The 58,249-nt window shown below is 42.8% G+C and overlaps 2 protein-coding genes across 3 annotated transcripts in view; one reads left to right on the top strand and one right to left on the bottom strand.

The window, feature by feature from the left end:
* Positions 1 to 1,695: 1,695 nt before the first annotated feature.
* On the bottom strand, positions 1,696 to 24,770 carry STRAP (serine/threonine kinase receptor associated protein). The gene is made up of 10 exons (XM_070754299.1): positions 24,127 to 24,770; positions 20,774 to 20,909; positions 19,554 to 19,635; positions 19,295 to 19,367; positions 18,534 to 18,630; positions 13,760 to 13,897; positions 12,866 to 13,002; positions 10,222 to 10,371; positions 5,639 to 5,704; positions 1,696 to 2,714 (listed from the first exon to the last, which is right to left on the bottom strand). Exons 1-10 carry the CDS (start codon positions 24,530 to 24,532, stop codon positions 2,653 to 2,655), a joined length of 1,347 nt encoding a protein of 448 aa, XP_070610400.1. The 5' UTR covers positions 24,533 to 24,770; the 3' UTR covers positions 1,696 to 2,652.
* A 19,869-nt stretch (positions 24,771 to 44,639) lies between these two features.
* The window catches only part of EPS8 (EGFR pathway substrate 8, signaling adaptor), a 229,909-nt gene continuing 216,299 nt past the window's right edge, over positions 44,640 to 58,249 (top strand). For both annotated transcript variants that reach the window (XM_070754296.1, XM_070754291.1), the window contains exon 1: positions 44,640 to 45,057. The gene's annotated coding sequence lies outside the window, so the exon portion shown is untranslated. The remainder of the gene's footprint in view (positions 45,058 to 58,249) is intronic.

Raw genomic sequence — 58,249 nt, 5'->3', positions numbered from 1 at the left:
CAGTTACATCATCCAGATAAATCAGCATTGCAGATTGGACAAGCCTCTGGGTGTACAAGTCATCACAGGTTGAAATGCAGCGCTTGTTGATCTCCAGAGTCATGGAGTTTAAGGGCTAAATGTAGACCTTGCTTCACATACACACACACACCAAAAAAATAAGGTAGGCATATCGCACCTGTGATAAAATGAGGGGGACAAGTCCATCATCTTATCTTCTGAGAAAAGGTAAGAAAGGAGTGTTGCACTTGGAATCAGGTAAGAAAGCTTAAGAGCAGTTTGAAATGTACAGTGGTACCTCTACCTAAGAATGCTTCTACTTAAGAACTTTTCTAGATAAGAACCATGTGTTTGAGATTTTTTTGCCTCTTAAGAACCATTTTCTACTTAAGAACCCGAGCCCGGAAAAATTTCCCAGGAAATTTGAGAGCGGCACAAAGGCCCGGCCAGTTTCCTGCCATTCCCCCTGGGTTTCTCTCTCTGGCGCAGTGTATGGGAGGCAGCTTCACGCTGGGTGTATGGGAGGCGCGTGCTCCTCCTCGCTGTCTCAGTCTCTTTTTTTTAAGCCTTAAAGTTTTGGATTTTTTTGATTACCCTCACCTCGCCTTCTTCCTTCTGCAGCGACTGTCCTCTTCCTCCTCCCACCCAAATTCTGAGCTTTTATTTCTTTACTAATGGGTTTGCACGCATTATTTGCTTTTACATTGATTCCTATGGGAAAAATTGCTTCTACTTACAAACGTTTCCACTTAAGAATCTGGCCACAGAACGAATTAAGTTCTTAAGTAGAGGTACCACTGTATTGGGTTTTTGACAGTGGCCTCTGGCCTTAGAAAAGTTTTAGGCGGGGGGCCAGATAGCTGTCATTTTCTCCCTGCGGAAGTGTTAAGAACTGCAGATTTTCAATTGTTTTAAAAGCTGTGCCAATAGCATTGGCCGCTGTTCTTGAGGTCAAAAGGTTTTCTTCTCGTAGTAAATATAATTGCTTTCAGAAAGCTTCATAATAAAAAGGTTCTGACCTGCACTAGAGGTGTCCTTGGATTCCACCGGATGACAAATGGTATTTGCTTGGAATCCACCTACATCCTAGCTTTTCAGATACCTACTTGCCTTAAAACCGTGGTGCAGATAATTGGGTGAAGGAAGCCACAAGGGGAGCTGCGTATTTTGGAAAGTGCAACTGATTACGGGATGTCTTACCGTGTCATCCTTCATCTTTCTTGTTTGGATTGCAAGCTGTATTCAAGATGCAGTAATTTTAATATTTCTCCAAATATGAAAGCAATCTTTTTCACATTCTTTTCTACTAAACATGGAGAAGTATTCTTTTTAACTAATCCATCCTAATAGCTGCATTAATATTTCAGGTATTTTACTGCCTCCATAGAATCAGCGTGCCAGAGTTCATCTTAATTCTCAGCTCCCCTTGCACTACAGAACTCTCTGCTCGGTTTTCTTTTAAAAAATCTTTTTCAACAGATTTGCTGAACTGCATCGTTCAGATCACCAGCCAAAGTGGCTGATGGATATGGGTGCAAGACAATTTTCTGCAACTCAACGGAAGAGGATGGGCAAGGCTGTTCTAAAATAATGGGCTTGTGTTCCTTTTATGTTGGTGATAATGTATCCTGAACACATGCTGGCATTTCTAAACGTCAATGGCTGATCTTATATTTAGTCTCCAGTTAATGCAGATGACTCTTTAAACCACCATTTTATTCCTATGCAGGATATGAATTATTTAACGTATACATACAGTTCGTTGTTGGGGAAAAAAACACATTAAAAATCATATAGAAATACTTAGCTGCTTCTGTTTAAAAGTCCAGAAGAAATACAATGGCTAACCAGGGATGTTTTGACATAGTGTAAGTTCAGATTGTACACGAATAATTTTGACCAGAGACAATGTGGGATGTTCCTTGACATGTTATCTTTTTTAGAGATAAAGTTTTGAATTATGAAGTTTTACTGGAGAAGAACATACAAGCTTCAAGCGGCAGGGCACCCAGCCACCCATCGTGCAAAAAACACCCCCCAAATCTTATTCCCTCCCCCCCACCCACTTTTTTTAAATACAAAGCCCCAGATCATTCCATACTGTTTCGGAAACAGATGAATTAACCTGGTAGGCTTTATAACATTTTCTAAGAGTGTGATCGTAGGAGCATTTTATTTAGATGATTTGGAAACAGAAGCGGTGTACAATAAAAGTGGAAGGGCAAAAATAACCCCCCCTAAACCACAAATATTTTATTTAACCAAATGACACCCCCCCTGCCTTTTGTCTCCCTTCCCTACTTTCAGAGAACATACTCTAACCAAGATACCGTTACATTTCTCCTCAATAATAAACACTACAATGACTTAAACACTGGAGAAAAAAACAGGATCTCGGCGCCTGGTTATGTTCAGACTTAACGAGACAATGGTGCTTAAGACAGCCAAACCGTTACTGTTTTTGTCTCTATCCATCTTTCTTGACAACCTGTTCCTATGCATTCTCGTCAATTGCTGCCTCTCTATTTGCCTTCGGTTCATTTTGCAGGCGGTTGCATATGACTGCTGTTGCTTTTTTGTGTGTTTTTTTCTTTTTGGGATCGAAATCTCAACCAGTTTGTGTGTTGTCGTTGTCCTTAGCGACCTTGACGCTCAAGCCTTGACTTCAGGTGGTGTGCTATAGATGGAATCTGCGTTTTCGGAGCCAAGGTCTTCTGTCAAGTTGAGCGTAAGGGAAGAACAAGAAGGAAAAAAAAAACTTAAGTTAACTTTTAGCACAGGTTGATTTTTAAAAATACGTATTGCTATGCCTGTATTCCACTGTAACTCCGTATCTATTCCAGTCTAGTGAATACAAGAACAAGGGGACACAATCTGAAGTTAGTTGGGGGAAAGATCAAAAGCAACGCGAGAAAATATTATTTTAATGAAAGAGTGGTAGATCCTTGGAACAAACTTCCAGCAGACGTGGTTGGTAAATCCACAGTAAATGAATTTAAACATGCCTGGGATGAACATATATCCATTGTAAAATAAAATACAGGAAATAGTATAAGGGCAGACTAGATGGACCATGAGGTCTTTTTCTGCCGTCAGTCTTCTATGTTTCTATGTCTACAGATTCTTGGGTTTGCTCCTGTAAGTAGCGTCCAGTCACAGGTGACCAATAGGAATGTTCATCTTGGGATTTTTCAACCACCACCACCCTGCTCCAGCCCAAGAACAAGAAACATTGTCTTTCAGAAGATTCCTGATATTGTGAGATTCTCCCCCAACCCAAAAAAAGACCAGTTAAAATATTGTGCCACAAACAAAAACAAAAACAATAATGGTAGTAAATAAACAAGATGTTCTTAAAATCATTCCGAGATACAAAATCAAGATCAATCCAATCTGACTTTAGATTAATTGTACGATAGAACAAATGTGTGACAACCGCTGATGCCATAAGCTGCGTATTGATATCAAAAGGAAAAAATAGAACTGTTAGGTCAACAGTTCAACGGGGAGGGAGGGGGAACTAGGGGTAGCTCTGTATAAAGTATCTTAGAATTTAAGCACAACAACCATACAAATAATAATTATACTCTGAAATGATATAATATGCAAAATACTATATATATGCTCTTTTTTAATCTTTGTATTGTAATAAAAAATATTATTTTTTAAAACAATATTGTGCTACAAGCAGTCACCGACTTATGACAAATTTCTCTTGTTAAGTGAGACATTTTAAAGTGAATTTTGCCCCATTTTACCACCTTTCTGGCCTCAGCTAAGTGAATCGCTGCAGCTGGTAAGTTAGTAACCCAGTTGTAAAGTGCACTGATTGCCAATTGCTTTCCGAGCCCAGGTTAAAGTGCTGGTTATGACATACAAAGCCCTACATAGCTTAGGACCAGATTATCTTCGCGACCCTCTTCTGCTTCATGTATCCCAGTGGCCAGTTAGGACCCACAGAGTCGGCCTTCTCCAGGTCCCGTCAGCCAGACAATGTCGACTGGTGGGGCCAAACTTTGGAACTGTCTTCTGCCGCACGAATCCCATCATCCGATAAGGTCCCACAGAGTTGGCCTTCTCCGGGTCCTGTCGACTAAACAATGTCATCTGGCAGGCCCTAGAGGAAGAGCCTTCTCTGTGGCGGCCCCGGCCCTCTGGAATCAACTCCCCCCAGAGATTAGAACCGCACCCACCTTCCTTGCCTTTCCTAAATTATTGAAGACCCACCTATGTCGCCAGGCATGGGGTAGTTGAGGTATCCCCAGGCTGATATAGTTTATGTATGGTATGACTGAGTTGTATGGTTTTAATAATGTGGGTTTTAGATGTTTTTAAGTATTGGATTTGTCACGTTGCTTTCACTGTTGTGAGCTGCTCAGAGTCTTTGGAGAGGGGCGGCATACAAATCTAATAAGTTATTATTAAGAGCCTTCTCTGTGGTGGCCCCGGCCCTCTGGAACGAACTCCCTCAAGAGATACATACCGCCTCCTCCCTCTTGGTCTTTTGTAAAGCTTTAAAAACCTACCTTTGCCGGCAGGCATGGGGGCCACAAGTGATGAGACTGTCTTTGGCCAATACGAGATATGATTGAATCGGATGAATGTGTGTGAGTGTACATGGGGTCTTATAAAATGTTTTAGTAAATTTTCATATTTTATAGTTATTAGATTTCATGTATGTATTGTTATATTTAATGTTGTATGCCACCCTGAGTCGCCTCGAGAAGGGCGGCATAGAAATCTAATTAATTAATCCATTCATTCATTAATAAAGTGAATCTTGCTTGTCAGAAGGTTGCAAAAGGGGAATCACATGATTTTGGAACATACGAGCGGTCATAAAATAGGAACCAGTTGTCAGGCATCTGAATTCTGATCATGGAGATACAGTGTTCCCTCGCTTTTCGCGGGGGATGCGTTCCGAGACCACCCGCGAAAGTCGAATTTCCGCGAAGTAGAGATGCTGAAGTAAATACACTATTTTTGGCTATGAACAGTATCACAAGCCTTCCCTTAACACTTTAAACCTCTAAACTGCAATTTTCCATTCCCTTAGCAACCATTCAGATTATTACCCACCATGTTTATTTATTAAAGTTTATTTAAAGAAATATTTATTAAAGGCGGACGAAAGTTTGGCGATGACGCAGGACGTCATCGTGCGGGAAAAACCATGGTATAGGGGAAAAAACAGCAAAGTATTTTTTAATTAATATTTTTGAAAAACCGTGGTATAGACTTTCCGCGAAGTTCGAACCCGCGAAAATCGAGGGAACACTACTGGAAAGACCGTAACTGAATAACGGTCATAAATCAGTTTCCCCCCCCAGTGCCGTTGTAACTGAACGGTTACTGCAAGTACAGGACTACCTCTATTAAAATATTTTAATAGAGATAGAAAATAATCAAGAGTTTCATAGTGTATATCCTCAATTTAATAGGCTGGACTTTTAAACTGCCAGAGGGGAATTCTTGGAGTATGAGTCCACCGGTCTTAAAATTATCAAGTTTGAGAAACTCCTTTTAATGTCATTCATACTGGATCACTTATCTCTCTTGGTTTCTTACTTGCTACCTTATTCTACACACGGAAAAGTCAGCCTCTGATTGTGGTCTGATTCTCCCATTCGATCATTACCTAATTCTTCTTCTGTAGTTCCAGGAAGGTTGACTTTAGCCTTAGTCAGCTCCACACCTTCTTCTTCTGCAGAAAGAGAATCAGAAAGGACCAAGCCATAATTTTACATCATTCAATTTCTCAACTCTCATAAACATTTACAAAACAGGCCGCACTCCATCCAGGCACAAAACATTTTCTAGCGTTGTTTGATATGTTTTTCCCCCCTCCAGTTAAGACTGTCTGGTTTAAACTGGGGAGGATCTATCTACTTGCTTACATATGGTGTTTCCCAGAAAAATAAGACCCTGTCTTAGGTTTTTTTTTTGAATCCTGAAATAAGTGTTTGGCCTTATGGCCATGCACTCTGTTGTGGTTAGCTCTGGCCCAGCTCCTGCCCCAAGGACTGTGGATGTGGGGGAGACATCCACATGCTGCAGGCCTGTTTTGCCCCCAGTGGAATCTGCTGATGAAAACTCCTCTGACCAAGAAGACATGAGTGACAGGGAGGAGGAGAGTGTGGCAGACAGCTCAGAAGGAGATCAATTGTCTAGCTCCTCCTTGGATTCAGAACAAGAGTTAATGATACAGCCACGCATGCGTAGAGCGATCCATAGGCAACTGAGAGATTATTATCAAAGAAAATGAGGCCACCTGTGGTTGGGTGGGGCTGTGGTAATTAGTGAGGCCGCAATGGTTTGGCCATTGTGGAGGATTATCTGATCGTTGTGTTTCGTGACTGCTTTACTGACTTTGACCTTTTGTGTGCTGATTTTTCCCCGCTTTGAAACTAAACCAGAGCAAAGTGTGTTTCACTTTGTGAAAGAAGAAGGACTGTGAATTGCCTCACAGCTGCAAGCTAAGTATCACAGGACTGATAAGGGACTTGTACAAATTACCAGTTTGTTTGGAGACGAGTGCTCTTGGCTATACCAAAAGAGGGCTTGGTTTAAGTGACTTTTCATTATAAAGAACATTGTTTTGAATTTTCAAACGTGTGTATGTCTGAAATTTGTACCTGTGAATTTTTGGGAGGAGTCTACCAGAGAGCCCGACAGAACACGCTCAAAAGCCCTATTGGGCTTATTTTCAGAGGATGTCTTATTTTGGGGAAAACAGGGTAGATATGTACCATGGACCAGTTACAATTTATTGGCTTCAGAAAAGCAAAAGTTTTCACTTTCAGAAGACCGTGGAAGTTACATCTACCTCCTTCTGAATAACCTTCAGTCTACTTCATCCCTGATGCCCAAAGAAAAATGTCTACCTAGCCTTTTCTCAAAGGATATTATGTTGTTTCTTTCACTCGGATCATCACTAACCCCAACGAGGCCAGAAGAAGTACAGGATTAGCATTTTAGTGGCATGTTTTCATCAAAATTGCACTGCCCAATCTTTTCCTGATAGACAATCTCATCAGGTAGCGAAGCAAAAGAAATGCAGGCAATCCTTGACTTAAGGCCAGAGTTTTGACTGCCGAGTGAGGCAGTTGGTTAAGCATGCTGCGTGCCCAATTTTATGACCTTTTCGCCATAGTCGCTAAGTGACCTGCATGGACATTTGGAATACTGTGTTCAGTTCTGGAGACCTCATCTACAAAGAGATACAGTATTGATCAAATTGAACGGGTCCAAAGACGGGCTACAAAAATGGTGGAAGGTCTTAAGTATAAAACTTATCAGGAAAGACTTCATGAACTCCATCTGTATAGTCTGGAGGACAGAAGGGAAAGGGGGGACATGATCAAAACGTTTAAATATGTTAAAGGGTTAAATAAGGTTCAGGAGGGAAGTGTTTTCAATAGGAAAGTGAACATAAGAACAAGGGGGCACAATCTGAGGTTAGTTGGGGGAAAGATTAGAGGTAATGTGAGAAAATATCATTTTACTGAAAGAGTAGTAGATGCCTGGAACAAACATCCAGCAGACGTGGTCGGTAAATCCACAGTAACTGAATTTAAACATGTCTGGGATATACCGTATTTTTCGCTCCATAAGACGCAGTTTTTTTCCTCCCAAAGTAGGATGAAAAATCAGCCTCGTCTTATGGAGCGAAGATGCAGGCAGGGAGGGGGGGGGAGGCTGCGAATTCGGAAGCGCCATCCCGCCGGCTGGCTGGCTAGCTGCTGCCTGGCCCACCGTTCCCCGTAAGCTACGCCCGTGAGCAGGCGTGCACCCCCAAATACACCCGAGCGCCCTTTTCCACGGGCGCGTGCTCCCCATCCCCCTGCCAGCCCGCGGCGAGGTGGGCGGGGGCGGGGAGGTGTGGCAATAGGAGTAAAGGGAGCCGCGGCCGCCCCTGCCTCCCCACGGTGCCTCCGGCCAAATGCGCCCCTGGCTTCTCCACGCTGCCCTATTGCCCGCCCGAACCGCCTCCTCTGCCACCTCCTGCGTTTGGGCGCGATCTGCCTCCTCTCCTCTGCTGCCTCCTCCTGCCTTGGGGCGCAATCTGCCCCCTCTCCAACGTCGCTGCCTTCTGCCTTGGGGCGCGATTCGCCCCCTCTCCTCCTCCGCCGCCGCCTTCTGCCTTGGGGCGCGATTCGCCCCCTCTCCTCCGCCGCCGCCGCCTTCTGCCTTGGGGCGCGATTCGCCCCCTCTCCTCCTCCGCCGCCCCCTGCCTTGGGTGAGCAATCCGGGAGTCCGGGACAGGGTGGCTTTACGCCATGAAGAGAAAACGGCCGACTTTTCCCTGCTGCCGGAGCCGTTTCCTCTTCATGGCGCAAAGCCACACAGTCCCGGACTCCGGGATTGCTCGCCCAAGGCAGGAAGCGGCGGAGGAGGAGAGGGGGCGGATCGCGCCCCAAGGCAGAAGGCGGCGGCGGCGGAGGAGAGGGGGCGAATCGCGCCCCAAGGCAGAAGGCAGCCATCTGCCCAGACAGAAAGGAAACAAGAGAGAGAAAGTGAGAAGAAGAGAGAGAAAGAGGGGGAGAGAGAGAGAAAGAGAGAGGGGGAGAGAGAGAAAGAGAGGGAGAGGGAAAAAGAGAGTGGGAGAGGGGGGAGAGATAGCAAGAGAGGGAGAGAGAGAAAGAGAGAGGGAGAGGGGGGAGAGAGAGGGAGAGGGGGGAGAGATAGCAAGAGAGAGAGAGAAAGAGAGAGGGAAAGGGGGAGAGAGGGGGGAGAGAAAGAGAGAGGGAGGGAGAGAGAGAGAGGAGATAAAGAAAGAGGAGAGAGAGAAAGGAAGAGAAAAAGAAAGAGGGATAGAAAGAGAGTGAGAGATGCTCAGTGAGCCTTTCTTTGAAGTTGCCTTTCTTTCTTTCCTTCTTTCTTTTTCTCTCTTGCTCTCTTGCTCTTTCATTCTTTTTTCTTTCTCTTGCTTTCTTTCTCTCCTTCCTTCCCTCATTCCATTTCTTTCATTCCCCCTCTCTATTTTTATTTCTCTTTCATTTTCTTTCTTTCTCTTTCTTGCTTTCTTTCTCTCTTTTACCTTCCCTTCCTCTATTTCTTCTTTTCTTTCTCCTTCCTACCTTCTTCCCTCCCTCCCTTCAGTCCTTCCTCTCTTACTCTCCCCTTTCATAAGTTTCCTTGCTTCCTTCCTCTGTTCCTGTCCCTTCCCCCTTTCTTTCTTTCCTTCCTTCCTTCCTTTCCTCCCTCCATTTCTTGCTTTCCTTTTCCTTCCTCCCTTCCTCCCTTCTTCCCTTCTTCCCTCCCTCACTCCCTTCTTTCACTCCTTCCTCTCTTCCTCTCCCCTTTTTGGCTCAAAATATTTTTTTTCTATTTTCCTCCTCTAAAATCTAGGTGCGTCTTATCAGCAGGTGCGTCTTATAGAGCGAAAAATACGGTACATATATCCATCCTAAGATAAAATACAAGAAATAGTATAAGGGCAGATTAGATGGACCGTGAGGTCTTTTTCTGCCGTCAATCTTCTATGTTTCTATATTTAAGCTTTCCATGTGTGTTTCATTAATTATTGCTTACTACAGAAGTTGTTATCTTTCCAAAGCCCCTGCCATTAGTGTGTGTATTTGATTTTATAAACTAAGAGGCAGATCTTTCCTGATATCTCAGCTATTTTATTTTATATTTGTTTGTTTTTTTAAAAAAGAATGTTTATTTATTATGAATTCAGGAATACAAGCATGTTTCAGGTTGTTTGATATTTTTTGTTGTTCATTCCCAATTTATAGAATTGCATGTAAATATGACATGCCTAGTCTTCCTGAATTTTGGGAGATCGGAAATAAGGAAAGTCTATTTTTTCCTTCCTTCCTTCCTTCCTTCCTTCCTTCCTCCCTCCCTCCCTCCCTCCCTCCCTGGCTCATCTGCCATCAATCTTCTATGTTTCTATTAAGCCAACCGGGCTTCCCTCATTGACTCTGCTTATTGAAAGCCAACTGGGAAAGTTGCAATTGGCAACTAGCTGTCCCCTGTAGCTGGATGCTGCAGCTGTGATAAATATGGCCAAGGGCCCAAATTTTGATCATATGAATGTTTAGGGCAATGCCAATGGTTACATTACTTTTTCCCCACAACCGAACTTCAAAAGGTCGTTAAAATTGCAAGACTGCCTCGGAATTCAGTAGAATCCTGTAGTAATTATCTCATACATCAGAGAACAAACAAGTGAGCGAACGCTTGGGTCCCAATAGATAAGACACTTCTTACCAGGAATCACACATTTCCAGAGACCGTATGTTTTCCCTACTGTCGTCTGCCACAGCCTCAGTGTTCCGTCCTCTGAGCCACTAGCATACAACTCTCCATCTGGACTAAATCTGACACAGTGAATTGGCCCAAAGTGCCCCTTGTAAGATTCTGCAAAAAAAATTGTGGTACGTCAATACGGAAACAACAAAGAGAGAGCTTTGCCCTGCGATGGGGCTTCAAGCAAAAAATTCTGCCTTGTGAGGCAACACTAAGGAGGCATCAAATTTTAGAAAGGTAGTGCTTGTAGGATGTAACAAAAGGGCCCTCTGGTCAGGGGTTTTTCACAAAAATGGGACACAGGAGGCCAAAAATGGCTATACAGTAGTCCCTCGCTATACAGCGCTTCACCTACTGTGGCTTCACTTCATCGCGGGTTTCTGAGGAAGTCAATCGGCAGATTTAAACAGCCCGCCGAACTTGATCGGCAGATTTTTTTTTAAAAAAAAATATCTAAAATTGTAAATACTACTGTATTTAAATACTGTATCTAAAATAAACACTGTGTGGGAAGGGTTTATAAACACTTAAAACAATGAAAACTTACCAAACAATTACAATATAAATACTTAAATAAGTACTATCAGTCGATAAATTCCCCATCGCGGATTTCACCTATCGCGGCCAGGTCTGGAACGTAACACCAGCGATAGGTGAGGGACTACTGTACAGTGGTACCTCGTGATACGAACCCCTCGTCATACGAACTTTCCGAGATACGAACCTGGGGTTCGGAAATTTTTTGCCTCTTCCATGGGCGGAGCTTTGATGTCACGAAGACGTCCTTCCTGGAGTCCACGTTTCGGCCGGCCAGGTAGGACGTCTTCGTGATGTCAAAGCTCCGCCCATAGAATTCCCTATTGGGATTCCCCACTTCCGTTTGAGCCTCCCGACAGCTCCGCGGCTCATTTGCAAAGCTGACAGCCGGGCGGCGGGGCTTTTCAGCATCCTCCTGAACCTGAACGCCGAACCCAAACTTTTGCCGAACTTCCGGGTTTGGTGTTCGGGAGGACGCTGAGAAGCCCCCCAGCTGTTTCAAAAGGCGACAGCCGGGCAGCGGTGCCTAGTGGAGCGCCATTTTTGCGGGTGTTTTTTTTTTCTTGCACGCATTAATTGACTTTCCATTGATTCCTATGGGAAACATTGTTTCGTCTTACGAATTTTTCACCTTACGAACCTCCTCCGGGAACCAATTAAGTTCATAAGACGAGGTATTACTGTATTCGGTATATAGAAGCACCAACATTTATATCCTTTTTTTGGGGTGGAGCTGTGTCTTATACAGTAGTACCTCTACTTAAGAACACCTCCACTTAAGAACTTTTCTAGATAAGAACTGGGTGTTCAAGATTTTTTTGCCTCTTCTTAAGAACCATTTTCTATTTAAGAACCTGAGCCCGGAAAAAATTCCCAGGAAATTTGAGAGCAGCACAAAGGCCCGGCCAGTTTCCTGCCATTCCCCCTGGGTTTCTCTCTTTGGCGCAGTGTATGGGAGGGGCGTGCTCCTCCCCCCCCCCCGCCTAAAAAAGTCCCTTTTTTTTTTAAAGCCTTAATGCTTTGGATTTTTTTGATTCATCTCACCTCACCTTCTACTTAAGAACCCAAGCCTGGAAAAATTTCCCAGGAAATTTGAGAGCGGCACAAAGGCCTGGCCAGTTTCCTGCCATTCCCCCCTTTAATCCGGGGCTTTTCTGGGCTGCCAGAGGAGCCTTTCGGTGACGCTTAAGGAGGCTTTGTCAGTCCAGAGCGAACAAAGCATTTTCCTTTCTCTGGACACTTGGAGAGGGAATAAACCTCTGCCAGCGCCCAGAGAAAAGAAATGCTCCCTTCCCTCTGGGCAGCTGAGGAGTCACAGGTGAAGGAAAGGCCCCGGCTACAAAGCGACTGAGCGAGAGAAGGGGAGACTTTCAGTGTGGGAAGGAAGAGGTAGAAGTAGCAGCAGCAGCAGCCAGTGTATGGGAGGCAGCCTCGCGCCGGGTGTATGGGAGCCGCGTGCTCCTTGCCGCCTCAGAGTCCCTCTTTTTTTTAAAGCCTTAAAATTTTGGATTTTTTTTATTCCCCTCACCTCACCTTCTTCCTTCAGCAGTGACTGTCCTCCTCCTCTTCTTCCTCCTCCTCCTCCCACCCAAATTCCGAGCTTTTATTTCTTTCCTAATGGGTTTGCACACATTATTTGCTTTTACATTGATTCCTATGGGAAAAATGGCTTCTTCTTAAGAACATTTCTACTTAAGAACCTGGTCACGGAACGAATTAAGTTCTTAAGTAGAGGTACCACTGTACTCTGAAAAATATGGTATATCCAGCCTGCAATGTGAGCAATGCAAAAGTGACTTGAAGGCAACCACATATAAACACATGCAGTTGGGAGAAACATCATCAACTGTTTAAAGCCACAATTCAAGGTCCAGTGGAATGAAATATAAGTATACTACTAACTTGATCATTATTAGTTAGGATTGTTATCACTGCTTTGCTAATTTCCCCCAAAAGTTCAAGTTTAAGCTTTTACAATTAGCAGTTAAGCTGGTGATGGTTGTTTTTTTTTAACAGCCATGAAATTCATCCAAACATGCCCTGAAGTTCATTTAAATGTATGACATACCTAATTCTTCACCAGTATTATAATCATATTTATAAAGTTTAAAATCTTCACCACCAGCAACTAGACATTCTTTCTCTGGATGGAGAGAAGCAGAATTGATTGTTGCAGGTGCCTCAAATGATTTAATCTGTTCCAGACTGGAGAGAAAACAAAAAGTATGACAATTATTTTTTTAAAAAAATCCTATATTGACCAAAACACTAAAACATGTCAAAGAAGAAAACACTATAAGGAGGGATTCTTATTTAAATGAAATTCACTTATCAGAAAGCTGAGTGCTTGTTAGCAAAAAGAGATCAATTTTTAGAGGACTGATTTTATTGTAATATATTTTGCACAATAAAAATAAGGCACGCTTGAAAGAAAACCAAAGGAAATGTCTGTACTCAAAAAGCAAATATGAACCACTAATAAAAACATTTGAGATTGTAGTTATCATATGCAATCAGCTGCAAGGATTTTCCCTTAGATGCAGATAGATACACACACACACACACACTGGGGTGGCAATGATAACAGAGTTCCTTTTGCACTGTAGCCTAAACAATGGAGGTTGAAGGTTGAGTGCCACTATTACATAGACCAGGAAACAACTATCACAGCAGAAAGAAACCAACAAGGGTTTTTTTTAGCAAAGAAAACAACATACTCTGAAAGCCATTTAAATATAATAACACATTTAGTTCTTCATTGGCATTATAATCCTATTTGTACATTTTAAAATCTTACTCATCAGCAAACTCGACATTCTTTATCTTTTTCATCAAAAACAAGCACTAATGTAAGTATTGAAATTATTTAGACTGATGGCGTGATAGGCACATGGTCTCTACACACGATCAGTTTGTCTCTTTGGCCTGTTGAATGAAACACACGTGTTAAAAACAAACATACGTTTCCGCACTGTGAAAGGCAATGGTCCGGCCATAGGTGATGACTATTATCTCCCCTTCGCGCACGTATTCCATGCTACTGACGGACATGGCAACGTTGATCGCCTTCACTTCTGTCAGTGTATTTCTGTCCCAGAGTCTGAAGTGGAGAGACAAAAGTCAAATTTCTTTCATTCATCATTGCAAGCCGATAAAGTCAAAACACCAAACACTCCTGGATAAAATGCTCTTCACAACCATGATAATTTCCCAACCTACTTACAGTAGAATTCAGGCATATCAAATGGGGTTTTTTTTAATTTTCATGGCTGTTACACAAAAAGAAAAACATTTTATATATATTCTGATTGCATGTTCACCCACTTTGAGTGTGAATGAATGCAGAACCCACTGAATGTGGGGGGGAAAGAGGGAGAAAATCAGACATATTTAATCTAAGAAATCCTACATATTAGAAGTAATTATATCATCTGATTGATAATGGAAGAGCTACAAGCTCTTAAAAGGAAACTTAAATGGTAAACCGCTTTAGTATTTAACAAAACTACCTGACAACATCACAGTTAGTCCTTAACTAATAACCATTCATATAGTGACAATTTGAAATTACTAGAGCACTGAACAAAGTGACTCACAACCAATCCTCACACTTACGACATTTACATCATAACCACAGACACAATAACCAAAGGTAGTAGGAGGAGACTGATGAGCAGGTGCAAAATAAGACATTGATTTATGGCTGATTGGATAAAAATGTATAATGTATAATTGTGTACATTACTGATGATTTTTAAAGGTACATGTATTGTGTTATATATATAATGCAAATGATTTTTTTAAAAACAGCATTTGTTTGGAATCAATTTTCAATATGGAAAACAATATTGACAACTATTAGTATAACTGAAAACACATCCAAAAAGCTTCTTACTATCAATTCAAAAACATGTTTTCCATTTCCTAGATACCATAATGTATATTTAAGACTGGCTGTCAAGCTGAATATTTTGAAAGTATAAACAGAGAAGTGTGCATATGGTACACAATTGGCCACCATTTGTTTAAGATCCCCCATATTGGTAAGATCCATATGGTTTAAATATATGTACTCTTCAGTTGTAGACTATATTTCTGTTACTTTTGATACGTTTGTACTAAATGTGCGATCACTTGTGAAAGCTCTAATTCTCTGCTTATCAAGCATGGTTGGCTGGGAATTCCGGGAGTTAAAATCCACACATCTTTAAAAGGCGCTGAGATAGAGAAGCATCACAATAAATCAGGGACTGCTTGTTTCCCAACCGGTAAAACCACAACATGGTAAGGCTTGCTTCTTAAAATTAGATAGATGAATGAATGCAACTTGGGAAGACACTAAGAAAGGACAATGAAAAGAGCTGAAGTCAGCAGTCCTAAAAAAAATAAATTCCAGCGTGAAGAGGTGCAAGCACCCTGTTTCTCAGTGGGAGCACTTGACTCCCACTGAGGGATACCAGAATTTAAGTAAAAAATTTAAATGAACCTGAATCACAGTATGATGAACCTATGGCACACGTGCCAGAGGTGGTACACAGAGCCCTATTTGTAGGCATACACACCATTACATTCCTTAAAACCCACCTCTGTCGTCAAGCATGGGGGAATTGAAATTTCCCTTCCCCCTAGGCTTACAGAATTTATACATGGTATGCTTGTATGTATGAGTGGTTCTTTAAATTGGGGGTTTTTAGATTATTTTTAATATTAGATTTGTTTACATTGTCTTTTTATACTGTTGTTAGCCGTCCCGAGTCTTCGGAGAGGGGCGGCATACAAATCTAATAAATAAATAAATAAATAAATTACCAGCTGCTCTTCTGGTTTCCAGCCAGCTGGTCTTCGCAGGCACTGGAGCACCAGAAAACAGCCAAAAAACAGGCCATTTTCGGCTGGTTTTCAACCCAGTTTTTAAGCCATTTTTGACCTGGAAAATGGTCCAAAACAGCTGAAAATTTATTTATTTTATTTATTAAATTTGTATGCCGCCCAAGTCCAAAGGACAGTACAATAGTATAAAATGGCACAAAACAATGTAAAGTCACATTAATACAGTCACACACACCTTATCATATCTTATTGGGGTCGGAACTAAGAGGTCTATTGCTCATGTCCCCCCAGCCTGCCGGCAAAGCCAAGTTTTCAAGGCCTTCCAGAAAGCCAGTAAAGTGGGGGCAGTACAGATCTTGAGGAGTGGTCGGTTCCAGAGGGCCGGATTTGCCACAGAGAAGGCCCTCCCTCGCGGCCCTACCAGCCAACACTGCCTTAGTCAACGGGACTCAGAGAGAAGCCAATCCTGTGGGCTCTGATTGGTTGCTGCCGTCAGGCATGGGGGAATTGAAACATCTCCCCCTTGCCCATGTAGTTTCTGTGTATGATTTGACTGTGTGCTTGTTTTTTATATATTAGGGTTTCTTTGGGGGGTTTTTTTAACTTAAAACTGTAATTTAGATTGCTAAATATTGTTGTGGTTCCGTCTGAGGCCCCTCCGGAACGGCTGATCTTCTGTCGATTTCCAGCTCAGAGGGAGAGGCTGAGGAACAGGAGGTGCAGACAGACGAGGAGGAGGAATCCCAGGCTGAAGAAGAGGGAGGACAGCCAGAGTCCCACCAGGGGGAGCTCTCCCCAGCAAGCAGCCTGGATTCCTTAGAGGAAAGTGCACAAGCCATAATTGATCTGCGACAACGAAGAGCTACTCAGAGACGGAATCAATTGGCTAAATACTTTCAGCATTAAAGTGGCAACAGCTGGGTTTGGGTGTGGTGCTCTTGGGAAAGGCTAAAAGGCAGACCCACCCTTCCTGGCTTGTGGAGTTTTATCTTTGAGAGTCGTGGGACCTGACTGTGAACTTTGGCGTCTTGGAATCCTGGTTTGTGCCTTTGACTATTGAAACCTTGGGGGGGGGGGGGGGTGCCAGCAAGAAGCTTGCTGTATTGTCTGGACATCAGGACCCTGTTGTACCGTATTATATCCTGTCTGTTGGGAAGAACAGGTTTTCCTCTGTGCTTATTTTTTCCAGTTATAAAATACTTTTGGCTTTTACCAGAGTGTCTGGCTGTTTTTTCCAGTTGGTGTTGAGGTCTGGGGGAACCCAGACAGAACAAATATTAGATTTGTTACTATGTATTGTTTACCATTCTTGTGAGCCGCCCCGAGTCTGGGGAGAGGGGCGGCATATAAATCCAATAAATCTAATCTAATCTAACCAACACCTTGAGTTATGACCGGAGACTGACTGGAAGCCAGTGAAATGCCTTGAAAAGCAGCCTGAAAAACAGCCAAAAAAGAGGCATCCGTGCAGCGTCCAGCTGGTCTTCGGGTTTCCATTGTTCTGGTGCGCGCACATGCACAGGCAGGCATGTGTGTTCTGGTTTGAACATTTATTGCCAAATAGGCTCGCCATCATTTGTATACGTAGTCCTCACTTAAAGACTGCTTGCTTAGGAACCCTTTGAAGTTACGACTCATCGCCCCAGAACTCCTTAGTACCCATTTCTGGAGTTCCCACACGGCCCCCACTCCACAAACACACACACACACGCCAGTCACATCATCTTTTGGATGCTTGGCAACCTATTTACATATTTACAGCTATTTGCAACATCCGGTGGTCACATGATCTTGACTTTTAGCAGGGCTTTTTAAAAAAAAACAGTGTTTATTTCTGGATTCCAACTAAGAACAGTCATGAATAAAATGGATTCACTGAACCACCTCTGCCAACAAAGTCCGTAAAATTAGACAGACGCAATTGCATAAAATGGACCGCCCCAATTTACAACATAATTCCGGCCTCGATTACAATCGTTAAGTCCAGGACTACCTATAGTGAAACATAGAAACATAGAAGTCTGACGGCAGAAAAAGACCTCATGGTCCATCTAGTCTGCCCTTATACTATTTTCTGTATTTTATCTTAGGATGGATATATGTTTATCCCAGGCATGTTTAAATTCAGTTACTGTGGATTTATCTACCACGTCTGCTGGAAGTTTGTTCCAAGGATCTACTACTCTTTCAGTAAAATAATATTTTCTCATGTTGCTTTTGATCTTTCCCCCAACTAACTTCAGATTGTGTCCCCTTGTTCTTGTGTTCACTTTCCTATTAAAAACACTTCCCTCCTGGACCTTATTTAACCCTTTAATATATTTAAATGTTTCGATCATGTCCCCCCTTTTCCTTCTGTCCTCCAGACTATACAGATTGAGTTCATTAAGTCTTTCCTGATACGTTTTATGCTTAAGACCTTCCACCATTCTTGTAGCCCGTCTTTGGACCCGTTCAATTTTGTCAATATCTTTTTGTAGGTGAGGTCTCCAGAACTGAACACAGTATTCCAAATGTGGTCTCACCAGCATTCTATATAGTGGGATCATAATCTCCCTCTTCCTGCTTGTTATACCTCTAGCTATGCAGCCAAGCATCCTACTTGCTTTCCCTACCGCCTGACTGCACTGTTCACCCATTTTGAGACTGTCAGAAATCACTACCCCTAAATCCTTTTCTTTTGAAGTATTTGCCAACACTGAACTGCCAATACAATACTCAGATTGAGGATTCCTTTTCTTGACTCGCATAAAAAAGACGTTGACTCGCATAAAAACCAATGTGTGGAAAGCCAAGCATCTACACTCAAATTCAAAACGTGGTTTCATAGTGAAGGTGATAACCGGACAACTCCACTACCCATTTCTTGTATAGCACTAAGGGAAGAAGCACCGATTATTTCCTACCTGACTGTTTTATCATCTGCTGAAAGGATCTGCGTATCATCACTGCTCCACAAAGCCTTTTTAATACCAGACGTGTGACCACTGACCATCTCAGGTTCTGAAAAGCAGAGGAAACATTTTGTTATCTAAAACGAAAACTTCTTTTCTTACATTTCAGTGAAGTTGCGTTTCCCACTACATTCGTGGTTAAAAGATCAAAATAACGGAAGTACCATATTTTTGGAGTATAAGAGGCTGAAAATTTGAGTGCATCTTATATTTGGAATGTAGCTTTTTTCCCCCAGCCCTAACGATCTTCCCAGCTTGCAGGATTTTTCCATTGCTACTCAGAATAAGTTTTTTCCCCCAGCCCATAGTCCTTGCAAACATGTCTTCATTGCTACTCCCTCTGAAGATGATTTATTCCAGCCCTAACCAGGGGATAAAATAATGTGCTGAATCTTACCAGACTAAGGATGCTAGTGAGATGAATACCTGGTAGGTAGAGACATTCTAAGGTAGAAGTACCACTGTATTTTATTTGGTGAACTGAAGACTTTGCACACATTTTGTCTGAATCTGTGATTTTGCTTAATTACAGTTTTCTCATTTGTTTGTTTATTTGACACATCAGGTACTCTCTCCAGTTACAAATAAAAAAAATATTAAAACCAGGTGGAAAAAGTCAGCTGGCTGGGCTTTCAAATTAGCACTGAAATATTTGCAACTTCTTGGTATTCCTTTTACTGATTTGTGGGAATTTTTTAAAAAATGGAACTCACCTGCCTCTGGCTTGTTTAAATCATAGATACGTAACAATTTATCTTGTCCACCTGTCAACAAGTAATTGCTGTCCTAGAAGAAGAAAAAAGCAGCATTGTCATTTATTAAGAAAGTTGGTTATATGCTGAACCTTTCAAAATCTTATTAGTTTTTTTTAAAGTAAAATTAGTGATAGGCCGACCAACTTCAGAAAAGCAAAGGCAGAGTCAAAATCTTAAGAAAATTAAGACAAAGACATTTTTACTTTTTTCTGTTTACCTGAGTGAAGTCCACTGATTTGACAATATGCTTGTGAGCCAAAGTGAGGAGTTCATCTCCTGAAATACCATCCCATAGTTTGCTGAAACAAAAACGAACAAAAAAAAAAAGACTCAGCTAATGACGTGGTATTTTCAGAAAGGTCCAGATACAGATTTTCTTTGCCCAAAATTGTTGGCTTTCTAGCTATTGCTTTGACTTAAATGATTTTTGTTTCTAAGCACTGCACCTTGATGGTGCAGTGGTTAAGAATGCAGTAATGCAAGCCACTTATGCTGATCACCAGCAGTTTGGCAGATCGAATCTCAGTAGGCTCAAGATTGACTCAGCCTTTCAAGGTCGGTAAAATGAGGACCCAGATTGTTGGGGGAAATATGCTGACTTTCTGTAAACCGCTTAAAGTACTGTGAAGCGGTATGTGTTGTGGTTAGCTCTGGCCCAGCTCCTGCCCCAAGGACTCTGGATGTGGGGGAGACATCCACATGCTGCAGGCCTGTTTTGCCCCCGGTGGAATCTGATGATGAAGGCTCCTCTGACCAAGAAGACATGAGTGACAGGGAGGAGAGTGGGGCAGACAGCTCAGAAGGAGATCAATTGTCTAGCTCCTCCTTGGATTCAGAACAAGAGTTAATGATACAGCCACGCATGCGGAGAGCGATGCATTGGCAACAACAACTGAGAGATTATTATCAAAGAAAATGAGGCCACCTGTGGTTGGGTGGGGCTGTGGTAATTAGTGAGGCTGCTATAAAGAGCAGCCTGTACGTTTGGCCATTGTGGAGGATTATCTGATCCTTGTGTTTCGTGACTGCTTTACTGACTTTGACCTTTTGTGTGCTGATTTTTCCCCGCTTTGAAACTAAACCAGAACAAAGCGTGTTTCACTTTGTGAAAGAAGAAGGACTGTGAATTGCCTCACAGCTGCAAGCTAAGTATCTCAGAACTGATAAGGGACTTGTACAAATTACCAGTTTGTTTGGAGACGAGTGCTCTTGGCTCTACCAAAAGAGGGCTTGGTTTAAGTGAATTTTCATTATAAAGAACATTGTTTTGACTTTTCAAACGTGTGTGTGTCTGAAATTTGTACCTGTGAATTTTGGGAGGAGTCTACCAGAGAGCTCGACAGAACAGTATGTAAGTCTAAATGCTATTGCTTTATGAGACCTGACAAAAGCTTAAAGTTGCTGCAAGTATTTCCATGTCCAACCACTCTCACTTACGCAGTAAAATCTGCAGCGGCTGTAGCTGCTTTAGTGGCGTCGCTATTCAACGTGGCTCCCCAGACTGCTCCCTTGTGACCAAGAAATGTTCCAATCCAGTCCCCTGTGTCACCCTGTCGAAACATCGGTTTGCCATCTGAGGTGTGGGAGGGGGGGAGAGAGAGAGAAAAATAAGACAATCTCAATTACACAGCAATCCACTTATCAGTATTTGTAAATTTTCAGAAAGAGGCTACTGAGCACCCAGACAGTGCTCAACAAACAACCCCAGTTAGGGCCAGAATTTCTGTTATAAACCAAGGTGATTATCACTTTTGCCATGTTTGCTAGGTGGATCCCTGCCGTTGTTAAGCAACTCGTGTGGTCATTAAACAAATCTGGCTCCCCCGACTGACTTCGCTTATTGGAAGCTGTCTGGGAAGGTCGCAGTGGTGACCTTGGAACACTGAAACCGTCACAAATATTTCCCAGTTGCCAAGCAACCAGGATTTTGATCATGTGACTGTGGGGATGCAATGATGGTTGTACATATGTGGACCAGTCATAAGTCACTTTTTTTCCCAGTACCATTAACTAAACGAATGGTTATTAAGTTGAGTTAAGTGATAAAAAGTCCCATGTAGATTAATAAGGAATTCTCATGTTTTGCAAAAACTTCCTTGGGTCCCTTTTTTCCAGCTGTGATCCAAGAACTTCATCATATGGCAGCTTGTGTGCATATTGCACACAACCACTCTTCGCAAATAGACAAATAGAACAAACATATTTTAATTATGTGTCCCCAATTGATGTCAACTCTGAGCAACCAGAGATAAATATTTTTGGTGACACTATATTCCCAGCTTGATGCTTCATGTCTTCCAACAGTGTACCAATTACTATGATGTTTCTCCAAAAATAAGGCCCTTGAATCCTGAAATAAGCGCTTGGCCTTATTGCCATGCAAAAGTTATTATCAGGGGATGACTTATTTTGGGGGAACAGAGTATTGTAATTGAATCTATTCCTTTTGCTAATTGACATTCTATTTTTTTCTCTTCCTAACAGATTTAACTAACAGATCAACAGAATTGGAAGGGACCTTGCAGGTCATCTCGTCCAACCCCCTGCCCAAGCAGGGGACCCTACATTTGCCTCTACCTATGAATTTAACATCCAAATTCAATCAGCTTGGATCGCAGAGTGCCAACAATGCAAATAAAAATTTGTTCCAAGCAGGCAGCTTGAAATCCCATGTTTTTTTCGCATCCTCGGTCTCATTGGGACGAAAGGGACCCAAACACATATCCCCTCACAGGTTTTATTTTTTGAGGGGGGGGGAGCTTTCTCACTGCCTCAGAGCCACATGACAAAGTCATGCCTCTCTCTTATATGCCCACCCACGTATCAGTCTTATCCTCTCCATCCTTCCCTACAGTATATAGGCTTCTCACCCTGTAAAGTCATATAATTTTCTGCTCTACTTCTACTTGTCACAGGTACCAATAGTATAAGGGCAGACTAGATGGACCATGAGGTCTTTTTCTGCCGTCAGACTTCTATGTTTCTATGTTTCTATGTACCAATTTACCACAAGAAGAATAGTTCTAAGGAAAAAACCCGTCCATTAAATAACCAAATTCTTCTGTAGCCTGAATTGAAAAGATTGAATTGTAAACTAGGGAGAAATGATGTCATATTTCCCCTCCCCTCTGTTGACAGAGGGCTGTTCAATTTTGATATAAATAGCCTCTTTGACTCCTTTTTCAAACCAACTCTGTCCAAAATGTGAACTTTTGTTTGTCTTCAAAAGAGTGGCCTGTGTCTTAAAGAGAAGACAACATCTATCTCCAATCTACAACACAGTCCTTTCAGCAGTTCCAAGAAGGCTCCACATCCATTTGCATCACTCAGGTTGACCCTGAGGACACAGGTAAATCTCCAGGCAACCTTAAGGACCCCTGTTAAAAGAATGCAAATGAGCAGCTGTCTGCAAGGAGTATCAATCCTTCCATTCCCCACCATCCAGTCAAGGCTGAAGAAGCTCCTTGGATGAGAAGCGGAACCATCTTCAAAGAAAAACCAGACAGTCCAGTTTGCACCTTTGGGACAACCATGACCTGGACGTTTGAGAATCTCCGTACGTTTTTCAATGCCGTTGATGACTTTGAATGGACGCTAAATGAAATTGTTAAGTTGCGGACCTACCTGTACTTCACTGCCTGCACTGGTTATTAAACTAAACTGTACCTACAGAGCCCACAGGTCTAATGAGATTTTCCATCATCCAGGCCATGAAGTTTCCAAAGGTGCTTTTTTGCCCCCCAAAAGCAACTGGATTTTGCTGGGGGGGGGGATTCTTTCTTTGAGAACATTTCCCTTCTCATCTAAGGACCTTCTTCCATTGGAGAAATGGATGAGAAGCGAAATGTCTTCAAAGTCAAACCAGACAATCCAGTTGCCTCTTGAAAAAAGCACTTTTGGGACAACCATGACTGAGAAACTCCATACATTTTTTGGTACCTACCTGTACTTCACTGCCTGCACTGATCATAAAACTAATCTGAACCCTATAAAGACTAGAGAGCTCCATAGATCTAATGAGATTCTCCATCATAATGAGATTCTCCATAACCTGGACTATCATTAAAGAGTTGTACCTTATGATTCTTGATGAATTTATCTTTTCTTTTACGTACACTGAGAACATATGTGCCAAAGACAAATTCCCTATGTGTCCAATCACACTAGACCAATAAAATTCAATTCTATTGCTATTTGCTATTCTATTGTTATTCTATTCTATTGCTATTTTACTGCTATTCTATTATTATTCTATTCTATTGATATTGTACTGCTATTGCTATTCTACTGCTATTGTATTCTATTGCTATTTTACTGCTATTCTATTCTACTGCTATTCTACTGCTATTGCAATTCTAATTCTTATTCTATTCTATCACCCAGGCCACCATGGCCCCAAAGGTGTTTCTCCCTCCCAAAAGCAACTGGATTTTCTTGGGGGTGGTAGGTTCTTCATTTGAGAACGTTTCCCTTCTCATCTAAGCAGCTTCTTCCACTGGAGAAGGGATGAGAAGTTTGCAAAGGAGTAAGGGGGGGGGGGCACAGGGAAGTCCAGTTGCCTTTTTTTTGGTGGGGGGGAGCCCTTTTTGGGGTTTAGCCCGCTATGGCCCGAGAACTCCTGCCAATGCTCAAAGGAAAGCCCCGATCTTGTAAAGGCAGGCAGCGCGATCAGGCATTCATCGAGCCCCGTGGAGCGGGTGGGTGGGTGGGGAGTTGAGGGAGGGCTCGGGAGGAGGCGATCCTCGCCCAAGGGCTCGTGGCCAAAGGCCGAGACGCCCCTCCAGACTCACCCTTGCAGGCGCTGATGAGGAAGTAGCCGTAAGGGGTGATGCCGCTGAAGGCCAAGTCCACCACGGGCCGCGTGTGGCCCGAGCACGTCAGCGGGGTCTGCTTCATCGCCATGGCGCCGGTCGGGAGGCAAGAAGGAGGAGGAGCCGCCGGGGGAAGCTGCGAAAGTGGGGAGCCCGCCCGAGAAGGTTGAGGGGAGGCACCGCTCGGCCACGCGAGCGGCCGGGCCTCCTGGTGACGGGACCGGCGGCCGGAAATGGGTGGGGAAGGGGGAAAAGAAAGGAAAGAACGGTCGCTGCCGGAAGCTCCCTCAGCGGGAACGCTCTTCCCATCCCCAGCTCTATGGTTGCTTCCGGATCGGGATGCGATTGGTGGAGGACTTGTGACGTCCGCGGGGAACGCCTCCATAGAGACTGTTCGAGCTCGTTTTCCTGCCCACCTCTACCCCCGCCGCTCGTGGCCCTTCTTTCTTAGGGCTCCTTTTCCAACATTGGGCGCGAGGCCCTGAGGGAGATGATGGCCGCCCACTTTCTAAATAATGCCGTTCGATCTGTGCGTTGGCAAGTTTTCCTCTCTCAAGGAGGGGAAGGAAGAAAATGCGAAAGCAAAGAACGCTACGCTACTTTCGTAGGAGGGTTTCAAAAAATGACTGTCTCTTTAAGGGGGGGGTTCTTTCCGGGTCCCGCCCCTGAGAGGTCGGGCTTGGTCTCCCATTGGATACAAGTTTACTTAGAACAGGGATAGGCAAAGTTGGCTTTTCTATGATTTGTGGACTTCAACTCCCAGAATTCCTGAGCCAATCATGCTAGCCAATCTCCCTTTTTCTAAGAAGTCTGTAAGGGGCGTGCATAAGTGCACCTTTGTGCCTACCGTCCCTGTCCTAATGTCTTTTTTTATCTTTTCTATCTCTACTTTATACTTATATTATGTTAAACATACTACAGTACAATACTATATTTGTATGACAAATAAAAATAAATCCAAATTATTATTTTTAATTAATAAAATTGCACAAAGGTTCATAGTGACATTGCGTAGTAAGTGATTTCTCTGCATTCTTTATTATTATATATCCATGTCCAAAAACATGGAATGGTTTATAAATTATCAAATATGTATTGAAAAGACTTAAAAACAATAACACTACCCAAATAAGACAACAAAAATAACATTAAGATAAACCCAACAAGGTCCCCACAAAAAAATGTAACCCCTGGCCCAAGAGTAGAACCATATCTTAAGGACTTCCAGACCAATTAGAGAATAGGACATTCTTTGTTGTGCTTTTTTGATGACGTTCTTGATGTTAGGTGACCATTTTAGGTCTTGAGATATGATAGAACCTAGAAATTTGAGGGTCTCTACTGTTGATACTGTGTTGTCTAGTCTGATAATGAAAATGAAGGGAGAATTGTTAAACGCCCACAAGATCATATGCTGTAGCGTCCTACTGGTCAATGACTACTTCAGCTTCAACTGCAACAACACAAGAGCACGCAACCAATTCAAACTTAATAACCGCTCCAAACTTGACTGTAAAAAATATGACTTTAACAATCGAGTTGTCGAAGCGTGGAACTCATTATCGGACTCAATAGTGTCAACCCCTAACCCCCAACATTTCTTCCTTAGACTATCCACGATTGACCTCTCCAGGTTCCTAAGAGGTCAGTAAGGGGTGTACCTAAGTGCACTAGTGTGCCTTTCGTCCCCTGTCCAATTGTCTTTCCTTTATTTCATATATATTTTCTTCCTTTCATGTATCTTCTCTATTTTTACATATTATCTTTATATATATTACTTCATGTCTATTCTCTTCCATATGTATTGTGTATTGCACAAATGAATAAATAATAAATAATAAATAAATAAAGTATCTACTGTCAATCCTGAAGCGAAAAGCGAACCTGGCTGAGGCTACAGTTTCAGGGTTGCCACAAAATGGGGGGGGGGGGATAGATAGCTGTGGTTTTGTAGTCAAAACAGAAAGTTTTCCTGTGGGAACCAAGGACATTTCAACAGGTGGCTGGAAAAAGGAGGAGTAGAGTAACCAAGCAACTGGTTTCTATTGGACACTGTCTCTATTGGACAGTGTGACTGATGGCTTGGGGAGAAAGGAGGAACTTTCATTTTTTAATTAGGTGAAAAGCACAGGAAGGCTCAGAGTCGGTTTTCACCAGTTGTGCCAATACGACGTATCCAATAATACATCGTATTATTGTATTATATATAGCCAATAATTCTTTGAGGAATCTACCTGCCTCGGAGGTCTGATTAGGTGCATTACTTGAAACATTGACATCTACTGCTACATTTCATTTTATGAAATAGTTCTATTTATTCTGATTATTATTAGTTTAGGCACTTGAATTTCTTCAGAGAACAATAATAAAAGGCAATGAGCATATATAAGTTTCAAAGTCTTTATCTTTTTTTTATCCATTTAAAATGTTGACCTTGATACCAGGTTTTAGTGCAAGGTGGTATTGCAAATATATTTTTTGTTTTAGTCATCTTCCAATTGTAACTTTCAGAAGCTATTGTCCACTGCCTACTTGTCTGGAATTAATTAATTCATTGTGATTTATTTCTGAATAGACTTGAGTGGCAGTCTGCCGTAAGAAATGCTTTTAAGCCTTCCTTTCCATTATCACTTATTATTTATTGCATACACTTGGGAAGCATTTTTTTTTTCTAGTGTCCTCTTGAGCATCTTGGCAAATGTAATCTATTTTTGTTGATTTGAAAGACCATCTCATCGGATTTAATTAAAATAACTTTTTAAAAAAAATATGAAAGGATCCTGAGTTAATTCTGATGAAAAGATGGCGTTGTACAGCCCTTGACGAAGACAAATAAAATCCAAGGTTACCAGAGTTGACTTTGTAGGAAACCTTGGAATAAAGTTGGGTTTATAGAAAAAAACTTGGGACAGTGTTTAATGGAATAATATCCATACAGCTTGAACAAGCATGAAAATGTGCAGGCAAGCTGTGCTCTTGAGAAGCGTTTTGTTTTATTATTCCCTGCTCTCCGTTTTTAATTTAAATTTTTTTATACAATTGGCCTATAAGTTGCCCTTTATGCAAAGCAAATCCAGTTGATATCCAATTGGGGAGACATAAACATTCTAATAGTTAAAGGAAAGTCATAAATGCCACAAAGACTTTGGAAATCCAAAGCTGGCAAAATCCCCGAAGAGATCGGGGCTATTAACATTGAGCTATGCCGCAAACCCCACACCTATTTAGCTAATTTCTGCCTATTAAAACGATGCTATTACTGCTTAATTTGATAGGATTCCTCTTTTGCAATTTTGCAAACAGCTGTCGAGACTTGGATCTAATTTGGCAGGGAGCGTGTAGCAAATGACTTGATTCTGTAAGAGCTGGACCTGCAATTTGGCTGAGGTCTTATGCTTACTTGGAAATAAGTTCTAGAGTTGGATCCCTGGGCAAAGTCTAGAATCAGCGGTGGGCTACGAGCCGGAACGCTAAATTGCACTAACTGCCGCGGCTCATGAATGCTCGCAGGGCTAGCGTGATTTTGCTTCTGCACCTGTAAAGGTAGCAAAATTGTGCATGGAGCCGCAGGTGTGCCTGTGTTTCAGCATGCGTGGAAGCAAAAAAAAACTCACCGAAACATGGGCACACCTGTGGCTCCGTGCACGAATTTGCAGAAGCAAAATCGTGCTGGCCCCGCAAGCACTTACAAGTCGCGGCGGATCTCTTATATGGATAAAAAATGGGTTCCTTTCAGGGCTGCCTTAATCCGAGGGAACAAAAAGAAGTCTTCTGGGGTGACGTCAGGACTATAGAGGGGGGGGGGCAGCATTGGCACCTGGTGTTTGGCCAGGAATTCGTGGACTCGTAGCGCAGTGGCAAGGCGCGTTGTCGTGATGGAGTTACCAGGTAGCGGAGATGTCTTTTCTCATCCTGATGTCCATTTTTCGGAGTCTTTCCAACACATCCACATAGTAGGCAGGGTTAACTGTCTGTCCTTGAGGAACAAACTCCTTATGGACCACTCCTTTACTGTCGAAAAAGACAATGAGCATTGTTTTCACTTTTGATTTGCTCATCCTTGCCTTTTGGGGTTTGGGGGACTGGTCAGTGTGCCACTCAGAGCTTTGGCATTTTGTTTCTGGGTCGTATTCAAAAACCCAGGTTTCATCACCAGTGATGACGTTGTCCAAATAGTCAGGTTCAATATCTATAGGTTGCAAAAGTTCACTTGAAATTTCCATTCCATTTTTTTCGTGACACGGTCGGTGCGCAGAGGTTTAGAATAACTGACATCCTGCCACTTCCACAGCTTGGAGGGCACTGAGACCGGTTACGCGGCAAAGTTTAGCATCCCCCCACCTACTCCAAGTGTTTCAGTCCCACTCCGACCAATAGGAGCGGCGCAGGAAATTCAATTGCATTTCTTTTGGAACGCACCCTGTATTATTCTTCCTCTCCTCCTCCACTTTCTTCTTTGAGAAAAGCGCTAGGTGCTGTTCTGTCTGGGTGCCCCCAGACTTCAACACCAACTGGAAAAAGCATCCAGACATGCTGGTAAAAGCAAAAGCACTTTATAGTTTGAAAAATAAACACAGAGAAAAACCTGATCTTCCCAACAGGCAGGCTATGAGACTTCACAGCAGAGTCCTGATGGCCAGACAATACAGCAGACTTCTTGCTGGCACACCCACCACTGTAGAGAATAAGACCCACACCTTTCCCCCCCAAGGTTTCAGTATTCAAAGTCACAAACCAGAATTCCAAGACGCCAAAGATCACAGCCAGGTCCCAGGACTCCCAAAGATAATACTCCACAAGCCAGGAAGGGTGGGTCTGCCTTTTCAGCCTTTCCAGAGAGCACCACACCCAAACCCAGCTGTTGCCTCTTTAGTGCTGAAAGTACCTGGCTAATTTTCCCCTTCGTTGTGTTGCTCTTCTCTGCCGGAGATCGATTATTGCTTGTGCATTTTCATCTAAGGAATCCAGGCTGCTTGCTGGGGAGAGCTCCCTCTCGGGGGACTCTGGCTGTCCTCCCTCTCCCTCAGCCTGAGATTCCTCCTCCCCGTCTGCCTGAACCTCCTGTTCCTCATCCTCCCCCTCTGAGCAGGAAGCCGGCAGAGGATCGTTCCCTGAGGGGCCTCAGACGGAATCACAACAGGTGCGATTCTAGGTTTTCTCTCCAGTGCTTCCATGCTGATATAAAAGAAAAAGGTAATTCTGCTGGTAAGATGGAGGCAGGGAGAGAAAGAACATTAAGAGCAGAGACCAGCAGCGGTTTGCACCCGGTATGGCTGGGATCGGGGTTCTGGTAGCAGACATTGAGATGCGCATTCATGCACGAGATTTATTTATTTATTTGGTTGGTTGGTTTTTTGATTGTTTGATTGATTTCTATGCTTCCCTTCTCAAGGCGACTCAGGGCGGCATACAACATTAAATAAAACAACATATAAGATTAGTTTCCGGTCACAATTTAAAGTGTTGGTAATGACCTATTAAAAAAAAAAGAGAGAAAAAATCTGATTGATTAACAATTGTAATTGTATGAATACAAAAATAACAGTCTGGTGTTTATTTTATTTTAATGAAAAATTGAAAAAAGATATATACGAAAACCAACCTATCTATTTATAATTTTTCTGCTATTTCATACTCAACTTTATCTCTTATTTATATACAATGTAATTATCTAACTATACTATATCGGGATATTGAGAATATTCATAGCACAACTTATTATCATAGATCTGCCGTTCACCCGCCCAAACTTTTAAATGTATTTTCCGTTGTTATTGTCTATTGTCTATTGATGTTTATATGTTATGTTTTTTGTATATAGTTTTGTAAATAAAAATTTATTAAAAAAAAAAAAAGTAATGACCTATAAAGCCCTTAATGGCATCGGACCAGAATACCTTCGGAACCGTCTTCTGCCACACGAATCCCAGCGACTTGTTAGGTCCCTCAGAGTTGGCCTTCTCCGGGTCCCGTCGACTAAACAATGTCGTCTGGCAGGTCCCAGGGGAAGAGCCTTCTCTGCGGCAGCCCCAGCCCTCTGGAATCAGCTCCACCCAGAGATCAGAACCGCCCCCACCCTCCTTTGCCTTTCGTAAGTTACTGAAGACCCATCTATGTCATCAGGCATGGGGAAATTGAGCCCCTGGGTTTATATTATTTATGTATGGTATGTGTTATATGGTTTTAATAATGGGTTTTTAGATGTTTTTAAATTTATTAGATTTATTTACATTGTTGTCATTGTTGTGAGCTGCTCCGAGTCTCCGGAGCGGGGCGGCGTACAAATCTAATAACGTGGAATGGCCCAGGGGAATCAATTTTCCCATGCCTGATGGCAGAGATGGGTTTTGAGGAGCTTGCGAAAGGCAAGGAGGGTGGGGGCAATCCTAATCTCTGGGGGGAGTTGATTCCAGAGAGTTGGGGCCGCACAGAGAAGGCTCTTCCCCTGGGTCCCGCCAGATGACATTGTTTCATTGACAGGACCTGGAGAAGTCCAACTCTGTGGGACCTAAACGGTCGCTGGGATTTGTGTGGCAGAAGGCGATCCCGGAGATATTCTTCCTGTTAGAATTATCCTTAGCGAAGCTAACCTTCTTTCTACTTTAATTAATAGATACTTAGGGTTTGTCTTCAGTGACTTTGGTCTGCTGGAATTGCAGCCAGAGCTAAACTCTCCTTTTTCCGACCAGTTAAATCATAATCTCTGTGTATTCATTCTGAGGACCTCTGTCTCTTTCAACCTAGCTTTTCAAATAGCTCAAAGTTTTTGTGCATGATATGACTGTATGTATGATTTTTATATTGGGGTTCCTTGCTTTTAGATTTTTAATTATACAACTGTTATTTTAGATTCTAATTATTAGATTTGTCATTATATATTGTTTTTATCACTGTTGTGAGCCGCCCCGAGTCTGCGGAGAGGGGCGGCATACAAATCTAATAAATAAAATAATTAAATAAACTCTCAATTTAATAGACTCAAGTGGAAAATATGCATCTGTTACATTAACAGCGGCAACGAGGAAAGCAAAGCTAGTGTGCACTGCCCCCTCTGTTCCTCCAAATTAAAAACACATAGTACAATAGATCGAAGTAGCTCCCTCGCTCATAATCTTCCCAGTCTTTCTCTTCTTCAATTTAGTCCCATTAATACCCTCATCTCTAAGGTCCAGTGATGGGCAGCACCCGGAATTGTTGGAAATGCCATTCCAGTGGCGGAAACAGAGCGCATAGCCTCGCTCCATTGCTGCTGGGCATGTATGCAACCAGCACAATACTGATAAAAAATACCATATTTTTGCTTCTGCGCATGCGGAGCTCACGGCATGGTGGAGGGGTGAGCTGACGGAGCTGCTGATCATGGTGGAGCAGACAGGCCACTCATGGCGGCACCATGGAGCAGCGTGGTGGGGGCTCACAGCCAGGGGTGGGCAGCAGGCAGGACGGGGTGGAATGCAATTCTACCGGCGGAAATGAAGATGCGTCCGCAGCTCCAGCTGATCGGCGGCTGTCACTTCCTGGATTCCTGGTCTCGGCTCGGCTCTCCTTTTTCCCCCTGCTGCTGGTGCTGCATCTGCGCTCCTTGCTTTTTTCCTCTTTCCTCCTTCCTGGCCTCAGACGAGCTTCCCTCTCTCCTGCCCGGCTCCCCTCCAGCCTTGGTGGAAGCGGCACTGGCAGCATTTATGCTTCTGGCAGCTACCCATTCGCCTGATTGGTCCTGGCAACATGTCCCCGCCAGTAGTAGGCTGCATCCAGTATGGGCCACATTATAATGTGGTAGCGGAAATTGAGTTGCGCACACATCTCCGCATCCCTGATGCATGCATGTGCGTGCTGGCATGAGAGTCAGTTTCTGCACATTGCAGGAAGTGAAATCTTGCACGAGTATGCTCACGCGCATGAGATTTCACCAATTTTTGACATTTTTTTGCTTCCATGCCAAAAATCGTCAAAATCTCACACCCTCACATAAGATTTCATTTCATTTCCTGTGAATGTGCAGAAGCCGAATCTCACATCAGCGCACCAGCGCACACGTGCATGCCAGATGCCTGCTCGCCTGCGCCGGTCACCAACAGTGCACAGGGAGCGCTGGCGACAAGGAGTCCTTCACTGTTCCCACCCCTGAAATCAAACACAACTTGGCTGATGCGTCCCCCAATGAAATCGACTTTGACAGCCCGTGATCTATATTTGGTTACACGCTGAATTCTTAGTAATGCAAAAACAGTGGTACCTCTACCTAAGAACGTCTCAACTTACGAACTTTTCTAAATAAGAACCGGGTGTTCAAGATTTTTTTGCCTCTTCTCAAGAACCATTTTCCACTTACAAACCCGAAAAGGGCCGGAAAAGGCAGGGAGAAGCCTCCGCGGGGCCTCTCTAGGAATCTTCTGGGAGGAAATAGGGCTGGAAAAGGTGGGGAGAAGCCTCCGTGGGGCCTCTCTTGGAATCTCCTGGGAGGAAACAGGTCCTCAACCCTCCGTGTGGTTTCCTCAATTGCACGCATTATTTGCTTTTTCATTGATTCCTATGGGGAAAATGGCTTCTTCTTACAAACTTTTCTACTTAAGAACCTGGTCACGGAACGAATTAAGTTCGTAAGTAGAGATACCACTGTACAGAGAAACCTTAAATCAGGGAGGGGCATATTTACACTTAGGGCCGCACTAAATTTTTATGTTAATAAATATGTAAGTTCTGGTTTTAAGCAACAAATGGCAGTGCAAATGTATATGCAAGGTTCAACAATCACCTAATGTCTATCATGAAAGATCAATACTGATCGCCAGTTGTACTCCAGGGGAGAAATTAAAATGTTGCTACTGAGCTTTAACTACTGCTAGATGGCAGCATTGGCCCAACCTTGGCTGATCTAATAAATTGAAGGAAGAAAAAAGCAAGATAGATCTTTTTAATACAGAAGTCTTCAAACTTGGCAACTTTAAGATTTGTGGACTTCAACTCCCAGAATTCTCCAACCAGCACAGCTGGCTGGAGAATCCTGGGAGTTGAAGTCACAACAGTGGTGGGTTCCCAGCACTGCAGTCCAGTGCAGCCCACCGATTGTGCAATTCTGGCGCAACGGCTCCCTTCTGTCTTGGTCAGAGGAGACTTCGTCGGCAGATTCTACTGGGAGCAAAACAGGCCTGCGGCATGTGGATGTCTCCCCTACATCCACCTCCACATTCCTTGGGGCAGGAGCTGGGTCAGAGCTAACCATAACACATACATTATTATTATTACTATTATTACTATTATTACTATTATTACTATTATTATTATTATTATTATTATTATTATTTTATTAGATTTGTATGCCGCCCCTCTCCACATTAGGGTTTTTTTCCCCCCATATTGTCTTTTTAAATGTTTCCCAATTTCCTAGTCCAGCCAATTGTCCAGTTTTCCTGGTGGCTCATTTTCCCAATATTAATCAGGTCCAACTTTGCTTAGGTTTTTTTTGAGGTCAGTTAAGTACTGCCATTATTAATAGAGGCTATTTTTAATTTTAATTACATCCAAATCGGGTTTTGGCTCCTTCTACTCTTTTCTTTCTCTTGGTTGCACAGCAGTTTTTAGGATAAGATCCATCCATGTGCTATTTTCTTATCCTATGCTGTAACAGCGTTTATGCTTTTGTTCTTCTGTTTCCCATGTTCTTCCTCCGAATGCTTATTCTATTTAAAAAGGAGATGGAACAGAAGAGCAATATATCAATGTTATCTATGCAACATTAGATTTTCAGAATTATTTCTTAAGGATTTAATAAGAGCCGGTTTCATAAACTGCTTCCTTTCTTTAGTTAAAACTATTTAGGTCCCTGGAAAGAACATGTTGTAATTATGATGTTGAAATTTGGCTAAGCTAATCCGTTCAATAGCCAGATTGCCTTAAACTGATAAATTAAAAACTAAACCGTTCCAAAAACATCTCTAGAGACTGTCCATTTTCGGTACTTGACATTTGTGGTGGTTGTTGTTTTTTATTTTATTTTGATGGATATCAGTGTTTGGTAATGAATTTCCAGGGAATTAAAATAGTTTCCCATGGTCTTAAGCATCACAAGAGTTTGAAAATCATAGGCTTGGAATGGACATAAGAGCAGTCAATGCCTATCCTAGATGAAAACAGTTTTCTTGCAAGTATCTGTGATAATAAATAACCAGAATATCTCCGGGACGACCTCCTGCCGCACGAATCCCAGCGGCCGATTAGGTCCCACAGAATTGGCCTTCTCTGGGTCCTGTTGACTAAACAATGTCGTTTGGCGGGACCCAGGGGAAGAGCCTTCTCTGTGGCGGCCCCGACCCTCTGGAACCAGCTCCCCCCCTAGATTAGAATTGCCCCCACCCTCCTTGCCTTTCGTAAACTCCTTAAAACCCACCTCTGCCGTCAGGCATGGGGGAATTGAGACATCTCAATTTACGCATAGTATGTTTGTGTGTATGTTTTTGTTTTTTTAATAAGGGGTTTTTAGTGACCTTTAAATTATTAGATTTGTTGTATATTGTTTTATTGTTGTTGTGAGCCACCCTGAGTCTATGGAGAGGGGCGGCATTCAAATCAAATCAAATCAAATTTATTTATTTATTTGTTGGATTTGTATGCCACCCCTCTCTGCAGACTCGGGGCGGCTAACAACAGCAACAAAAACAGCGTGTAAATCCAATCCTAAAAATATCTTTAAAAAACCCTTATTTATAAAACCAAACATACATACAAACAAGCATACCATGCATAAATTGTAAAGGCTTAGGAGGAAAGAATATCTCAGTTCCCCCATTCCTGACGGCAGATATGCGTTTTTAGGAGCTTACGAAAGGCGAGGAGGATGGGGGCAATTCTAATCTCCTGGGGGAGTTGGTTCCAGAGGGTCGGGGCCGCCACAGAGAAGGCTCTTCCCCTGGGCCCCGCCAAATGACATTGTTTTGTTGATTGGACCCGGAGAAGGCGGTCTCGTAGATACCCTGATCCGGTGCCATGGAGGACTTTATAGGTGATGACCAACACTTTGAATTGTGACCTCAAATCAAATCAAATCAATCAATCAATCAATCAATAATTTAAATGTTTTCATACACTCCCAGTATGATTTGCATCTGAATTTGACAAGACCTATTTTTAACAGATAAGTTTGCACAGCGACATAAAGCGCTCTGGATTTCTTTCTGCCTAAATTGTTATTCATTTCCTCCCCATACATTCTTCAATTTCCTAATCTCAGGGGGCCGGGGAGGGAGGAGGTTCTGTTTCATATTTTACAGTTGCCGTTCACTAAAGATGGTTTTGTGTTTTACACCTGGCCGTTCACTGCTATGCAGAGACCACCAGAAGGACAGCTGTGATGATTAAAAGCAAATCGGAAACAAGATGCTGCATTCTCGGACCATGAGGGAAGAGCGAAGCATGAAGCAGGAACTTAATATAGATCAAATGTGACAGAGAACCTCAATCCAACCATGGAGTGGGAGTGGGAAAGAGGCTTCGCCTTCTCTTGACTTGGAGTTCTTTGCAAGACAGAAACAAGTCTCAATTAACTCTTCTCATTTTATGATTCCAGAGCTGCCATACTCATTTAGAAAGGAATGTCAAACACTTCTTAAAAAACTGAAAAATTATCTTTCGGGACAAGGGAAGGGAAGGGGTAGATAGTTCAATAGCCTTTTTTTAGTTCAGCCCAGGAAAACACATGGAAATTAGTTTCAAGTTTTATTGGATTTATATGCCGCCCCTCTCCGGAAACTCGGGGCGGCTAACAGCAATCATAGACAATATACAATAATAATCCAATACTAAAAGCAAATTAAAACCCCTTAATATAGAAAACCAAACACACATACAAACATACCAAACTACTGGTGATGCCCTCTTAAACTGCCCATTGAAGCAAAAATGGTTACCCATTGGTTTCCGAACACAATTCAAAGTGTTGGTTATGACTTATAAAAGCCCTACAAGGCATTCCTTGCCTTTTGCAAACTTCTGAAAACCCACCAATGTCACCAGGCTTGGGGAAATTGACATACCCCTAGCTGTTCTATTTCATGTATGGTTTGTTTGGATTGTATGACTGTTTTATAATGGTTTTTTAAATAATTGTTTTTAATATTTGATTTGTATTTCTGTATTATTTGTTGTGCGCCGCTTCGAGTCTTCGAGATGGGCGGCATACAAGTCTAATAAATAATAATAATAATAATAATAATAATAGTAATAATAATAATAATCATCATCATCATCATCATCATCATCTATTGGACTAGATTACCTATGGGACCGTCTTCTGCCTCATGTGTCCCAGCAGCCAATCAGGTCCCACAGATTCGGTCCCACAGATTCGGCTTAGATAATGTCACCTGGTGGGACCTAGGGGAAGAGCCTTCTCTGTGGTGGCCCCGGCCCTTTGGAGCCAACTCCCTCCAGAGATTCGCACTGTCCCTACCCTTCCTGCCTTCTGCAAGAGTCTAAAGACCCATCTTTGCAACAGGCTTGGGGTCACTGAGACCAACATCTAGCTCTGGCCGACAAATGAATTCATGTTTGTTTGTTTTTTCAAATAGAAATTTTATTTTTCTCCCAACATAAAAAAAACCCAAAAAACAATACATAAGTATAAACACTAGAACCTTGCTTAAAATAAAACTTATATAAAAATTTTCTTTTTCTATTGATCATTTAATGGAGGCTTATTTTCTTCCATTAAAAAAACATTCTATAGAACTTATATAATATCATCAAGTAAAGAAAACATCAGAAAACAACAGGTTTTCTCCGAGTCCACGGAGAAGGGTGGCATATAACTCCAGTCTTTTCCCTCCTTACACTAAAAAATTGCATTACATCAGTATAAACAATAGCAAACTCTCTATTATGCCATCTTAATACAATCTTTCATTTCTACATTGAGTTAATTAATCCAATATCAATTTATCCTGTAATTATTATAGGTTCCATATACTGTATATCTAAAATAGAAAAAAAAATACTTATCATATATCACAAAAGTTGTATTAGGAAATTCTATATGTTTAAATTCTTATTAATAGGTAAATTTGTGTCGTGTCACTATACATAATGATACCACCAATTCTTATCTTGCCATCTGGCTAACAATATTTTAATTCAGTTTTCAAATCTCATCCTTAACCAAAATAATTAAATATTAATATTCATTTATCCTTTAATGTTCCATCCAATCATGAAACTTCCCCCAAATTTTATAATAATCAGAGTCTTGTTGTTTATCTTTCATTTTCAAAGTCAGTTTATTCATTTCTGCACAGAATTCATCTTTGATTGCCTGAATATGAGTGACTGATTATTTATTTATTTATATTTATTTATTGGATTTGTATGCCGCCCCTCTCCGTGGACTCGGGGCGGCTAACAACAGTAATAAAAAACATCATATAAATCCAATACTAAAACAACTAAAAACCCTTATTGTAAAAAACAAACATCCCTACAAACATAACATGCATAAATTGTAAAGGCCTAGGGGGAAAGAATATCTCAGTTCCCCCATGCCTGACGGCAGAGGTGGGTTTTAAGGAGCTTACGAAAGGCAAGGAGGGTGGGGGCAATTCTAATCTTCGGGGGGAGTTCGTTCCAGAGGGCCGGGGCCGCCACAGAGAAGGCTTTTCCCCTGGGCCCTACCAAACAACATTGTTTTGTTGACGGGACCCAGAGAAGGCCCACTCTGTGGGACCTAACTGGTCGCTGGGATTCATGCGGCAGAATGCGGTCTCGTAGATACCCTGGTCCGGTGCCATGAAGGGATTTATAGGTAATGACCAACACTTTGAATTGTGCCCGGAAACTGATCGGCAACCAGTGCAGACTGCGGAGTGTTGGTGTTATATGGGCATTTTTGGGAAAGCCCATGATAGCTCTCGCAGCTGCATTCTGCACGATCTGAAGTTTCCGAACACTTTATGTATTATTTTGTTGTGAGCCACCCTGAGTCTGAGGAATAGGGTGGCATAGAAATCTATATAAATAAATAAATAAAATAAAATGCAGATAAAAAAGAGCAATAGTTTTGAATGTGTCTGGTTTGAAGGTGACTAGCAGAAACCCCCTTGCAATCTGCCTGTCAATGGAGATGCCGATTCTGATAACTATCTGGTATTTCAACCAACATTAGTGGATTGATCTGTTGGGACTTACCAGCAATTGGGATGAGGCTGGAGGTGTGCGGTGGAGATTTATTTGGCCAAGGTCGCTGAACCGGTAGCGACACCCGAAATAATAAATAAAATGTTGAATGTATTGAGCCCTGTGAAAGGTTATTTCATCAAGCACCAAATTTCAAAAGTTGAAGGAGACAAGCAGGCCGAAGAGTTGGTTTATTTTAATACAGCAGATAAATAGACAAAGCACAACACCAGTTATGTGAAGCCTTAAAATATGATTTCCTGGCAGGATTGGATGACAGAAAGTTTGAGACTCTTGGGGACACTTTGTGAGATGGAAAGCAAAAATAGCATTTGCGTTCAAGAAGACACTGTGTTATATTTCTGTTGCTGTTGAGTAATAGTTCATTCTGGGATTTTAAATTAAAAAAATAAAGTTTTTACATAAACTATACAATGCACGAACTTCATGTACATTTCCGAGGGGGTAAGAAGGGAGTGGAAAGACTGGATCACGTCCAAGAGGCTGTTGGTGGAGACATTAAAAAAATTTGTTTGTGTTTCACAAACATCTTTTCTTTTAACGCTCCACAATAACAATGTTTTATAAACATAGCAGAGAAAAGTTGCATCGATTTTGAGGGATGCATTTCGTAACACGGTATACAGGTAGCCCTCAACTTACAACCACCTCAATTGAGCCCAAAATTCAGCTGTTAACTGAATTATGCCCGATTTTACGACCTTTCTTGCCACAGATGTTACATGAATCACTGCAGTGGATAAATTAGTATCAGAGTTGTTCAGTGAATCTGGCTCCCCCATTGCTTGTCAGAAGGTCACAAAAGGGGATCCCACGACCCTGGGACTTTGCAACCGTCACAAATAGGAACCAGGCGCCCAGCATCCAAATTTTGATCATGTGACCATGGGGATGCTACAATGGTCATAAGTTTAAAAAAGTTTGTTTGTTTGTTTGTTTGTTTCTTCGTTCGTTCATTCATTCATTCATTCATTCATTCATTTATTGGATTTGTATACCGCCCCTATCCGTAGACTCGGGGTGGCTAACAACAATGATAAAAACAGCATGTGACAATCCAATAATAAAAACAACTAAAAACCCCTATTATAAAACCAAACATACACACAAACATACCATGCATAACTTGTAATGGCCTAGGGGGAAGGAATATCTCAACTCCCCTATGCCTGGCGGTATAAATGAGTCCTGAGTAGTTTACGAAAGACAGGGAGGGTGGGGGCAATTCTAATCTCCGGGGGAGTTGGTTCCAGAGGGCCGGGGACGCTGCAGAGAAGGCTCTTCCCCTGGGCCCCGCCAAACGACATTGTTTAGTCGACGGGACGCGGAGAAGGCCAACTCTGTGGGACCTTATCGGTCGCTGGGATTCGTGCGGTAAGTCACTTTTTTCCCAGTGATGTTGTAACTTTGAACGGTCACTAAGTGAATCGTTGTAAGTTGAGAACTATCTGTATTTCAGGTTCATTTTTAAATTCTCTATAGACAACCCTGCATTAGATCAGAGGGGACACAGCTGTTTTCTGCCAGGGGTCGGCAACCTTAAAGACTCAAAAGAGCCACAAAGGTCCTAACCGGAAGTTAGGACCTTTGTGGCTGGAGCCAACTGGAAGTTCATTTCCTCTCCTCCTAGCACGGCGTCCTTTTTCTTCTATCTGTTCTAACCAAAAGCCCTATCAATTGTGGAGCTGTCTGGCGACAGGGAGCCGCAGCAGAGAGATGAAAAAGCCACATGCGGCTCCAGAGCCACAGGTTGCCGACCTCCAGTGATGGGCTGCTGCCCCCACGGGGGGAGGGGCAGTGGGGGTAGTATATTTATGCACTATTTATTGAATACTTAATAGTTTTTTTATTGTCCTTCCTTCTCTAGTACCTTAGTATGATCCTTAATTACTTTTAAAATAGGAAATAATTAAATAGTATATTTTAACCATAAACGCTTTAATCATCTTAATCGTTATCTAGAACTGAACTTTTATAGCAATTAAAGAAAATTGAGCTACTTGCCTAATTTGTTATCATACTGAACCTTGTGGATTCAGTACAAAACCTTAAAATGTTACTCATTTTAACAAATAATACTGTTTATCATTTGTTAAGCATTTGTTTAGGATGAGTATTTGTTAAAATACTCATTTTAACAAATAATGCTGTCTATCATTTGTCCTTTTTGTGACTATTCAAATAATGTGACTTAAGCCACTCCCACCCAGTCACATGACCTTTAAGCCACTCTGGTCACATGATTGTCAAGCCACTGCCACCTGATCACATGGCTGGCAAGCCACTCGTACTCGCTCACATGACCATCAAGCCACACCCCACAATAAGCCACGCCCACAGTGTGGTAGTAAAAATTTTTATAGCCCTTCACTGCCGACTTCTGCCCTAAGCCATTCAGTGCACACAATGAAGATTCAGACGCACAGAGAGACACAGGCACACACAAACAGACACACACACAACGAGGTCACGGCTAGACAAGAAAAGGATGGAACAATAAGGACAAAACCTGAATTTTAGATGAATGAGAATCGAAGTCAATGAAGTCAATGCAGTTATGATAGTTGTTCTCCTTGTAGTGAATTACGTGATTTTCTCCATTTATCGCATTAATTGTTAGTTTTGCAATAATTAAAACAGTTTCAGCTATCCTCACTGGAAGCTTTTAGGGGCCATTGTTGGTCAAGAGATCATAAGATCAAAATAGACGGGTTGTAGTATTTAACTCAACTGAGGGAAATTTCCTGTCACCGGTATCCCTAAGGGAGATTAAAAGAAAGTCAATAAGGTTTATATTTTCCACATAAACACTTATAGTATGGTGTGCAAAGGGGCCTAAATGTTATAAACCAGTGATGGTGAACCTTTTTTTCCTTGGGTGCTGAAAGAGCATGGGTATGCACTATCATACATGGGCGAGTGCCCACAGCCATAATTCAATGCCTGGAGAAGGCAAAAACAGCTTCCCCCTGCCCTCTGGAGGCCCTTTGGAGGCCAGAAATGGCCTGTTTCCCAACTTTTGGTGGGCCCAGTAGGCTCGTGTTTTGCACTGCCCAGGCTCCATTCCCCTGGAGGCTCTCTGGAAGCCAAAAATGCCCTCCCAGAGTCTCTGTGCGAGCCAAAAATCAGCTGGCTGGCACACACATGCACCTTGGAGCTGAGCTAGGGCAATGGCTCCTGTGCCAGCGGATATGGCTTCGCGTGTCACCTGTGGCACCTGTGCCATAGGTTGGCCATCACTGCAAACTACTAGAGTCCCAAGAAATGACTAACTAAATAATACAATTGGCATCCAGGACAGTCTTCTGCCGCACGAATCCCAGCGACCAGTTAGGTCCCACAGAGTTGGCCTTCTCCGGGTCCCGTCGACTAAACAATGTCGTTTGGCGGGACCCAGGGGGAGAGCCTTCTCTGTTGCGGCCCTGACTCTATGGAACCAACTCCCCCCAGATATCAGAGTTGCCCCCACCCTCCTTGCCTTTCGTAAGTGGCCCCGACCCTATGGAACCAACTCCCCCCCAGATATCAGAGTTGCCCCCACCCTCCTTGCCTTTCGTAAGCTCTTAAAAACCCACCTCTGTCGTCAGGCATGGGGGAATTGAAATATTCCCTTCCCCTAGGCTTATAAAATGTATGTATGGTATGACTGTATGTATGACTGATTTCTTGAATTGGGGGTTTTGGATTTTTTTAAATATTAGATTTGTTTATGTTGTCTTTTTACTGTTGTTAGCCGCCCCGAGTCTGCGGAGAGGGGCGGCAATCAAATCAAATCAAATCAAATCAAATCAAATCAAATCAAACAAATAAATTGACCATCAGTCAATTGCGAAAGGCAGCTTTACTTGGGATGGCTTACATCCTGTGATGGTGACCCCATAAGTCATCTGAATCTGCCTATCCTAGGTCTTTGGAAAGGAGTTGATGGGCAGACAAAAATGTCAAGTCCAGTCTGAACGTCTGGCTGACTGTGCAACGAACCACAATAACAACCAAAATAACTTGGATGACAATTAGAAAATATGCGCCTTGAGTGACAAAATTTTCATCAGTCAATCACAAAAGACTATGCTGCTTGGATCCACACATGTATTATGCTAACACATGATGACAGCCTAGGTTCTTGGGAAGAGCTCACTGCAAATGTAGGTCAATACTAGTTAAAGAACTGGCAACCGTGACTTCATGTTGTTGTGACAGACCGACCCTAATAATAATAGTAATAATTTATTCAATTTATATGCCATCTGAGTCCCAGTGACTCGGTGGTTTACAGTTGTTAAAATGTTTAAAACAAAGAGAACAATGCAAATAACAAAGCCTTCACAAAACAAAGAAAATAAACAATGACAAAGAGAATAAACCAAGAGGGGATGTTAAAAAAGCAGTAGTTTTTTTTTAAAAAAACCCTTTGTTATTACTATTATTTTTTTCTTAACATGCATAAACAACAATAACAATACAGTGGAGACATTGGAACATTTTTATATAAAAATAATTTAATGTATTCTGCATTCGTTTATCAACATCACATTTACATTTAGATGTAAAATTTAAGCCACTTTATGTTTATCAATACTAAATTTTACAAATCTTAATTAATATTGACAAACTTTTTTTCTTTAAGCATTTAAATTATCTAAATGTCAGAGTGTTAATAAACTCCAGTCAACACTATAAATTCTGACCTACTTAAATAATGTACTAACAACCTTTGTTTTATACTTATAAATTCAAACAGTATAAGAACATTGTAAAGATTTCAGCTGTAATAGTGTAATCGAAGACATCTTTTTTTCCATATTTTGATCTGACCTAAATGTAATTCATAAAATCATCTGCCATAATGTTCTACCTGTCAACGAATACTTCAGCTTCAACCGCAACAATATACAAGCATACAATGGATTCAAACTCAATGTAAACTGCTCGAAACTCGATTGCAAAAAACACGACTTCACATCAGAGTGATCAGTGCCTGGAATGCACTACCTAACTCTGTGGTTTCTTCGCCAAATCACCAAAACTTTAACCTTAGACTGTCTACTGTCAACCTCACCCCATTCCTAAAAGGTCTGTAAGGGGCGTGATAAGCGCACCATTGTTTATTTTTATTTATTTATTTTCTCAAGTAATTATTGGTAGTATACAAAGATATAACAATGTTTATATACATGATAGTAGTGTGTGTGTGTGTGTGTGTGTGTGTGTGTGTGAGAGAGAGAGAGAGACATTATGAGCTTCCCCACGAGATATCGCTATGGGCGCATGCACAGAAGCAAAAAACTCACGTGTGTGTGTGTGTGTGTGTGTGCGAGCACATGTTGGGTGTGCATGAAGCCGGGCTGGCTTCTGGAAAATTCCTAATGCATCTCTGATGAAGCAATCACTGCCTGGGCCCACCCATATGGTTTGTGAACAAATGATGGCTTAGTCCAGTGATGGCGAACCTATGGCATGGATGCCATAGGTGCACATGGAGCTATATCTGCTGGCATGCGAGTCATTGCTTTAGCTCAGCTCCAATGTGCATGTGTGTGGTAGCCAGTTGATTTTTGGCTCGCACAGAGGCTCTGGGAGGGTGTTTTGGGCTCCTGGAGAGTTGGGAAACAGGCCGTTTCTGGCCTCCAGAGGGCCTTTGAAGGGCAGGGGAAGCTGTTTTTGCCCTTCCCAGGCACTGAATTATGAGTGTGGGCACTCGCACATGTGCAATAACGCACACACCCGCTCTTTCGGCCACTGAGGAAAAAAAGGTTCGCCATCGCTGGCTTAGTCACATTGCATCCTTTAAGCCAATTGTGGTTAAAAAAACAGAGTGTCATAAAATTAGAAAGCCCAGTTTCAGAAGAGCAGCTGAATGGGAACAAAGGACTTGTTACTCCCGGTTGTAGCCAGGGGTGGGCTACTGCCCGGACGGTGGGAAACACAGTGGGGTAGCGAAAATGGAGCTCCACCCCAGAGCACCCAATTTACAGTGGAAGATGTAGAACAAAAATGCATAAGGCACGCCCCACAGGGTGGTAGTAAAAATTTTGGTAGCCCTTCAACAGTTGTAACCTCTACAGGTGAGAGAAGGTAGTTCTGGCTTACTGCCGACTGGAATAGCCCATCTTGCTTAAGCCACGATTCGCATCTGCTCGAACACCCAGTAACAGCCCGGTTCACCCACAAGCCACCATCCACACCGTCTCTACAAACCACGCCGCCACCCCTCTTTTGCCAAAGGAAACCCCCGTTTCGTGTATTTATTACGGTATTTATTTGTAGGCCGCCCAACTCCCTCAAGGGCTCGTGCCGACGGCTCGAGCGAAGGGCCCAGGGAGCCGAGCAGCGCCGGGCGGGGAGGGGAATGCTCACCACGGGCCAGAGCGGCAGGCGCCACCCGGGCCTCGGCCGGCCTATCCTGCTCGAGCAAAGCCCAGGCGGGTCGCTAGAGGGAGACCGGCGCCGCCGAAAACCTTCGAGTTGTCGCCGCCGCCGCCGCTGAGGCAGAGGCGGGCACTTTGGAAGAAGGCGAAGCTGCACTTCGCTCACCCTGCGCGGCGGCGGCTTTTCCCGCTCGGCTCTCCCATGACCTGAGGGGGAAGAGAAAGGTTCTGCCGAGGCTCCCCAGCCGCACTTCCCGGGCCAGAAGCGGCCGGATTTGGTCAAGCCTCCCTCCGGTTTGGAGTCTCCCCCACCTCCAACCCCTTGTGGATGAACAGAAGCGGGAAAGGGGAGCCCAGAAAGGTAGGCAGGCGGCGGCGGCGGTGGCAGCTTCGGGGGTCTCCCCTATAAGCCTCCCCCCCACACACGCGAGACCGGCCCCCACGCGGGTGGAAGGGTGGCTTCCCGCACGGCGTGGTGGTAGTGGCGGCGAAGGGGAGCTGCGCGGAATCCTATGGTCCCATTTCCCCGGGCGAAGGTTGCTGGTGGTGGGGTGGGGGGCAAGGGTGGGGTGAACGCGTTTGTTGGGGATTCTCATCTAGGCTTTCGGGATGGAGGTAATCATTTTAAGGGTGGGCAAGATTGTGATTTTGTGTGTGTGTGTGTGTGTGTGTGAAGCCAGAATCTGTAGGAATCTGCTACCTGTGGCTTTTCTGTTCTGTAACCTGAGCATTCAGTTGCCACTCCTATCGCTGGTCCTCACAGCTGGATTTCCACTCACTTCCCCCATTATTATTATTGTTATTATTATTATTATTTATCACAGGATACAGTATAACACAGTGTATACTAAACAAATCTAATCATTTAAAAAAACTACATAAGCTAAAACCCCAGTATATTAAAATCAAACGTAGCCATGCATCACATTTTATTTATTATTATTTATTATTTATTATTTATTATTTATTATTTATTATTTATTATTATTTATTTATTATTATTTATTTATTATTTATTATTATTTATTTATTATTATTTATTTATTATTTATTATTATTTATTATTTATTTATTATTTATTGTTTTGGCAAGAAGGGCTTGGCTTTTGTGATGTGGCTTTTGCGTGACTTTCTCTCTTCTTGGACCCACTGGCCCTTTCATATTCCTTGCCAATTGGGTGGGCTGGATTTCGGTTTGGTCTAATCTTTCCCTGGCGTGGTTGATGAGGATGCACAACTAATCTAGGTTAGAATGGAGTGTTGAGGTTGGAATCCCCTCCTCCCACCAAACAGGTGGAGTTTTCCATAGTTTGTTCGGGGTTCCTTGGTTTTGGGGGAACTCTGGGTCATTACAGTTTGCAAGCCATGTTTTACAGCTTAAGTTATTGCCGATCGTGGTTTATTGAAAATTAAGGATGGGCACATAGTGCGGTTTTTGCAACCATATAAACTGGATCTCAAGGATGATGATGATGATGTCCCAGTGGTCCTTGGCACGCTGGGCGAAGTGCCAAAGGATCTCAGTGGACATTTGAAAACCATTGGAATTGACAAAATCTCCATCTGTCAACTGCAAAAGGCCACTTTACTGGGATTGGCACACTGGGATAGCAGCCCCAAGTCTGCAGAGAGGAGCAGCATGCAAATCTAATATAATAATATTATTATTATTATTATTATTATTATTATTATTATTATTATTATTACATAATTCGTCCCTACATCATGTAGTCCTAGGTGCTTGGAAAATGACCGACTGGTGTTGAAATACGAAATTCAGCATAGTGATCTCATTTGCTGTGTTGTATTGCTAATAATAATGATAATGATAATAAAATTAAAACAGCAGCAACAGAAGATTTGGAAGGGACCTTGGAGATCATCTAGTCCAACCCCCTGCTTAGGCAGGAAACCTACACCACTTTAGACAGATGGTTATCCAACATCATCTGCTGCTTCTTTCCTTACGATTTATATTAATATTGATTGTTTCCTGATTTCTTAAGAGTTGATTCTTGACAAATGTATATTTTCTTTTATGTACACTGAGAGCATAGGCACCAAAGACAAATTCCTTGTTTGTCCAATCACACTTGGCCAATAAAGAATTCTGTTCTGTTCTGGTTCTGTTCTGTTCTAGTCTATTCTTAAAAATGCTTCAATGTTGGAGCAGTCACAACTTCTGGAAGCAAGCTGTTCCACTAATTAAGTGTTCTAACTGGCAGGAAATTCCTCTTTGGTTCTAGGTTGCTTCTCTCCCTTTTTAGTTTCCACCCATTGCTTCTTGTCCTACCCTTTAGAGAATAGCCTGACTCCCTCTTTTTGTGGCAACCCCTGAGATATTGGAACACTGTTATCATGTCTCCGCTAGTCCTTCTTTTCATTAAACTGGACCTACCCAATTCCTGTAACCGTTCTTCTTATGCTTTATCCTCCAGTCCCCTAATCATCTTTGTTGCTCTTCTCTGTACTTGTTCTTGAGTCTCAACATCCTTTTTACATCATGGCAACCAAAACTGAATGCAGTATGGCTAAATATGTATCTATGTATGTATATGTATACGTATGGCTCAATATGAGAGTATCGCCCAGTTCAGAAACATTCTTCTGACTTTATTTGCTTATTAAATTTATATACCACCCATCTTCCTGTCGAGAGATTCTGAGTGACAAGTCCTGCTTCATTCAGCCAGTGTGCCACAAAACTGATGCTGGTTGTGTATTTACAGCACACAAAAGCTAGCCAACCTAGCTTTGCCCAATGTGAAATCCCCCTGAATAATTAGGTGATATTTTGGTGGGTTGTATAGATTAGAAAAATGGGTAGAATCCTATTTGTGCTGTTCAGATATGCTTTGGTGGAAACAGGGCCTGGAGATTTAATAATACTATTAATATTAATAATACTTTTGGCCTCTATTTATGGGTGAAGTGTTTGTGTTTTGTCTCCCATGTAAGGGTGTGTGATTAGGAAAGAAAAGAAAATCATCAATTGATAATATAATTGTATGTACAATAATTGGTATGTACAGATAATTGTCAGGACAATTGTATGTACGCTATAGCTTGATCCGTCGCTTAAAGCAGTGTTTCCCAACCTTGGCAACTTGAAGATATTTGGACATCAACTCCCAGAATTTCCCAGCCAGCATTCGCTGGCTGGGGAATTCTGGGAATTGGAGTCCAAATACCTTCAAGTTGCCACGGTTGGGAAACACTGCCTTAAAGCACCATATTATCTATCGCAATTGCTGAAATTGCACAGTGCCCTAAAACAATATTTCTCAACCTTAGCAACTGTAAGATTTGTGGGCTTCAATTTCCAAAATTCCCACAACAGTTCTATATATGAGGACATTTTGTAGTGCTATTGTACCTTTGAATGGTCGCTGAATGAATAATTGTAAGATGAAGACTAACTATATTAGACTTTGCCCGCATGAGCAGCAGAACAGCCTTAACAATAGAAATATATTGTATAGACCAGTGATGGTGAATCTATGGCACAGGTGCCACAGGTGGTTTCAACATGCATGTGTGTGCCAGCCAGCTGGTTTTTGGCTCACACAGAGGCTCTGGGAGGGCATTTTTGGTTTCCAGAGAGCCTCCAGGAGGATGGGGAAGGGCGTTTTTACCCTCCCCTGGCTCCAGGGAAGCCTTTGGATTCTGGGGAGGGTGAAACATGAGCTTACTGGGCCTACCAGAAGTTGGGAAACAGGCCATTTTCGGCCTCCAGAAGGCCTCCAGGTGGCAGGGGAAGCTGTTTTCACCCTCCCCAGGCATGGAATTATGGGTGTGGGCACTCACGCATGCACAACCGCATATGCCCACACTCTTTCAGCACCCGAGGAAAGGAAGGTTCGCTATCACTGGTATAGAATGTCCATTTATACAGGGAGTCCTCAACTTACAACGGGTCACTTAGGGACCATTCAAAGTTACAACGCCACTGAAAAAGGTGACCTTTTTCACCCCTGTGACCTTTGAGGCATGTCCGCAATCACGTGATCGAAATTCAGATGCTTGGCAATTTGACAACTCGTGCCTGTTGCTGTGTCCCCAGGTCACTTTTGCAACCTTTTGACAGGCAACGTCAGTGGGGAAGCCAGATTCACTTAACAACCATGTTACTAACTTATCAACTGATGTGATTCACTTAACCAATGTGGCAAAGAACGTCATAATTTTTTTTATTTTTTTATTTATTCATTTATTCATTTATTCATTCATTCATTCATTCATTCATTCATTCATTCATTCATTCATTCATTCACTCATTCATTTTGTCCAATACATAAATACATAGGAAGAAAAATAGACATGTAGTAATATATAATAATAATAATAATAATAATAATAATAATAATAATTTATTAGATTTGTATGCCGCCCCTCTCCGAAGACTCGGGGCGGCTCACAACAAGCGATAAAACAATATTGTACAGTACAGGCACAAATCTAATATTAAGAAAAAACTAAAAACCCTATCAATTTAAAAAACCAAACAGCACATACATACCAAACATAAATTATAATAAGCCTGGGGGAAAGGTGTCTCAAATCCCCCATGCCTGGCGGTATAGATGGGTTTTAAGTAGTTTACGGAAGACAAGGAGGGTGGGAGCAGTTCTAATCTCCGGGGGGAGTTGATTCCAGAGGGCCGGGGCCGCCACAGAGAAGGCTCTTCCCCTGGGGCCCGCCAGACGACATTGTTTAGTCGACGGGACCCGGAGAAGGCCAACCCGTGTGGTTCTTCCAAGCTCCTATTTTCGCTGGCAAAGGGTTGCAGGAGGCTGTCACAGTCGAAAACAGAGTCCGGGAGCCCGTTTTCGCTGGCAGAGCACTCGATATGGTTGGGCAGCAGGCAGGACGGGGTGTAACACATTTCCACTGGTGGAAATGAAGCTGTGTGCCCAGCTCCAGCTGACTATACCCCCCTCCCATCCTCCCCCTCGGAAAGCGGCCAGCACTGGCAGGAGTTGCAGGGGGCCAATTTCCTCCCCCCTCTTTTCTCAACAGCTGATCGGCATCCGTTCGCCTAGCTACCCCGCCTGAGGCAGGGGGCGACCCAGGAAGGAGAGCATGGTAAACGCGAAGCAAATTGTCACTCCAGAGAGCAACACTGATGAGGTTGTAAGTCGAAGACTTAACCATTCACTTGAACAATGATGATTGTTCAAGCCACTCCCACGTGGTCACATGGCCGGCAAGCCACTCCTACCCAGTCACCTGACCATCAAGCCACGCCAACAAAATAAGCCACACCCACAGTGTGGCAGTAAAAATTTTGGCTGCCCATTACTGGCCACAGGTGCCCTGACACGAGTGATGTCGAACTGTTCACACCTCCTGGCCACGCCCCCCCAAATAAAACACAACCCTGATGTGGCCCTCAATGAAATCGAGTTTGACACCCCGATAATAGAGCATGCATTGATTGAGTCTACAAAGTAGTGTTTCTCAACCTTAGCCTCCCAGAATACCCAAGGGTAGCTTAAGTTTTCTGGGAGTTGAAGTCCACAAGTCTTAAAGTTTGCCAAGTTAGTTGGGGGAAAGATCAAAAGCAACATGGGAAAATATTATTTTACTGAAAGAGTAGTAGATCCTTGGAACAAGCTTCCAGCAGACTGCTCTGTCTCTGGTAGACTCCTCCCAAAAATTCACAGGTACAAATTTCAGACACACACACGTTTGAAAATTCAAAACAATGTTCTTTATAATGAAAATTCACTTAAAACAAGCCCTCTTTTGGTATAGCCAAGAGCACTCGTCTCCAAACAAACTGGTAATTTGTACAAGTCCCTTATCAGTTCTGTGATACTTAGCTTGCAGCTGTGAGGCAATTCACAGTCCTTCTTCTTTCACAAAGTGAAACACACTTTGCTCTGGTTTAGTTTCAAAGTGGGGAAAAATCAGCACACAAAAAGTCAAAGTCAGTAAAGCAGTCACGAAACACAAAGATCAGATAATCCTCCACAATGGCCAAACCCACAGGCTGCTATTTATAGCAGCCTCACTAATCACCACAGCCCCACCCAACTACAGGTGGCCTCATTTTCTTTGATAATAATCTCTCAGTTGTGGTTGCCTATGCATCGCTCTCCGCATGCGTGGCTGTATCATTAACTCTTGTTCTGAATCCAAGGAGGAGCTAGATAATTGATCTCCTGAGCTGTCTGCCACACTCTCCTCCTCCCTGTCACTCATGTCTTCTTGGTCACAGGAGCCTTCATCAGCAGATTCCACCGGGGACAAAACAGGCCTGCAGCATGTGGATGTCTCCCCCACATCCACATTCCTTGGGGCAGGAGCTGGGCCAGAGCTAACCACAACACAGACGTGGTTGATAAATCCACAGTAGCTGAATTTAAACATGCCTGGGATAAACATCTATCCATCCTAAGATAAAATACAGGAAATAGTATAAGGGCAGACTAGATGGACCATCAGGTCTTTTTCTGCCGTCAGTCTTCTATGTTTCTAAGTTTGAAGACCTCTGTTCCAGAGCCAGCAGGCTCCTCCATCATGGTCAGAGAAATGAATGTCTTGCTTTTAAGTGGCATTGACTGTAGCTTTTAAAAAATAAAAGAAACCTGAGCTACGGCCACACGTGAAGGAAACGAATTTATTTTCAGAAGCAATTAGGATGCATTGTCTTAACAAGGTCTGCCCTTATCGAAGCATTCACCTGGCCTTTTGGAAATTCAATATTTCTGTCATTCACACTGACTTCCCTGGGAGGTGGGAGAAATTGAATCTAGGCGTGGGCCTATCTTGAGTGTCCATGTACACAGTGTCTCCATATGAATGAGAACAACAAACCCTAATTCTCTTGCCAAAATAAACAGTCACATAATTGGTTTGGTCTCACCTCAGTATACTATGTACACACAGTCCACGGTGTTTATAGATCAGTTTCTAGCAGTGTTGTATAAACCTGGCCTATTGCATTTAATTCCGGAAAATGTGGTTCAGCAAACCACGGCATAATTTTCTCTGTGAACTCAGCCTGTATCACTGTTGTTCAAGTTCAGTGTCCCAATTACTACCCCACTTTTTTAGGAGTACAGTGATCCCTCGATTTTCGCGGGTTCAAACTTCGCGAAACGGCTATACCACGGTTTTTCAAAAAATATTAATTAAAAAATACTCCGCGGTTTTTTCCCCTATACCACGGTTTTTCCCACCCGATGACGTCATACGTCATCACCAAGAGTCATTTCTCTCTCTCTTTCTATTTCCTGTCATTCTCAACTTCAATCATTTTCTCATTTCTCTTTTTTTCTCTCCCCTTTTTTCTATCATTTCTCTCTCTCGCTACCTTCCACTCTCCCCCCTCTTGCTCTCTCTCTCTCTCTCTTTCTCCCTCTCTCTCTCCCTCTCTCCTTTATATCTCACTCTGTCTGTTGCTCTCTCTCTGTGAGAACGCCTGCTCCGCCTCTCCTGCAGCCCCCTTGCTGACAGCTGGGACGAAAGCACTCTCAGCTAAGGGATTGCGAGAGGGGCGGGACGGGCATTCTCAAAGCGCTCAGAGCGGCTAGCGGCCGAATGAGGAGGACAAGAAGCCTTAGCCGCCAGCGCTGCTGCAGGAGGACTCGTGCCCCAAGAAAGCTGGTGCGAGGGGTGGATCGGGTGGGCGTGGGGGTAGCGGCGAGGGGGCCGGAGGCGCTGGGGGCGTGGGGGCGGCCGACATTCAAAACAATTTTTGCCGGCCTCCGCAGTTTCGTCGCTCCCCACCCCCAACTTCAAGCCCGGCTCCTTGCGCGGCCCTGGAAAAGGGTGCTTGGGGGTAGTTTTTGGCTGTCCATAGCCAAAAATGGTATTTTTACTTCCGCATCTCTACTTTGGGGAAATTCGACTTTCGCGGGCAGTCTGGGAACGCAACCCCCACGAAAATCGAGGGATCACTGAAGTTCGCACATGGCACAAATATATAAAGTACCATATTTTTCAGACTATAAGATACACATCCCGCCCCACTCAAAATGGAAATGTCTGTGTGTCTTATAGAGCGAATGTTGTTGAAGCCCTGCCACCCACTGGCCCCCCACCCTTGGCTTGTGTTGTTTCTTTGCTTTCCCTTCCATAGTACAGTGATGCCTCGTCTTACAAACGCCTCGTCATACAAACTTTTCGAGATACAAACCCGGGATTTAAGATTTTTTTGCCTCTTCTTACAAACTATTTTCACCTTACAAACCCACCACCGCAGCTGGGATGCCCCGCCTCCGGACTTCCGTTGCCAGTGAAGCACCCATTTTTGTGCTGCTGGGATTCTCCTGAGGCTCCCCACCATGGGAAACCCCACCTCCGGACTTCCGTGTTTTTGTGATGCTGCAGGGGAATCACAGCAGGGGAATCACAGCAGCGCAAAAATGGGCGCTTCGCTGGCAATGGAAGTCCGGAGGTGGGGTTTCCCAGCGAGGGGAGCCTCAGTGAAATCGCAGCATCACACAAACACGGAAGTCTGGAGGTGGGGTTTCCCATGGAGTACAAAAATGGGCGCTTCAGCTGGCAAAAGGGGTGAATTTGGGGCTTGCACACATTAATCGTTTTTCCATTGATTCCTATGGGAAACATTGTTTCGTCTTACAAACTTTTCACCTTAAGAACCTCGTCCCGGAACCAATTAAGTTTGTAAGACAAGGTATCACTTACACAAACTGGACTATTGTCATTTGTGGACCACAGCTTGTGACTTAGCGTGCTGTGTCACCCCATCCAGTGTGTTTCATTCAACCAAGCGTGATTAAGAGTAAAATAATCTAGGTATAGAAAGTGCTATGACATAGATCCTTCACACTTTCTCAACCCCTTCTGCTGATGGCCCAGGATGACTTCTTCTTTTATTGGAAACAGTGTAGTCCATAGTACATCTGTCCAGACCAGTCTTTCTCAACCTTGGCAACCTTAAGATGTGCGTAAATTGACGCATTTCAAAGTTGCCAAGATTAAGAAACATTGGTCTAGACCAGAGGTCTTCAAACTTAGCAAATTACGTCCCTTTGAGTCAGTGTTCATTCTTGGCGATTTTCTGGACAAGTCCTTGCAGTATTCTTGGCAAGACTTTGGAAGTGGTTTGTCCTTGTCTTCTTTTTCCTAGGACTGAGTAAGAAGGATTGACACAAGGTCAACCAGCTGGCTTCATGCCTAAAGTGAGTTGACTCACAGTCTTCAAGTTTCTGGGCTGTTTCCTTAACCTAGGCATCCCCAAACTTTGCAACTTTTAAGACTTCTGGTTTTCAACTTCTAGAGATTGGCTGGAGAATTGTGGGAGTTGAAGTCCACAAGTCTTAAAGTTCCCAAGTTTGAGGACCCCTGGTCTTGACTTTTTTAGTTGGAAAATAGTAGAGTACACTTCACAGCTTCTCTACCCAACTGATTTTTCAGGGAATGTTTTGAGCTGGTTTGAGATCCTCTGAATTTGACAGTACCAGGTTTGGGAGCTTTTAGGGACCCAAAACAGACTTTTCTGCATCAATAGATTCATTTTCACTCCAAATTCTTCATCCAGGAAAAGTCCTGAAGAGTATGCGGTATGCACATAACATATTGTGAAGTTCTTGGTGTGTTCTGAGCTCAGTTGTTTCACTTTGCATATGTTTCTTTACCCAATTAGTTAACATCAGTTATGGGTGACTGTGGAAGTGCAACAAGTCCCACAGTTACACTCGTGGTGTTAAATAGTTGGGTAACAAAACATCTGCAGAAAAACAACAAGTTGGGGGAAAGATCAAAAGCAACATGAGAAAATATTATTTTACTGAAAGAGTAGTAGATCCTTGGAACAAACTTCCAGCAGACGTGGTAGATAAATCCACAGTAACTGAATTTAAACATGCCTGGGATAAACATATATCCATCCTAAGGTAAAATACAGAAAATAATATAAGGGCAGACTAGATGGACCATGAGGTCTTTTTCTGCCGTCAGACTTCTATGTTTCTATGTTTCTAACCAAGCTCTGAGAATATCGAGAACTTCACATTTCTACCCTAAGCTGTAAATATTCTCTTGTATTGGAATATAATGGATTCGGCTGACAGCTCTAACCTTCCAAATACAGTGGAACCTCTACTTAAGAACTTAATTTGTTCTGTGACCAGGTTCTTAAGTAGAAATGTTTGTAAGAAGAAGCCATTTTTCCCATAGGAATCAATGTAAAAGCAAATAATGCATGCAAACCCATTAGGAAAGAAATAAAAGCTCCGAATTTGTGTGGGAGGAGGAGGAAGAGGAAGAGGAGGACAGTCACTGTTGAAGGAAGAAGGTGAGGTGAGCATGCGCCTCCCATACAGAGGAGGTTTGAGGAGAGGGTAGTCTTGTCTTATCAACAAAGCCTACAGCCGTGGCAGATGCCAGAGTCTGAATGCAACTGGGCCTTTTCATGCCGCCAGCCTCCCTATCAGTCCAGCCCAGCAGCATTGGATGAATGTGGCTTGTCCGAAAAAGCAGATGAGTTTGTCAGTGGCCATAAATAGCACTTTTGTTCCCTGTTTGTATGTGGCAAGTAATGTTTTTCTTACTTTAGAAATAGATTCTTTTGTGATGGGGAATAGTATCGGTCACTTTGTGTGCTTATGGGTCTTCACTTGTTTCTCCAAACTATTTCTATTAAAATTGCAGAGATCTAATCCAAAAGACTGTTGGTTATAACAACCTGCCATTCCAGTGATGCAAATAAAGAGATAGGGCAGAAATTTGACTGTGGTAAACCAAAACTGATGTTCAACCTAAAAGCCAGATTTGCAGGTCATTCCTCATATAAAACTTTTAAAAGTGGCTTTCAACGTCCCTCTTAAAACTGAATGGTGAAGTGTAATGTCTATGTAACAGGAGGAGAAAACCAAACTTGGATTTATATTTTATCTAAACTTATGCACATTAAATATGGAGGATGTTCTTACCTCCCCTTCTATTAAACCAAGTTTGGTTCTGCACTGCTAACCTATTTGCTTATACAGTGATACCTCGTCTTATGAACCTCTCGTCATACAAACTTTTCGAGATACGAACCTGGGGTTTAAGATTTTTTGGCCTCTTCTTCCAAACTATTTTCACTTTACAAACCCAAGCCGCCGCCGCCGGTAAACCCCACCTCCGGACTCCCGTTTTTGCGCTGCTGGGATTCCCCTGCTGGGATTCCCCTGCAGCATCACAAAAACACAGAATCCAGAGGTGGTATTTCCTAGGGAGGGGAGCCTCAGGGGAATCCCAGCAGCGCAAAACAGGCGCTTCGCTGGCAACGGAAGTCCGGAGGTGAGGTTTCCCAGTGAGGGGAGCTTCAGTGAAATCCCAGCATTGCAAAAACATGGAATTCCGGAGGTGGGGTTTCCCATGGAGGGGAGCCTCAGGGGAATCCCAGCAGTGCAAAAATGGGCGCTTCGGCTGGCAAAAGGGGTGAGTTTTGGGCTTGCACGCATTAATCACTTTTCCATTGATTCCTATGGGAAACATTGTTTTGTCTTATGAACTTTTCACCTTACGAACCTCGTCCCGGAACCAATTAAGTTCATAAGACAAGGTATCATTTTACTGGTTTAGCTCACATTGTAGAGTGCTCTTAGTTTCTCACCCTAAAACTTATTTATTTATTTATTGTATTTATATGGTACTCATTCCGAAACGGACTCAGAATGGCTAACAACAGTCATAAATACAACAATAGGAAAAAGCCAATAAAAATACAACAATAAAATCAACAATATAATAAAAATGATAATATCATCTAATTCCAGGCCTGCCGGAAAAGCCAGGTCAACAGCTTTCTGGAAGACCAGTAGGGAGGAGACAGTGCGAATCTCTGGGGCTGTTAATTCCACAAGGTCGGAGCCACCACAGAAAAGGCTCTTCCCCGAGCTCCCGCCAACTGTCATGAAACTTGAAACCCTGGGCAAGAAACAAGAAAAAAAAAGATACACATCAAATACAAAGTTATGTCTTTGGAACAGTTATCACTGTTGACCTACGAACAATGGAACTTGAGTTGATTTTCAACCAAGTCAGAACTGGTTATTTGTGTTTCTGAAGTCATCAGAAATATTAAATAGAGAGGAACAAGGAAGAATATAGTTGAAGTCAGCTTACAATAAAAGGCGGTCCTGAAAATCATGGGTTGGTGCAGGATGCAAATCAGAACACTAGTCTTTGAGCTACCTATTATGGTTTGTAAATCATGATTTATGACTCAGTTTAATGTGTGAACTCCCCCCTCTTTAACATATCGCTCTATGACAATTTGTGTTAATTTGTGCTTGCTCTAGCATGTTATATGTATGTATTAGTCTTTATTTAATACTATGCCAGTGCTAAGACATTGTTGGTCATCTAGGTCACTTGGCTTGGCAGGTATATAATAAATTGAATCACAACATGACTTTTGACTTAACATGGATGTATGAACCCAACCAATGCTGTGTATTCAATACATCTTTTTAAAAATAATTACATATTAGCATACACCGTGAATCATATACTTTTGTGCTTGTTCATAATGTGCTTTGAACTGCAAGTGAGATCTGGCATGAATCTTGAGAAAATTATACGTTGGGGAGAATTTTTTACCATAGCCAATTTCTCTTGATAAGTTCTTACATGAGGATTTCCCCCTTGTATTGGAGAAGATTTTTGTCATGTTATGCCCTTTGTGGTCCCTGTATCATTGGAACATTGAACAGTCACTAAACAAATTAAACATGAATCAACAGTGTGAAGCAGCTGCAAAAAAGACAAACACAATCCTGGGATGTTGGTTATGACCTTTAAAGCCCTACATGGCATTGGAGCAGAGTACCTCCGGAATCGCCTGCTACCGCACGAATCCCAGCGACCGATAAGGTCCCACAGAGTTGGCCTTCTCCGGGTCCCGTCGACTAAACAATGCCGTCTGGTGGGCCCTAAGGGAAGAGCCTTCTCTGTGGCGGCCCCGGCCCTCTGGAATCAACTCCCCCCAGAGATTAGAACTGCTCCCACCCTCCTTGTCTTTCGTAAACTACTCAAGACCAACCTATACCGCCAGGCATGGGGGAATTGAGACATCTTTCCCCCAGGCTCCTTATACCGTAATTTATGTTTGGTATGTATGTGTTGTTTGGTTTTAATATGATAGGGTTTTAGTTATTTCTTTTAATATTAGATTTGTGCCACTATAATATTGTTTTTATCATTGTTGTGAGCCGCCCCGAGCCTTCGGAGAGGGGTGGCATACAAATCTAATATATTATTATTGTTGTTGTTGTTGTTGTTGTTGTTATTATTATTATTATTATTATTATTATTATTATTATCAAGAGGAGCATAGAATCTCGTGAAGTAATTATTCCTCTCTACAGTACATTGGTACGACCACACTTGGAATACTGTGTTCAGTTCTGGGGGCCCCAATTTAAAAAAGGACATTGATAAACTAGAGCAAGTTCAAAGGAGAGTTACAAGGATGGTGAGTGGCCTGGAAACCAGGTCCTATGAGGAACTGTTAAAGGATCTAGGGATGTTTAGTCTGCAAAGGAGAAGACTGAGAGGAGACTTGATAGCTGTCTACAAATATCTGAAGGG

This window comes from Erythrolamprus reginae, chromosome 6 (genome assembly GCF_031021105.1).
Source record: "Erythrolamprus reginae isolate rEryReg1 chromosome 6, rEryReg1.hap1, whole genome shotgun sequence".
In the NCBI taxonomy this organism is placed as follows: domain Eukaryota; kingdom Metazoa; phylum Chordata; class Lepidosauria; order Squamata; family Dipsadidae; genus Erythrolamprus; species Erythrolamprus reginae.
This window is presented reverse-complemented; position numbering and strand designations above follow the sequence as displayed.

Excerpts from the sequence above, each read along its gene's own strand:
- STRAP (XM_070754299.1), bottom strand. The coding sequence starts at position 24,532 with ATGGAGGCGTTCCCCGCGGACGTCACAAGTCCTCCACCAATCGCATCC. Across the intron at positions 13,898-18,533 it reads GCAGATGATAAAACAGTCAG|ACTCTGGGACAGAAATACAC; the intron begins GTAGGAAATAAT and ends TCTCCACTTCAG. Across the intron at positions 13,003-13,759 it reads GCCTTTCACAGTGCGGAAAC|TCTGGAACAGATTAAATCAT; the intron begins GTATGTTTGTTT and ends TTTTCTCTCCAG.